The following is a 72089-nucleotide window of genomic DNA, read 5'->3' as shown; positions in this document are numbered from 1 at the left end:
AGTCCGGAAAAAAGCCAATACTTGGCGATTTTGCGTTGACTACCGTCGTTTAAATGCGTTGACCAAAAAAGACGTGTACCCGCTACCTCGCATTAACGACGCCGTCGATTGTCTGCATTCCGCGTCATATTTCTCTCCGTTGATTTGCGATCTGGCTATTGGCAAATTCCCCTGCGTCCATGCGACCGTGAGAAGACAGCTTTCGTAACCCCAGATGGCTTGTACGAATTTAATGTGATGCCGTTTGGTTTGTGCAACGCCCCCGCGACATTCGAGCGCTTTATGGACTCTATCCTTCGCGAGTTAAAATGGGAAATATGCATGTGTTATCTGGATGATGTCATCATTTTCGGCAAGACCTTCCAGGAGCACAATGCCAGACTGCGTGTTGTTCTCGAATGCATCGGCAAAGCGGGACTCATTTTGAACTCTAAGAAGTGCCATTTTGGGGGCCGGCAAGCTCTAGTTCTTGGCTTCCTCATCGACAACGATGGCATCAGGCCCGATCCGCAGAAGATCGCTGCAGTCAGCGATTTCGAAACTCCACGCACCCTGAAAAGCCTTCGGAGCTTCATGGGACTCTCTTCTTATTTTCGTCGTTTCATTGCTGGCTTTGCGCAAATTGCCCACCCCCTCACATCTCTTCTGCATAAGGATTCGCAGTTTGTGTGGACCCCTGAGTGCGAGTCCTTGTTCCATCTCCTCAAATCTTCTCTCACTTCAGCACCCCTCCTGCGGCACTTCGACCCTTCTGCTGTGACGGAGGTTCACACTGACGCCAGCGGCGTCGGTCTTGGGGCAGTACTTGTCCAGCTGCATAGTGGGGCTGAGAACGTTGTTGCCTACGCCAGCCGCACGTTAACAAAATGTGAGCGTAACTACACTGTCACCGAATTGGAGTGTCTCGCAGTTGTGTTCGCTGTGCACAAGTTCTGACCCTACTTATATGGACGCCAGTTCACTATTGTCACAGACCATCATTCTCTATGCTGGCTCATCGGACTTCGCGATCCATCTGGTCGTCTGGCGCGCTGGGCACTGCGCTTGCAAGAATATAACTTTGCTGTCCCGTACAAAAGTGGCCGCCGTCACGCTGATGCAGACTGCTTGTCCCGCCACCCATTGCCGACTTCAGTTGCCGATGAAGACTGTTTGGACGGGTGTTTAGCCTCGCTCGCGCCGACCTTCCCCAGTAAGGCGACCTTTCGGCGCGAGCAACGTCGCGACCACTCACTGCAGCCCTTTATAGCAGCAGCAGAAGGAGGAGTAGATTCAACGCCCTTTACTGTCAAAGATGGCATTTTGTTCAAGAAGACCTACTCTGTTGATGGAGCTGCCCTGCTTTTGGTCGTTCCGAAAAGTCTCCGTCGGCAAGTTTTGCACGCTATGCACGATGACATAACATCTGGGCATCTAGGTTTCTCTCGCACTCTGCACCGACTTCGCCAGCGTTTTTATTGGCCGCAAGTTTATAAGAGCACCAAGCAGTACGATGCAACATGTGAAGAATGCCAACGATTTAAACCACGAACCATCCCGCCGGCCGGTCCTTTGCAGCCCGTCAAACCATCCACTTCCCCTTTTGAAAAAGTTGGAATTGACCTTCTAGGTCCTTTCCCAAAGTCTTTTGAGGGACGCCGCTGGGTGATTGTGTGTGTAGACTATCTCACCAGATACGTGGAAACCGCCGCTCTCGTTACCGCAAAGGCTGATGCTGTTTCGACGTTTCTCCTACACACTGTTATTCTTCGCCATGGCGCACCCCGTGTTATAATAAGTGATCGTGGAAAGCAATTTACTGCTGATGTCGTGGAATAAATGCTCCGGCTTTGTGGATCGGACTACCGACACTCCACACCCTACCAGCAGCAGACAAACGGTCTTACCGAACGCACCAACCGCACTCTGACGACAATGTTGTCCATGTATGTCTCGTCTGATCATCGAAACTGCGACGCAGTGCTGTCATATGTGACGTACGCTTACAACACTGCCAATCATGAGGTCACCGAATATTCTCCCTTCTATTTGCTTTATGCCAGAACTCCCCGCGTTTTTCTCGACACGATCTTCCCGTTTTCCCCCAACGAGAACGAGTCGGTTGGCCAGATACTATGCCATGCGGAAGAAGCCCGTCGTATAGCCCGTTTACGTACCCTGGCCTCGCAACGCCGTTCGAAAGAACTTTACGACCTGCGTCATCGTGCCGTGAATTACTCTCCAGGAGACTTTGTCTGGCTGTGGACGCCAATCCGCAACAGAGGGTTGTGTGAGAAGTTCCTGTAGAAGTACGATGGCCCCTTCGTCGTGTTAGACCAACTGACTGACGTGAATTACGTCGCCGCCAAAGTGACGACGGATAAACGCCGTTCCCGCAAGACACAAGTTGTTCATGTGGCTCGCTTGAAGCGCTGCCATCGCCGATCTACATAACTTTCTCGGGGACGAGACTCATCTTCACCCGAGGAAATTGTTACGCCACGGAGTTCGAGGGAGAAGAGGAGAGAGGCGCGCGCAGTAAGATCTGGGCTCTGGGCCGTCGGCGACCAGCTTCCATCCACCGAGCTTTCACCTGTATTAAAGCCATTTCATCCGCTACAATATATATATATATATATATATATATATATATATATATATATATATATATATATATATATATATATATATATATTGTTACGAGCAATTCGAAGGAGAACCTCCGGAGACGAGACGTAAAACTGTGGCGGTCACTGAGTGGTCCGAGCGCGCGAGCGGGAGAGAAACATCTTCTTTCTACACGTATGCAGGCGCTTTTTGTTCTTCTTCCACAGTGGCACGTATCACTGCCCCCTCTTCTGCGGCATCGCCACGATGCGGCTAGGAGGGAAATATCAGCAAAATACAGCTGCAGTGAACCGCTGTTCAGTCAGGGAGTCTGTCGTGAGAAGGCTTCATGCGAAGAACGTGCACGACTTCAGTACTGTGTGACCGGAGCGATGAGCAAGCCGCTTGGACGCTGCCTCTCTCTGTCCAGGTACCGTCGACTCGATTGTTCCGCGATGCAGGATCTTGAGACATCTCGACGTCAGCGGCCTTGCCTGCTGAGGTCGCTGGTGTTAGTTTTCCCGACGAGGACTGGGCGAGCGACGGCCAGCGGACTACTCTGGCGGCCGGGGCTGGACGCACGATAGCGCAGAGGAGAAGGTGAACGAGGACTCGCGCGCCTTCCAAAGTAAACACTGTTCTCGCGCGCCCAGAGATGCTCCGCAATCTCAGGCGGTCGTTCACCGTTCTGAGGACAGGGTGCGTCAGGACGGAAACCGGGAAGACCCACTTGGCGGTACGGACAGGCTCGGTAGAGATGACCGGGCTCACCACAGTGGTAGCACAGAGGCCTACGGTCCGGTGTACGCCACAAACCTGACTTATGAGGACGTGGCTGAGCTGTAGCAGGGGCAGCTTCATAATACGGGGTGGTGCTACTGACAGCAGACGCCGAGGGAACAGCGGAGCCAGGTGCGCTTGCGTGACATGTGCCAATGCTGCTCATGGCAGGTGTCGGAGTAGCGGGACCGTAGCCAGCCGAGCGACGTACAAGGGATGCATATGTGGGTCGGGCATCGAACTGGGGCGGCGCTTCGGGAACAGGAGGCGCCTGCGCCACCTGCCGCACTTCGTCCTTGACGAGTTCTGCCAGCGCTGCCAGGGGCCCAGGCGCAACCTGGGGCAGACGGAACCGTTGGAGTTTCTCCCGGACAACTGACCGAATCAGCTCGCGCAATGTGCCTGTACTGCCCCCTAGGCACGACGAAAAGGTTTCGGGCACAATGCTGTTGATGTCCCGATTGTACTGGTAAGTCCGTTGTTGGCGCGTCCTCTCCATGGTAGTCGCTTCGGTGAGATATTCCGCTACAGTGCGGGGTGGGCTGCGTACGAGGCCTGCGAAGAGCTCCTGCTTAACTCCTCGCATCAGATGGCGAAGCTTCTTCTCCTCAGTCATGTTGGGATGGCACGCTTGAATACACGGGCCATGTCCTCGATGTACATGCGCACACTTTCATTCGTGCGCTGGTTTCGGGAGTGCAGAGCAGCTTCAGCCTTCTCCCGGCGGTCGGCGTTGCGGAATGTAGCCAGGGGATTCTGGCAAAACGACTCTCAGGTAGGAAGAGTAGTCCTGTGGTTTTCAAACCGCGTTCGGGCAGATTCTTCCAGAGCAAAATATACGTTGTTGAGCTTGCGCTCCTCGCTCCAGCCGTTGTAGCGGGCGACCCTCTCGAAGGTCTCCAGCCAATCCTCAGCGTCTTCGAAAACGTCACCGTGAAAAGATGGCGGTGTCAGCGGTGGCTGGCAAACGATCGGCGCGAGGAGCCGGGGGTCAGTGTTCATGGCAGTTGGACTCACCGGGCTAGGCTGGGCCGGCGCCGGGGTCCCGGTGTCAGTGGCCATGCCAGTTAGACTCGGTGGCCGAAGCTGCGTCGTTCTTTTGGGCGGGGGAAGGGGCCCAAATTCAGGCGACTCTCCGCGGATACGGCGGCTGGGTTGCTGGTGGACAGGTGTTAGGTCCGTTGTGATGCTGTGTGGAGTGCGGTAGTCGGGGAGCGTGACCAAGCACTGCTCCACCAAATGTTACGAGCAATTCGAAGGAGAACCTCCGGAGACGAGACGAAACACTGTGGCGGTCGCTAAGTGGTCCGAGCACGCGAGCGGGAGCGAAACATCTTTCTCCACGTATGCAGGCGCTTCTTCTTCCATATATATATATATATATATATATATATATATATATATATATATATATATATATATATATATATATATATATATATATATATATATATATATATATATAAAATCACCAAAAATTGAAGAAACATAACAGGATTTAATTCTCGACGTTTTGGCTGAAGGACCAGCCTTTTTCGACACTCGAAAAGGGCTGGTCCTCCAGCCGAAACGTCGTGAATTAAATCCTGTTATGTTTCTTCAATTTTTGGTGATTTTATATTATATTGACCAAATCAGCTGCCAGAAATCACTTTTGATATATATATATATATATATATATATATATATATATATATATATATATATATATATATATATATATATATATATATATATATATATATATAATATTTCACGTCGGAGATGTGTTCGTTTCGCAAGCAATCTGAGATCAGTTGCAACCACACAACGTGTCACAAGGAGCGTACGCAGTGCTAGTCCGTTCGTCGCGGGCGGGAAGAATATTTCGCTGTTCTGGAATTGCAAACAGAAATAAATTTCGCCGCTATTCATATGTGTTTATTCCTTGGTATCCTGACCAATCTCTTGCAAGCTTATCGGTGGATTCTATTACTTTGTGCTCATGCTTATATGAGTCTGCGCTGCGCATATCAGTGACTAGAGAATGACGAAAATGTTCTTCTTTCATATGAAATGCTGCTGCCGATAAGCTCGATTGGTGCTTAAATGGGAGTGTTTCTGAGCCTGTCTATGAACGGTAATATTTTATGGCGTCTCGTCGCGTTCAACCCGCGTCTTCAAGCTACCGGGCTCCTTTCGAAACAAAAAGCCTTTATTGCTGGGCCGTAATGCACTGAGAATTAGTGCTATTTCTTTTGGACGCAGAACACATGCGTAAAACTCCAAGTGCCAGCATCTTGGGGCGTGATTGCTCACCTGAAACTAAAGCGTAACACTGCGCGTTTAAAATAATTAAACAAGCGCACTGCCAATAAGACGAGGCAGATTTCCGACAGCACTTGCCATTGCGGTCGAAACAGAGCTGTACGAGAAATTGATGAACCTATTGGGGCCAGGCGCACTTGCAGGAATCCGGAAGTAGTGAGGCCACGTGTACTTTATTTTTGTGCTTTTACGCAGTTTTATTGATTTTCACTGCTCTGTTTTGGATTAACTTTGCATATTTGCTGTCACGCGACGATAACCTATCACTACAGCCTGATTCAGCATTCTACTTCAGTGTCCCTTTAAAATGTATCTCGCTTCAAGAAAGGAGGCCGCGGAGGGCGACGTCTGGCAGGTGGATGTCCACTAGTCTCTCAGCTTCGCGGAATCTCTCGACGGCAGTGCAGCAAGACATGAACGCCTAAGACCTACCAAAGCCATAGCTGAAGGCTGCGTACGACCAGCAGGAGCAGGGTTAACGTGATCTCCTCGAAGTTTCAACTTCGGCATTGCAGATTGCCAACAGCGACTCGTCTATGCATGAAGGTACTGCATGGTGCCTGTCGGTGCCAGGCTTCGACACTGCTGGAGAGTTTGCTCATTAATATTATTCTGTATCTTTTAATGGAGTTCAAATTTATCACTGCCTTGTATATAGCGCAATTTACATTCAACTTGATAATTTTAAAGTATGGAATATTCATATGCATCTCGACTTCCTTTTACGTCCGCAGGTTATAAGTAGCCGTTCTCTCCTTCCCGCTCGACGAGTGTCGAGTGTTAGCGCGGGGACGTGAATCAAACAAGGAATCAAGATTTCAAAAAGAAACAGAAGGTTAGATTTGAATTGCTTCAAGCCAACATTAAGTCCAGACCAATAATCTGCTGAAGATAGGCTCTATGGACTCCCTTACGAAAACTCTTCGGAAAAAATGATGCATTACTTTCCAAAGAGCAAACAGCCCATTACGTAAGTTTATTTATTTATTTACAGGAATACTGCAAGCCTAAGTGCCTGGATATAAGCAGGAATAGGCGCACACGACATACGTAGCATCAATAACATTTCATGCATGGGAATGTAACAAATCACCAAAGACAAATCAACAGGCACTAGTAAGCAGTAAGTTAATTACAAAAAAACATTGCTGCACAAGGGAAAAGCATAAATTGGAATAATGGCAATGCAACTTGACTCCGCGGTCTGAACCAGAAATATAAATGCAACTAACAATATGGTGAACACACTTCGGTATTCACTGCATAAAAAACAGCGCAGCAGACGGGACCAAGAAAAGAAGATACATACACGGGCGCTGACTGTTTTTTATGCAAAGAATGTGCCAAATATCCCGTCTTATTCTTCTTTTCGATATTCAGGACAGGTCGCGAGAGAATGATACATATGCACATATGATATATATGCAATCTTGGAAAGAATGATTCCTTAAAAATATTAGTCTTGCAAGTATACCTTTTAATTTTTTTAGGGTGATAAGAACGTGTTGCACGCGGGTTAGCAGTATCGATGTAAAATGTTTTATTAATTCCTAACATGTCGTGATAAGCGAGTAAAAAAGTTTGATCAGCTCATTGTAACGCCTTGAAGGCAGGCTTTCCAAGTTTGCGGCAAGTAATAGCTGGGATGAGAATGTGCCCGAGTTATATGCGTTGTTGATGAATCTTACCGATTTGCGTTGTACCTTTGAGAGTTTATTGATATTATGTTGTGTGTGAAAATCCCAAACAGCAGCAGTGTATTCTAGAATCGGCCTGATGTTTGTTTTATATGCTAGTAGTTGTATGTCGCGTGTTGATTTTGCCAGTGTTCTCACATACCCGGACATTTTTATTGCCTTTTTTCTACATTTTGTATGTGCTCGCTTCATCTCAAATCGTTTGTAATTATTACACAAAATTACACAAATATATTTATAACTTGATACTATATTTAAAGCATGGTTGTCAAGGCAAGAAGTGAAGTGTAAAGGATTCTTTCTGCGAGTGGCCATTATTGTACAATTTTTTTTGCGATTTGTGATCCTTTGCCATGTGTGGCACCATTATTGTATTCGGGCCAGTGAAGTGTTTAAACCAAACTGATCTTCGGAACCACAAATTTAATTTTAAATTATACATTCGCCTGCAAAAAGTTTGACTTTGAGAAGAATTTCACAGGAAATGTCATTCATGAAGATTAAAAAAAAGTGGTCCAAGAGCCAATCCCGGAGGAATTCAGGACTAAAAAAAAGCAGGCCCAGAGGACACATTATCAATCTTAGCATTCTCACAATCGCACGAGAGATAAGCTTCGATTCATGCTAGCAGGATATCACTTTTATGTAACGACATTAGCTTTAACAATAGTTTAGGATGACACACTCGATGGAAAGCTCTTTCGAAGTCTAAAAAATAATGTCGACCTGATTATGCTTATCTAATGCTACAGCGAGATCGTGGCTTCTTTCATTGGTTTACTTCTACAGTCCCTTTTGAAACACGTACTACCGCATATTAATCACTTTGTTTCTGTCAAGAATAATGGAGGCGTGTTTGGAAATAATATGCTCGAGCGATGTGGCGCAAGTGCAACACACTGAAATGGGCTTAAATTATGCGGGTTGCAAGCGGTCGCTAGTTTTTGGGATAGGTGTTATTCGGGGTTATTTCCATCCGTTTGGAAGAGCGCGCATGCCAAGGATTTGTTAAATATGAGGGTCAGGTATTTTGCGCACCATTCGGCACACCTGATTAGAAAACATTTTTTGTATTTCACCTACACAGCGCGATTTCTTAGCATCTAGGTTTAGTAATAGCGAAAGTACACCTTCCTCTCCAAGCATAACGTTACCATTGGCCGGTAGGTGATCGTAGGGGTAGAATATGGCTTAAATTTACTATCGCGACAAATAATGGAGTAAAAATAATTATTAAGGACGTTTGAAAAAACAGATTGGTTCGCCGGTAGCACATCGTTCATGCACATACTATGCAGGGTTTGTTTTTTGGGGGGCAATGTGACGCAAAAACTTTCCTGGGGATGAGCGTATAAAATTTTTCAGACACATTTTGGTAATGAGCTTTTGCCTTCTTGGTGCTTGCTTTCAGCAGTGCTCGCAAGTCGCATATTTTGTTTGCGTCGGCCACGGACGGGTGTTTGTTATGTTGTTTTCTTGCCCATTACAACTTTCGTCCAAGACGGACGATTTGTTTGTTATTTCAACGGTTAAAATTGTGCCATGTCTTTCGCCTAAAGGGCACAAAGTTATCAATAGATTTTAAAATCAAGTCCTTGAAAAACCACCATAGCTGGTCACGAGAAGACTGGTTCGAATGGCAGAAAAAAACGAAGCTGGTAAATGAGCTCTAGAGTGCATGTAATCATCAACATCGCAAGGACACCAAGAGACTGGGAAAACACATTCTTGCCCTTCTTCTTTCGGAAAGGTATTAAGCTGCAGTGACAGACATATACATCTTACGACATGAAACGCGTTTAAAAATGTGGATTTCAGGGTTTTGTCGAAGAATGAATTTCCTGAAAAAAAGCAAGTCTAATGTAAATAACGCCTTGATCTGAATATGGGCGGGTTGTTTTACTAAGAGAGGTCATGAATTAAGATAAGATCGGCAAATGGTTCTGCTGCTCGAGATAGGGCATATGGAAAATCGTCGGCCCAATTGATGGAAGGCAGGTTGAAAACGCCAGCGAGCAGTATGCTACACGAATGGTTCCTATGCGAACACAAAAATTCATTCAGTTGTTTAAAAAACGTGTCGTAGTAGCGTGGTGGTCAACAAAATCCCGCTATAACTATACTGGTTTCTTCCAGGGATACCTTCATGATAGCCAGTTCTGTTACGCCAATATCCGGTAATCTTGTCACCCACAGCGACCCCTGAAATAAGACTGCGACGCCACCACAACGAGTGTCTGTGTCATTCCGAAATATACGCTAACAAAGTGGGCTTATTTCAGACACGCTTATTGTAGAGTTTAACCAGGTTCCTGTTATTGCCACAATGTGTGTGTGTGTCATAGCCAATTACGATGCTTTCTGAATAGGCTGTTTTGTTTATTACACTGCGGGCGTTAATTCACAGAAAACTTTTTTACTGTATCGCTTCTTTGATTCCATTCTGACCGTTTTGGACCAGCTATTGGAATCTTTATGTTTTGCACACTGTTCCATTCAAACAGTTTGTCATCAATGTTTACCTTGTCGCAAAGGAGCTTACGTTTTCTACCGGCCAGGTTTTGCTGAGCAGCACTGTCCCAGTTAATGAATTCTCCTCGTTAATGAATGGTTAATGAATTCTCCTCTGAGACAGAGATGGATTCTCCTCTTAACTTAGAACAGTTCTGCAGGACTTTCATTTTTTCGCGGCGGGGAACAAATTTCAGTATTACAGGGAGGGGTTTACTGCTTTGCCTGCGTCCAATTTTATGAATTCGTTCCACTGATGATACATGAACTCCCAGAGTTTTCTGAAGCTTTTTCAACTATTGCTTCTGTAAGTGACTCTGTGGGTTCATTCGGTTGCTTTACGATACCAAATATAAAAATGTTATTGCGTATTCCCCTATTGTCCAACTTCGTAAGTTTCTTTTGTACACTCAGGATTCCTTGCTCCTTAATATAGACCTTGGTTTCGATGTAACACAGTAAACAAAGCGCGGGTAGAACGCAGGACAAATACTAGACGGGACAAGCACTAGATAGGCACTACATGGTAGGCGTGGTAGGCACTACATAGGGCAAACGCGCAGTGTTTGATTGTGCGCCTCCTAGAGCACAACAATAAGCTTGGAAATATCACCAGAGACAGCTATCTGGCGGCCAATTGCAAAAAATGCGACGCAGAACCAACTTCCCATCCCCTGTTCGACAAGTCCGTCATTTTGTATCGGCACCTTAACGACCAGACCTAAAAAATCAAGGAAGCGTGTGACATAGCACGGGCAGGAGATCAATGCCTCAGCAAGACGTCTGTGGCATTATCTAGGAAATAGCTCGATTTCTTGGCATCACGGCATGTGGTACCTTTGTTATGTTTTTTTTTTCATTATTTATTGGCTGTATCAGTTGCGTATATGTGCTCCTGGTCTGCAATAAATACGCTGTGCTGAAAGTTAGCGCTTGTGCCGTCTCTTCTTTGTCCTGCTTTCTTTCCGCGCTATGTTTACTGTGTTACGTACAATGAATTCAGCAATTTTTGTTCTTAATTCCTCTCAGTTTTTCAGTAGGTAGGTCGGTAAGTAATTCTTCAGTTGTATGTCCGGATCCGCGGTTAGCTTCAACGTCACCGCAAACAAACAGATCGATATGAGCGCAAATAAAACAAGCAATGAGACATTTCGCGCACCGTTGGCAAGCCAGCAGCAATAAAAAGTGGTTGTCATCACGGTAGCGTTGAGCGAGAAGAAGCCTACTAACCTGGAACATGAAGCACATGTTGATAAGCATGCTTAGGGCTTTGCTGCCGGCTATCCCACTGGCGTGGAATGTCTTCAGAGGGTGATTTACACCACTCGATGTGATCACGTAGGGTGACGGCGCTCTACGCTGATGCCAGGTGAAGTTTTTGACGATTGCAATACTTGGTTCATGTATAGGTCAGCGGATAGCGAGGAATGGAGGATAGCGAGGAACAGAGGTGGGGTCACGGCTGGGCTTAAGAAGACAGTGCTTGTTGCCTCAGGAAGACAGCTGCACGTTGAACGCTCTATCCCAAGAAGGAGCGCCGTGACCTGGATCATGAATCAGAAGGGGTTAAGCATGCTTCCGGCTTTGCTACCGAATATCCCCACTAGCATGGAATGTCTTCGGGGTTGATTTACACCGCTCAACGTGATCACTCGGGGTGACGTCGCTCTATGCTGATTCCAGGCGAATTTTTTTAGCATTGCGATACTTGGTTTATTGACAGGACTGCGATAGCCAGGAACGGACGGTGGGATTACGGCTCGGCTGCAGAAGACGGTGCTTGTTGCCTTAGGAAGGCAGCTGTACGTTGAAGGCTCTATTCCAAGAAGGAGCGCCGTGACCTAAACCATGAAGCAGAAGGTGTTGTTAAGCATGCCTCCGGCTTTGCTGCCACCTATCCCAGTAGCGTGAGATGACTTCGGGGGGGGGGGGGGAGGGTGATTTATACCGCTAGATGTGATCACGTGGGGTGGTATCGCTCTATGCTGAACCCAAGCCAATGTTTTGATGATTGAGATATTTGGTTCATCGATAGGACAGCGATAGCCAGGAACGGACGGTGGGGTCACGGCTCGGCTGAAGCAGACGCTGCTTGTTGCCTCGGGAAGGCAGCTGCACGTTTATGGCTCTATTTTCAGAAAGAGAGCCGTGACCTGCAATATGAAGCAGAAGTTGTTAAGCATCATTCCGGCTTTGCTGCCGCCTAGCCCTCTATGTAACGAAACATCGAGGCAGTTGAATCGATCTTTATTTTACGCAGAAGTACAAACGCTTGTGTCGAACACTGCGCATTTTTGAGTCATATTGAGGTCAGATACTACATACGCGCTCTCTATTTTTTCCCATCGGTCACTCATGATCAAAGAACGCAAGCATTCCACAATTTATTATTGCGCGGTTAATTAATTTCGTTCACATTATGCATTCCAATTTTTTTGGTTGCTCTCTTGCATTTCTAACATTATTTTAGTCTGATGCTGACTAAAAACTATTTCGAAAGCTTATACGTACTTTACAAAATAAAGAATATGATTGTACTGCATTTAACATGTCGAGGAATATGCACTTGTCTACCACTCGCTGCCTTTTATATTTCTAAGATACGCAATTACTGTAAGCAAGATTTTTGACATTTTAAATATTAAATAATAAATATATTCTCACCAAAACAGAACCGCAAACCAGGTGACCACAAATAGGAAAGCATGACGACAAAAGCGGTCAGATGGTTTAAATGTATTGAGGCCATCATTACTTATAGGTATTTCAGTAATGAAAGCATCAAATCATGGACGCAAATGACCAAAACATAACTGAGCTCCCGTTCACTGTGCCGTGGACAGCAAAAGCTCGCATTCTGTTCCCAGTGGACCAGCACGTACAGAGCACGTACAGTGCACCTGGGGCCCTTTTCAGAGTAGTTCGGCGGATTTAGGGATGTCGAAGACCGCGTAGCTGGAGTAGTTGCTAGCATATTTGAACTCACGCCACAAAGAATTAAATTAAAAAAATTTCTAGTTACCTTCGACGCAGGTCCTCCAGGCGTAGTGATGGGCCCAGGTAGTATCTCCCCTATCTACAAAAAAGATGAAAAGGCATAAGTTCACATGCGTTGTTTCAACAAGAATTCCATTACTAAATATTTGCAGCCAGTTTATCGGCGCACAAGAATGTGTATCAGATAGCGTATTTTAAATCACTAAAACGCTTCGAGCCTTGGACACGGTATGCAATTTGATCAAGTGCACAGAATTCATTCAGAGATTAACTGAGGTTACACAGCCCAGAAGAAAGAGGACACTTGTGTTAGGTTTCTTCCGCACGTATACTCGTCGTTCAGAGGGTAGAAAATATGCACATATACTGCTTTATTCGCTGCGTCAGCCTCAGCTGTCTCTCTGCATAACCAGATGAGGGCAGTGTATCTCCCCATTTACCATACAAGTCGTATGGCAGCACTGAAAAAAGCGACGAAGCTTGAAACTATAATCGGAGCACAGAAGAAACTTCATTCGCCGGGCGAGATAGTATTCTGCTGGATCGGTTCTTCTTGGAAGTGCTTATCTTGCCCTCCACCACACGTTAATTTTTTTCAGAGGCAACGCTGCAACCATTTGTTTGTTTCCTGTTTTTGCTTATATCCCTTCCTTTCTCTGCGTTAACAATGCGCTAAACCTGGAAGCATTTGTCGGTTTTGCAACCGATGTTCGGGTAAAAATTCTAGGCAAAGGTCAGTTTGTCGTGTTCTTCTCTGTAAGCGTCCGCGTTCATATCACCACCCCGTGCACATAGCTTTTGCCTCATGCTAACTTCTTCCACATGGCACATGGCAGAACCATGAATGTAGCCGAAGTGGACAGCCGCGCTCTCAATGCTGCGCGTGTGCGCTTGACTGATCCACTAACTTGCTGTGTATCGAACGTAAGACGAATGGTCTTGCGACACAGACTGCAAATCCGCAGCAAAACAAGATGCTCAAGTCCGTGCTAGCGCATCACACCATAAAGTGATTGTAACTCTGCCAAAAGAAACAATCATGCACACGTACGTCGCAGTAGCATTCAATGTAAATGCAAGAAATACCAAAGTTAAATGTAGAAAAACGCGCGCAGATAATCGACATTACGACAGGCGCAGTTGCCCTTTTTTTGCATTCTGATTCAATGCATTGCATGCCGGAGAAGCAGCTCCACACAAGATGGCGCAATTTAAATATTCATAGATTGCATTTTATTGTTCATGATTGTCCAAAGTTAGCTCCTGGCACCACTTCGAGGCTCACCCTGCAGGAACAGCAGCATGCGGCGCTCGATGCTGTCAGCCACGAGGGTGCTCTGAGCGACGGGCGACCAGGAGGCTGAGGCCTTCAGCTCGCGCTCCAGGCGCCCGCACACGAACTCGTAGAAGTCGTTGCACGGCGCCTTAGTGAGGCTGACCAGTCGCCGGAGACGCTGCTCTGAGTGGAATAAAAGGCGCCAGCTCCGGACGTTAGCCGCAACGTAATCTCAGAACATTCGTCTTTGATTGCGCTCATTGAGCAGCTTACACAATGAGCAGCAGGAATAGCCTATAGATATTTTATTCCCAGAAATCTCAGAATGAGATCAAAAATACTTATATTTGCCAACTCAAATAGCGGAATCTTTCAATAGGCATGTCGTCGCAAAGGTTTTGTGTCACGAGCCAGAAAAATCTGGCATCTTTGCAAGCAGTCGACCTCTGTTGTATTCGCTTGCTGTTCGCGCCCAGGATTTTTCTTAACTTTCAAAAGTTTTAGAAAGCTGGACTCTTTCGAGGACAACGTGGCTAAGATTACATCCGCATGTAAATTGTAATTGCACTCATCTCTGAACTTCATTCTACCCTTAGGTGATATACCTATGGCATCGCATGCGCTGCAACATTCGATAGCGCCTCTTAGTATTTTTGTTCGCCATTTCGTGTAATAAAGACAGAAAGACAAATGCGCACCAGCACCAGCTTATTTAGTGTCAGTATCATCAGTGCGCATGTTCTTGGCATTGTTTTTTTCTTGAACCCAGAGCGGTGTCGTGTATTTCTATTATGATTAAACAGACATTACGTAAATAGCAAAAACCTCGGACTGAAGTTTGTGGCACACTCTATTCATTGAGTAAGAAATGAAATGGCACGTCATCCATGTGTGTCTTTCAGTTATTATGCCTTGAACAAGAGCAACAAAATTCAACAAAATCCAAATGAGATTATTATAAAGCAAAATATTCTTCGCGACCTAAAACGTCAATGCATATATGGACATTCCTGACTTATTTCTTAATTACCTCCCATTGGAAGTTTTAAGATTGCATCAGCTTTCATTTCAATCCGTTTCTTGAGTATTTGAACTGCTTTTTAATATTTAGAATAACTGTTGAGTGCCTCTGATATGTTTGCTGCTTCCTTTCTTACGTACGTATTTCTTCTATGCAAAGCTCTGACCATACCTGCCAGAGCCTCAGCTCAGGGTAGGAGTACGTTGTAAAGAAAACTGAACCGCGGCACTAAGCCCTTCGTCATCATTAACATAGTGACCGACAAAAATACGGCTGGTGCTAAAAACTGCTGACGTAATATGGCGTGTGTAAGGTATCGTTGGATGCCCGCGGCGCTATTAGGACCATCCGTCCTTTTGTTGCTGTCCCAGTGCCTCGAAGCGGCCATCTCCTCGTTAACCCCCATCGTGAGTGTCGGCAAGAAGTACACAAGGAGAGGTGGGCAGGCACTGACCAGCCAAGGCCGCGACAGAGCTAGGGGGATGTGGGCACGCTTTCCAGGAACAACCCGAGGTCCCCGTTTGCGGGAATGATGCGGCTGCGCGAGGAGACACGGGTAGGGTCGGTACGGTCGCAAAGTCTGCTAACTGCCCTCCACGGAGTTGCCTCGCGCGAGAGGCGCCAAGAGCGGTGGGAGAAGTCACCCCGTCGAAGCCTCAATACGCCGACCGCCCCCTTGTCCTGGCAAAGACAGTCTAGGTTGGAAGGTCGGCAGAGATTTTGAAGGGTCAACACCGCTGGACGATCGGGTCCGGGCGCTAGCTCTTGACTGGGAGCAATTAAGCGTACCGTACAATCAGGACGGACGCGGCTAGCATGCTCTGTGACGGCTCCAATTCCCGAGGACGTTGTATGTCAACAGCTCTCGGGAAACGGGCCGGCATTACGAAACGCAGCCGTACACAAGAGATGCCGCCGCATGTTCCAGAGCAGCAATGTCAGGGTTTGTGCCACTCCCAGATTTTGGGGGACGCCTGTCAACAGTCCTCTCGTGAAACGAGTAGCATAGGAACGTGTTTAAGAGCTTCCGTTTGTTACTGGAAGCGGTAGCGGCTCGTTCCAGGTCGATAATCGCCCTAATTGGGGGGGGGGGGGGGGGGGGGGCACCAGGGTCACGAGTCTTCAGGAAGGAGGCAGCAGTGGCTTTGATGTCTTTTCATGTGTTTTCCTTTCTATTTTGTAGATTTTGTGTAATACTGTGGAAGTATGGAAGGTAGCAAGAAATCATTTTGGGGCCCATTCCGGGAATGCCGTCTTTTTAAAGCAATTTTGAAGTTCTTTTCGCACTATGTATATTAGGGAGAGGGTTTTGAACCTTGCGTAAAGTCAAAGGCGTGCGATGCAGTTTGTAAACCAATAATGTGTTGAGTTTGTTGTGTTTGAGGGATGTTATATGTAGGCCAAGTTTCTAGGTCTTAAAACCAGGCCCCGAAGCCCGGAAAATATTTTCTGAGCTAAATTTAGATCCGTGCATCTAGGGCGATACCAAAGAGGGAACATTTTCCTTAGCCAGTTGCATGTTGTTGTGCTCGCTTCTCAATCTTTTATAATTATGTGAATTTAAGTGTAAAGCTTCGGTTTATCTCTCCTGAAGTCAAGTGTCGCCTGATCTCGTCTGTTATACCGTCTCCGACGGTGGGGCACCTTCGGTGTGGCCCGAAAAACGAACCTCAAATGTTAACTGCCCATATTTAAAGGTATACATCCTATTGTCGCCGCTGCCAAGCTAAATGATTGCTTGCTCACGTTTTTTCGGGAGCTGCCACCGCAGCCAGTGTTATTCCTATTTTTTTTCACAGGTCCGAAAAAGGTTCACTCCTCGTTGGTTTTTCTTGCTCCGTTCGCTTGATATAGTCGCGTTCACGTATCTTTTTTTTTATTTTGAAGAAATGGAAAATCTGAAACTTACCTTCAGCTCGACACACACTGCATGCTTCTCTTGGCGGCAAAGCTGCGAAAAAAATTTTGACACATTGGCGAACACGAACCGCAAGAAAAGACAAATAAAACATACGGACTTCATAAGAAGCAAACTGCAATGGCATAGTGTGCACAATATGGAGCCGGAAAGTACGCGAAAAAATACGCTTATTTTTATTTTTATCGCTTGTAATCATTAGCCCCGCACGAAGATGTACCAAAATACATTCATTCAAATTCAGCAGAGTGGGAGTATTTTGCGCGCTCATTTCTCCGTGACGTCGATACAACATACTACACCAGCGTAGCTTGTGGCATACACCGCCGAAAATGATCTATAGCTGGGGTGGGTATCGGGTCGAAAATGATACGCTGATTAATGGCAAAGCTGTTCCGTAATTCATTCTATTTAAACATCGTTTGAAAGCGAACGTCCTCGCCCTTGAGAGAATTCCCCAAAAGTCCGGTCAAAGTCAACGACAACTATTCTTGGAAATCTGTAGGCTCATCCTCGGATGATGTCTAGAATGCCTGTGTCGACTGAAACTCCCCGTAAGCAGCTTAGGCCGCCCTTATTTATGCGTGCATTCTCCATGGAACAGTGGCTCGGAACGTTGGCAAACACTCGCTACAGCCACCATAGTGGGAAATGCGCGGGGACCCTTTAAGGAGAAAAAGATGTCGATCGATTTGGGTATTCAGGCCAAATGCGGATACATGCGCTAGCATGATGTGTTACGGGGCTGCGCTGCTTTGCTACGTTAAGGTGGTTGTTGGTGCGCGTGTTATTTCATGCAACAGCGAAAGGAAGACATGGCAAAACCTGCCGCAGCACCTGCCTTGTGCCACTACGCCACTTCTCACGTGCCTACCGGCTGGCTTACTTCCCAAGGTGTAGCCGGTGGGCATGGGAGGAGTGGCGCAGTTGCACAAGGCAGGTGCTATAGCAGGTGTTAGAATTGGGGGGACATGGGATGCTTGGAATTGGTTGCGACCTAGATTGCTGCTCCCGAGCAGCTTCTCAAGATTAAATGAGCTGCTGCCTGACACGGTGCGCAGGTCAGCAGCCTTCCACAAAACCGGCTACAGACAGAAAAACACACAGCGTCCAAATGCGGCAAATGGCTACTGTAAATGCTAGCGCACTAAAAGGAGTGCTGACTTGAAATTAGTAATGCCGCGTAAATAATAAAGACCGGCATTGGTACCAATGAAGACCAGGATAATGACCACGGTTCTGCCTCCATTTGAAGAATCATCGACTGAATCAACGACCCCATACAATGTCGCCAAACAAAAGAACGTCCACGCGGCCGTCTGTAAGCGGCGCTTCGGAGCTTCATCTGTTTTAGTGAGTGGGCCGTGTACGCACGGATGGTAAGACCAGAGCAGGCCACCGGATTTGTGTTGAGTGCGCTTGCACTAGATACTTCGCTGGCGAAGAAGCCGACCTGACTGCGAGTGAAGCCTCCACCTGCAAGCTTCCATCTTCCACTGACAAGCGGAAGGCGCTCTCATTAGGTTGCTCAGCCCACCTGCCACCGTTGGCACGTACACTTCGCTAGTAATGCATTGAAAAAGATGGATATCTGGGCGAGTTGGTAAATGTTCATTGCGGGTGGTACAGCGCGAAAAACAGACGAAAGAACAAAAGGAAGAGATACCACAGACGAGCGCATACTCGAAACTAAATTTTTATTGTAAAGAACACAAACTTTGTACATCAAAGTCATGTGACATTACAGAGCCTAGAGCGCTTGCACAAGCACTTTCAAGGGATGACTCTTAGGCTAATCAGTTGACACGCGGTGAAGTCCCATCAAAACCAGCCTCCCCCCCCCCTGCTTAGTTTACCGCAGGTTAAGATCATTAATTATGACGAGCGCGAGCCAGCGCTCGTCTGTGGTGTCTCTTTTTTGTCCTTTCTTCTGTTTTTCGCGCTGTACCACACACAGCGAAATGCACTAGTATGCAAGGTTTCACAAGCCCCAGCGGTGGCTGTACTTGAAAAGTGCCTCCTGCCGGGGTCGTGGCGCATTGCTTAACCGCTGTGCCACTGCTCCAGGAGTGGTATGAAAACTCGCTGTGACCTATGAATGGTGATCAGTCTGAGTCCCAGGCATGGATTGTATCGAAGATAATCTATCTCAGCAACTATCTTTCGATACATTTTACGTAACGATACTAGGTACCGCGTGCTAAAAACAAAGGTGTCATAGTATCGGTGCTGAAAATGCATTTTTTGTGCATCAGGTATTCAAGGATACCAGATACTCAAAAAAAAATGTCCGACAGATTTTGAGGCTGAGACTTTGGTCTGGCAGCGCTTGCTCGAATGGTACGTAGCTCGCTAAAAGAAGAAACGGAGTATAATTGGGCTGAGAAGGTGTCAATTCCATTGTCGTCGTCAGACTACTTTCTTCATGCTTCTGTACTCTCAGTGACGAGGATACAGACTTATCATTGTGGTAGAAACAATAACTTTTCCTCCTTATTTCGAGTTGCTGTGTTTGCCAGCCCAAATGGAGGTCTTTCTCCATTATGCTGCTGAGCTTACAAGAAATTTATTGTGAACTTCGTCAGCACCATATATGTTCTTAGAAAACATAGCGCAAAAAGGACACGGACGACACAGAAGTGGACAGGACAGGCGCTAACTTGCAACTTTATATTTCGAAAAGCCACCACGTCTAATATATAGGAGCCGATCACCACCATCAAGCGATGAGCATGCGCAAAGAAGAGCACAATCAGGATTACAGCGTGTGAAAATAAGCAAAAAATTACGATGAAATAACAAAATGAAAGCACGGTGCCGGGGGAACACTGAAAGAAAGAGACATCGTGTACCGAAACTTACTGCAAAAAGCGCTTTACAAGCTTGTCAATGTTAAGAACCAAACAGATAACGCGGCAAAAAGGGAGATAAACAGATCGACTAAAAGATGAGGGGAGTGTACAAGGCTCCACACTGAGACAAGAACGTGGTGAAGAAAGACAGAATGACAATTGGGAAACAACATTGATGGGTCATGGCAATGGAAGTAAAAGATAGCAGAAATTTAGGCCAAAAACAGATAAGGGCTGTGATACTATACATAATCAAATGAAAAAAAATTTTTGAAAAAGTTTGAAACAAGGAAACAATGAAAATATATGTATATGAAAAATACAGAAGGACCTAAACAGAAAAAGGATAAAACAAGAAGTATAAAAACACGAGTGTAGAGGGCTCCACGCTAAAACAACGATGGCGGGGGGGGGGGGGGCAAATATGAGAAAGGAAATAACAACTGAAGTAAAAGTCAATAATATGCCAAGGAATAGAAGCAGCAGGAAAAACCCAAAGGAGAAGCGGAACCGTTCCAGTTCACAACACCATAAATATTTTTTTTTTTTTTTTTTTGACACATGGTTCACACCTACAGATAGCCATCAAGGAATTCGACTTCACTGTCCAGTAATTGAATAGAAGGTGCGCTGACGCACTTTTTCCCAGCTTTTCTTATAAAATACGCCTCCATGACTTCACGCTCCGTTTTTCCTTTAGCTGATGTTAAGAATTCTGTTTTATCTATTTTTGGATAGCATCCACTCTTTTGTTCTGTGTCACATGCTTTGCAATGGTCGGCCAGGTTACTTCCTGATTTGTTGCGTACGCATAATCTATGTTCTCTGGCCCTGTCATTAAAGCATCTTCCTGTCTGCCCAATGTAATGACGCCCGCAACTGATAGGAATTCTGTACATTTGATTATGTATAGTATCACAGCCCTTATCTGTTTTTGGCCTAAATTTCTGCTATCTTTTACTTCCATTGCCATGACCCATCAATGTTGTTTCCCAATTGTCATTCTGTCTTTCTTCACCACGTTCTTGTCTCAGTGTGGAGCCTTGTACACTCCCCTCATCTTTTAGTCGATCTGTTTATCTCCCTTTTTGCCGCGTTATCTGTTTGGTTCTTAACATTGACAAGCTTGTAAAGCGCTTTTTGCAGTAAGTTTCGGTACACGATGTCTCTTTCTTTCAGTGTTCCCCCGGCACCGTGCTTTCATTTTGTTATTTCATCGTAATTTTTTGCTTATTTTCACACGCTGTAATCCTGATTGTGCTCTTCTTTGCGCATGCTCATCGCTTGATGGTGGTGATCGGCTCCTATATATTAGACGTGGTGGCTTTTCGAAATATAAAGTTGCAAGTTAGCGCCTGTCCTGTCCACTTCTGTGTCGTCCGTGTCCTTTTTGCGCTATGTTTTCTAAGAACTGTTACCAACTAGCCCAAACCAAGCTACTGTTACACCATATATGTCACGCACTCATCCAGACGAGGGTCAAAGGGGTCATCAGCGCAGGCAGCGTCATCTGCATCAGCTGCCTCACTCGTTTCGTTTGAACAAGCAAGCACAAGGCGTATATCTCAAGCGGCGCTGGCGAAACTTGAGTTTCTTAACTATGCCTCCAGGGTCTTCTAGTCGACGTGGCTATGCTTCACTCTTATCCGTTGGAAAAAGGCCACTTAATATAACAAGACAACATGCTCGTATTTTGCAGTATAGAGGCTTTTTCATATCGTTCACTTGTAGCACGGCCTCATCGTGGGCTCTTTCAGACCAGCAGTTTGAAGAAATGCTGCTACTTAATACCATTAGGTAAATTCAACACATCCATTACAGATGTTTGTAAGATATATTTTGCCAAATAAAAACTCTCACTTTTATTTTTGTTTTAACGCGATAGCGTTAAGGAGTCCGTGTCGCAGATAATCCAGCGTCGTCGTCGTTGACAATGAGGGATAAGGACGCGAAAAAATCCCCAGCGAAGCAACCTAGGCAGACAATCTAAATCTCTTAACCTTGTGGCGTCATCGCAACAGGTGGAAAGGTAGGAACGACGCACTGCGCGTTTCACAGCTCATTCGTATGACAGCGCGCAAGCAGGACAGCAGAAAATCCGGTTACAATACGCCTTTTTAGCGCGCGAGGTATTCAGTTTGGGAACCCTGCTCTGTTCTAGTACATCGGCCGCATACATGGTACTCAGTGCAGGCTAAAATGTGTGCTGTGTACACTAACTACATTCGTGCTCATGCGTCCGCTGCCTTATTGTACTTCTGTGTAACTCGCGGGCCGGAAAAAGCCCGCATGCGCTGCGTTTATTCCTGTCATTGCATCTGTTGCGTTTGGCACACGGTGGAATTAATTGTTCATGTGCCATAAAACGTTACAAAACAGATCAATGCATATTGGTGCAGTATTATGAAAGCTAGTTACACGTAAAGAAATAAATTTTAGAAATTTCGCGCATAATTACTGAAAATAAATTCAGATAATTTAAAGGCCATTGATGTGTGTACAAGCAGTAAGGAGCACAAGGATGCTTACCAACCAGGAATGACTGTGAACCCGAACTGTCTGTAATATTAATGAACAAAGTACAACGCCCGCTGAGCAACATTACAGCAATACCCGGTAATATTTCTGAGTGAGCATCCATAGGGAGCGAGGGAGGAGGTACAGTGACGCGTATTCTTCGAGAGCCGCGGAAGGACATTTGACTGTCCGTCCATCGATCTTTACCATGGGTACGCGACTAGTGAGCCGTCTTAATGCAATCTTCTTCCGACAAGGCGCTTCATGTGCCGTATGCGGAACTTCTGCTCAGTGCTGCATGATTGTGCAGAGCGGGAAAGACGCGCCACCGCACTTCTTCGTTTCCCTGTGCGTCTGCGCCTTAGCTTCGAATGCGTCCGCACGCGCTTCTGCCCACAGTGCCCGCCTAAAACAGCTGACTACGCCGGTGTGAGGAGCCTGCCGAGGGCAAACACAACAATTTTTGCAGCCCATCACTTGTACTCGATTTGATACAACATGACAGGAGTAACTCTGTCAAATCTAGCGCTCCTTTTTGTGCTGCCCACATTAGCGACCAAAAAGTAGTGCATTTCTTATAATCAGAGAAATATAATAATTTATTTTCATTTCAGGCTTATTACGTAATACATTTGCCGTGAGATTGATTATCTGCGCTCTTATTCCTGACGACACGCTGCCGCTTTTTCGTGCCTTAGACCAGATGGCCACAATACAAGCGCGGATTAAAACGCCTACTTTTTAAAGCGTGAGCTGTATTAGCCTTGCGGCGCCGATTTGATGCTGAACAGGAGCGGCGCTGCACAAGTAACCACGTGACGTAGCACATGATTTGCAGCAGCTGCATCCGCACGCTCCGCCGTTGCCGCCGCCGCCGCGCGCTGCCTATTCAGTGTCCCGCTATGGAAGAAGCAAGTCAGCCGGAGCCGACGTCCTCGAGAGTGGGTACTCGCAGACGTCGGGCAGTATGATCATCCTGTCGAAATTGCCAACAGTGAGAGGGATTTAGCAATCGAAAAGGAACTCAAATGCGCTAAACGGGCAGCCGCAACCGATGAAGAGTGGGAGCTCCGCCAGGCTTGTCGCTAACCACAGCTAAACCGAAGCTTAAACAGGTGATACCAAGTTTTCGCTTGCACAACCACGGTTAGCTGAGCTAAGCCGCAGCCATTTTTATTTCTTCACGCGGACTACTTCCGTACCTTTCTAAGCTTTGCACCTGATGTATGAAAAGGAGTGTAGCTGCATGAATTTCGGGAGGTTTTTTAGCACGTGTATTTCAGACTTTGAGATGCGATGTGTTCGCGGACAGCACACACACCGAAAGCCAGTCATCACTGGTGCCTCTTACGTAGGTTGTTTTCTGTGAGGCATGTCTGCTGCAGTTCCCCTACTGTCTCTCCACGGCAACGCCCGCCAGCTGCACAACTACGGTATTCAGACTAATCCATAAGAACGGAAAACTTGACGAGTTGGTAGGGAATCATGTTTAACTGCGCTAAGAAACGAAGACAGAGAAGAAGAAGGCACGACACGAGCGCAGACTATCAACTGATTTTTTGTTCAAGGAAAAAACCTATATATGTATCTTCATCAGCGCAAGCAGGCGGTATGGAGTGTTAGCTTGACAGGAGGGTGGCCGTGAGTTTGCTGTTTGTTTGTTTTGTATCTTGTCTCTGACGACAAGAAGATTGCTTTTAGGTTGTGATCACAGTGGCATCACGTTACATGTGCCAATATAGTGTGTGATAGTGTTTGCTTTGTCGGTTTTTTAGCAGTTTTTCCGCGGGATGAAGATACATATATAGGCTTTTTCCTTGAATAAAAAATCAGTTCATAGTCTGCGCTCGTGTCGTGCCTTCTTCTCTGTCTTCGTTTCTTTGCGCAGTTAAACATTAGACTATTCCATCACTGGTTCTCAATTCAGCCTCCTTTCCATCCTTTCAGTTCAACCATGAGACGTGTTCCTTTGATAAAAGGAGTAGACTTGGCGTGGCCGTCACCTGCCCAGTATTCCAAGAACAGTCTCACTACAAACTGGCTAAACTTGGAACTTGACATCAGTCCAAGTTCTTGGCAGTCGAAGCCAGCAAACGCATTATCCTCTCAATCTATAACTACAGCTGTTCTTGGCAATGTTACCTTCATGAGCACGATTAAAAGCATTACTTATTCTTGTTTTTCGGAACATGTCGATTCTGTATCTAAATAAAACAAAAAAGAGCTGCACGAACTCTAACAGTTGTTCGCGATCCTGTATACGTGAGCGCCACCACGCCAGTGAAACCTGGTGGAGAGCAGAAAATTCACAGTCGCGCGCAGGCTTGTAGCCAAAATGGATCCCGATCACGATGCGACATTGAGACGCCTTTTTTTTCTTCTAGGCTAGCCCTTGTAAACAAATGTTCGGGGATATAAAGACAATCTTGAAAACATTGAGCATTCTTTGTTATTCCCTCTTGGAATCGTTAGTGCAACGGAATCGGGATAATGGCTTAGCTCCTCAAAATTTCACACATTCGCAATCCCGTACTTATCGTGGACAAGGTACGAAAGTGCTGTCTCTTTTTTCATCACACACATTGCCTAAAAAGTTCACATGGAGCACGTGGAGGAGGTGCGAGCCTGAAAAGAGATCCGGATGAAGGGATGCAGCAACCCGTTTCGGGCCCGGCTTCTCCGCGTACGCACACAACTAGTCCTGTCTCGATATGCATATACTGCTTGGAAGTGTTGTACCTACTGGGAAATTCTAGCTACGTATTTCGAACCATCTGGGAAAAGCTGCGAGGGCTACTTGAAGCTAGGTATGGGGCAAATTATGCAGAAAATTGCTGTACTATTCCGCTCAGTATTAGCTACGTCGCGTGAGCGCCCGGGTAGGCGCCAGCGCGGTATAGCTCATACTGAGCGGCAGAGTATACGCATAGGCACTGCTCCTCATTTTACTTTATCTTCGGTGCGCACTGTCTTTGGCTTGTTCTCGAAGCATGGTCGCATTAAAAGTCTAAACTACAGTATTTACCAAATAACGATTCGCTGCCACACAAAAGGGGAAAGACAAGCATAGTTGACAATGTGAATAGATTTTTGAGTTACGAGGTCTACTCTCAAGGTCAAATGAAACGAGAACGAAAAAGCGACCGCGAGCTTAATTGAATCTATGCGCAAGTCACTTCAAAGGAGCGAACGTCACTTGATGGAAGTGCCTGCGGAGTCTTCCTGCATTTGCTCTTCGCCAGGCAACATGTGGGTGTTTGTGTCTGTATCGACTGTCAACCAGAATGACGAACGGCACGGTCAGGGAACAATCCATGCTGGCTTATTGTACTTTTATAGGGCCGAGAGAAGGTAAGTGGTTAACAAAAGAGAAGGAATTGTGGCGCGTTGCATATCAACAGCTGACGATAACAGGCACGCACCGGCACTGATATTGATGCAGCGTCTGCAGTTCTGTTCACGTTTCATGTTACGCTCACGTACATAGGCTAGGACTGAAATTCAATTGGTGTCATTTTACAGGATGAACACTTAAGTTCCCTACGTGCTCCTCACAAAAATCTGGAATTATGAATTATTTCCTTCAACTCGAAATTAATTGGTGACTGGAGCCTAAAAGTTAATTATCAATACATTACAAACAAACATGGTTGTAGAACGTTGCAGCCATCTGTAGTCCACTCATGAGAGCGCAATGACCTGACTACAAGTTACTGTAAACCCTAGAAGCATGGTTTCTGCGGGATAATTTCTGTGCAGGTGGCCGTAGAGCTAGAATACGGCAACTGTTGTTAATGACAGTTCAGAAAAAAAAGTTGCGCGCATTGCAGTCTAGATTCCTTTGACTGAAGCATTCAACACTTACCTTGGTCACTCGGCGAAATGGTGTCAGCCGCTGGTGAGGAGTGGTTGCCGAGATCACTTCCACTCGATGCTGAAGCATTTCCCGCTACCGGAATCACATGGAAAAGAATTACGCACGGCGGAGTTTAGTAAAGGGTCGTCGTCGTCGCAAGCTACTCTTGGCTGAAACTACTTATTCCTGCTAGCAACAGATAGAAAATAAACAAGTAGCATTTATTCTCTAAAAGGGGGGAATTTCTCCCAGTAGGCGGCCACAAACCGCACAGCGTGGGATGGTAAGTAAGCAGCTTTCAGCCCAAAACTGTGACGAAGCGGTTGGAGGGAGATAGAGAGCGGTTTCGAAGCCCGATTGAATGCATTTTCTCAGTGTCACCTGCTGCCTAATGGCTATTCGATAGAGTGAGGAGCCTAATCACGAAAAAAAAACCGGCGTTGTGGTGTGTCACGAAATTCGCGGATTGGTCGAGAGATTTCTGACGTCATGAGGTTAGGCGCCGTGCCACCTGCAAACCCCCCTCCTCCAAGCCAGTTCTCTCCATCCGTCCATGCAAACACCTGTCTTCTCTACCCGGCCTCTCATCCTTACCCTCAGTATTACATGTCTCATCACGAAAAAAAACAAATGATGCAAAAAATTTGCTCAGTGGTCGAGCAACGTACACCTGCCACCTGCCAATAGTCCTCTTGTCTCCAACACTTCTCACTCCCACTCTCTCTTTCCACCTGCGCCTGCCAAATAGTCTCTTCTCCACACGCCACCTATCTCCTCTCTCTCTGCACAACAGAAATTCGAACAAGGAAAAAACTCTGCATTGTAGTCTGCCATAAAATTTTCTTACTACCCTATTAATTTCCCACTCAACAACACCACACGCACACAAAACTAGAAAAATTCCCCTATGCTCCTTAGATTCGGTGACATTTGGCTTCCTTCAACTGACATGTCGAGGCAGTTATGACGCTGAAATCGCCTAAACAATCTCAGATAGAGTAAAAGGAGTTGCGCGCGGCTGCAATCACTCCAGATCAATCTACTTCCGTCTTTCGTCACAAATAGAGCGATTATGTTTAGCATTGCTCCTTTATGAATAACAAACATAACGCTCACAAGCATGTGGCTCATATGAACAACCTCTTGGCGTGAGTGGCGCAAATGGGGTATTGTACCTCTTAAGAATGACTTTTTAGTCAACTTCTGCGATTACAGGGATAATTTTGAGCTTGTCTGAGAAGCTGGTTAGGATCAGGTAACCGCAGATCTGTTGAATGACCGAGGACAGTGTGGGCTAGAAAAACTAGCCACCCTGTACGCAATGCCTAATGACCTCGACCGTACCATAATCTCGGAAGAGCGCTATAGTTATATTATTTATAAGAAAGGAAATGCCAAAGACTTGAAAAATTACAAAAAGATCAGCTCATAGTGCCGGTTGCCTACAAGGTACCTTATACTTCAATCAACCAAATGATCAGGCAGGTTCCGTAAAGGATATTCTACAGTAGATCATATGCACACTCTCAATCATGTGGCATAGAAATGTGCAGATTATAACCAACCCCTATATATAGCCTTCATTGATTACAAGAAAGCATTTGACTGAGTGGAAACCTCAGCAGTCATACAGACATTGCGTAATCAGGGTGTGGAAGAGCCTTATGTCAAAATATGCAGAACTACCATAGTCCTTCATAAAGTCAGCAATAAAATTCCAATAAGGAAGGGCGTCAGGCAGGGACACACAATCTCGCCAATGCTATTCACCTGCCTGTTTACAGGAGGTATTCCGAGGCCTGAAATGGGAACAGTTGGGAATAAGAGTAAATGGAGAATACCTAAATATTCTGCAATTTGCTGATGACATTGCCTTGCTGAGTCACTCAGGAGGTGAAATGCAAATTATGATCAATGAGCTAAACAGGCAGAGCAGAACGCTGGGTCTAAAAATTAACATGCAGAAATCTGAAGTAATGTTCAACAGTCTAGCAAAGGAACAGCAGTTCGCAATTGGTAGCGAGGTGCTGGAAGTATTAAAGGAATACGTCTACTCAGGGCAGCTAGTTACAGCTGATCCACATCATGAGAGGGAAATAACTAGCAGGATAAGAATGGGGTGGAGCGCTTATGGCAGGTTCTCACAGATCATGAATGGCAGTTTAGCAATATCCCTCAAGAGAAAAGTGTGCAACTCCTATATCTTCCCACTAAACAGGAATGACACGAGATGGGAGGTTTATCGGTGTTCGTCCGCTTTAAAACTACGCATCGCCAGACGCGAACACCGGTAAAACGGAGCACATTATATTGTGCATTAAATTGTGCATGTATCAAAATATGAAATTTTTGATACATGCACCATTCGGACACACACTCCTTAGATCAATAAATAGATAAGTGTCTTTTGCAATAAAAGTTAAGTAGGGAGACAGCAAGGAGGCCTGTTTACTTGACAATGACAACCAGCGTTTATAGACAACTAAAGTGTGCATGTATTATTCAAAAAGTTATAATATATAGGCAATTATAATATATGTAAAAAGACTGCAGTGAGCTAGCATAAATAACTGGTGATTTAATCTGTGCCTGTTCTCGGCTATGTGAATTTCCCTGTTATAATTACAAACTATCGAATATGTACTGCTAACCTATAGCTTCTTCTAGTCCTGTATCCTTGGCTCCGAGAATTTGCAATACGAATCGCGTCGTCGTCCTGAAATCTTTACTGCATGTTAGGGTATAGCCTAACTTTCAATGGGGGCACTTTTAAAATATTAGGGGGTAAAAATCCCAGATTATAGTTACAACCGTTGCATATATGGGTGCATTTTCTTCAGCAGAGTCTAGCCGACTACCTGTTGAACGTGTTGTGTCACGATTGCGGTGTGATGCCTTTTTTCACTTTCTGAAGCAGAAATAGCGCAAACGTTAATCGTTTCCCGCGACGCTGTTTTATAACCTCGCCCCCGGTGTTGCAAATTTTGTTGCGACTTCGTTCGCGGACGTCAGAATCGGCCGCGCCGAGATTGATGGCTATCACAGCCGATCGCGGTTCTACCTGCTAGGATCAATTTCACAGCTAAATATCTCGGGTGAGCCACAATATCAATCTGTGTGAATTCGTACAGAAAGATATCTTCGTGTTTTGCTACAGCAGAGGCCTCTGCTGCCGCATGGGCGGCACTGACGAGCGCGCCAGAGTCGTTCGCTCGGTCGCGTGCAGCAAACTTGATCGTACAACACCTCATCCGCAACGCGCCCTCACGAGCCCGTGCGCATGGTCGCAAGGACGCGTGCGCATGCAGAAAAAAAAAACGATCGTACAGCAGCCTTAAGTCATCCTTTTTCTTTTAGTACATTCTCCTGCGACACGGTGCCCTCGATGTGCTCACCACGGACAGAGCAACAGTGTTCACGGCGGAAGTAACACAAGCTATCCTGCTTTACTGCCAAACCAGCCACCGGAAGACACGTGCATACCATCTGCGGACCAACAGGCTCACGGAGCGCCTGAACAAAGCCATCGCTGACATGCTCGCTATGTATTTCGATTCCGAACACAAGACTTCGGACGTCATATTGCCTTACATTGTCTTCGCCTGCAACACCCAAGTGCAGGGGACCACACAGATGGCGCTATTTAGGCTCCTCCATGGCAGGAAGGCCACGACCACGCTAGACGCCATGCTGCCCAACATTACCGAAGAAGACAACGTCGGCATCACCGCGAACCTTCAACGCGCAGAAGCCCGGAGACTTGCCCGACCAGCAGCGACGCTACTACTTACGAAGACGCGACGCGAAATAGAAGCCAGGAGACCGCGTCTGAATTTGGACGCCCATTCGTCCCCTCGGATTGGGTGAAAAAAAATTGATGATGGCCGAACCATGTTAGGCCAGAATATACGTAGCGCAAGCGCGGCGATATCTGGTTCGGAAAAGTTAACATATAAAAGGCGCGCATGCATTACATGCGCCTTTATTCACGGTTGAACCGTGAGCCGTCGTGGTGGAGATGTAGCATCTCCGCCTCAAGCGCCAAAGGCCGTTGTTCGATTCCCAGCCACGATACAGGGCTTTTTTTAATTCAGTGAGTGTGCAGTGGGTTGATCTCGTGGTTGGCCATGTGGTCGGTCAGGTAGTGCGGAGCAGCTGCCGTGGCGCGGCGACGTGCTGGTCACGTGGTTCGCCACTTGACCGGTCACGTGGTTAATTACGTGGTGCAGTTTTCAGAGGATGCGCAGGCCGGCGAGGCGCGCGCGGCGGCGACTCCGGCGCGCCAGCTGTGGGCTGTGTGACGTCACTGCTACTCGCGAATGCGCAGCATGGCTCTCCACGAGCCACGCGAAACTGCTCAACCTCTACCAGTGTATCTTACGCGACAAGAGTTCTGCGCCGGTATTTCGGTCTGTGGAAGGATCTTCGTCGACCAGGTTTACTGAAATGTCAAGTCCCTGCGCAAATGACACCATCGCACGCAGCGACGCCGCGTAAGACTAAAAGCTGCCCATGTTGTCCAACTAAAGCTTTATGCGCGCTAAAGTAGGCTGTATTGATTATGGGTGTTTATTACGCACTGTCCGCTTTATTTCTTTCTAGTCAGCTTATATGTTCAAAAGCATCGGGTCGATGCTTTTATGTCAGGGAAGTAAAGCCATGAAGCTATGTGCTGTTTGTTTATTCATTCTTCAAAGCTACCGGCACGCGGCTTTATCGCTTTGTTTGCGATTCAAAACGCGGCCAGATTTATCTAGATTGATCGCATCCAGTCGGAGCTGATTCCACGTAGTTCCATAATGATGTGGTAACTTAGCAAGCCGTATCTCGAAAGTTCGCTATCATGCTTTATTTGAGCACGGCCGAGAGCAGCGCCATTCTCCTCGACTACCGACGAGCAAGCATGTTGCTTTCGACGCCGTCGAGTCAATCAGTCCAATCTGGGCGCAGATCAGCCCGGTAAACAGTCTTCTTTTAAAAGATCTTTTGACGCCTTTTTCACTGCTTCGTCTGCCGTCACCACTACATGAAAAACATGACGAGACACTTTGGCAACTAAAGTGTCTAGAGGTGAAAGCAGACCATTTTGTGACAATTTTCACTAAGCCGTGACGACTTCCGGTGGATGTGACGTCACACCGTTGCCTTGGTTATATCGATACCAAAATTAAACAACTTCCGGTGATTTTAAGTAATAATTACCCTTAATTACACATTTTCCATCTAATTTGACACAAATCCGACGTTTTTCCGACCATTCTGTGACAATTTTCACTATGCCATGAAGACTTCTGGTGGATGTGACGTCACACCGTTCCCCTGGCTGTAGTGACGACAGTAAGAGCCATTAAAAGCTTTTGCTTTAATAGCTGCAGCGATAGTTTCTGTGCGCGCCGGATCTGGGCCACGAAAGGCGCTCCAAAATAGCGGGTGTTGGCGTGGTTGACAGCAGCGCAGGCATATCTACGGGGATGTGCATACGAAGCCAAATCCACATTCATGGTTGTGGTATCCTGACCGTATTGCCTTCGGGGGTTGCGAAGACGGGCCTGACGGTGGGGCCTTGTGACTCGTACTTTATGTGACAAGGAACCGGATCTATGTGTACGCGGGAGCGGATAGTGGTAGAGAGAATTACGGTTAGGGCCAGGGTCGTGGTGGATTGCGGGTCGCCTATTCTTGAAAGGGGGCCCCTATTTACCGAGGTGGTGAGGAGACGAGTCTGTTGGGAGCTCAGAATAGTATCCTGAGTTTCCGAAAACGCATTGCGAACCCCCCGTGCCAGGAGTGTAGTCGTGGATTTTCACATGTAGAGGCCTAGAGAATATAACACGCAGACACATGTCACTGGTGTGGTGGTATTCGCACACTTACACTTTACATGGACATGCACAGCTAAACCCAACCGCTTAAAGCCGCTCAACGCGGCAGCCGGAGCAGTGGGAGGTGACGACCAGTGGCGCCCTTGAAGACTAAGAAGCGCTAGTCGCCATCGGCAAAGTTTCGGTGGAAGCTGCGGGAGTGCTGGAGTCAGAACCCCAGCTATAATCCGCTACAGTGTCTTTATATATAATAAATGTTTATTCTCTCTCTCCAAGCAGGCGGTAATTGTGGTTTTCTTGATGTGTCGATACTCCCGTTGAAGTTAGTTATGATAACAAATCCTTCTCTCATACCTACAAATTCTAGACAAAGGCATTCTTCAACGGGAAACAGTTTACGAATCAAGGCGGAAAACGGCGCGAAAAACGTTACAAGATAGAGAGAAGCAACACAAGCAGTACCGAACTTAAAACTGAGTGTATTTCATGCGAAAGCGAAATAAACACAGGAAGTACACATAAAGAACTAAACCAGCACCATGATATAAGATTGATACCATTGGAGGTCAATATCAAAAAAGGCTATCTCTTTTCTCGATAAGCGAAGAGACGGCACGTTCAAGCACTTGTGACCTCTCGTGTAGATGACGAAAACTCTGTAAGTTATCGTTTTTGTTTGCTTGCGTACGTGCGCAACACTTTGCTTTTGTTGAACTGGGGAGTGCATTTGTATGTTGTCACATGCTTGGCGAGTTTCATCATTGGCGTGCTCTCTTAATCTGTCATTTAAGCAGCGGCCAGTCTGGCCAACATAAGTGGCACCGCATGACAGAAGGATTTAATAGATCACCTTGCTTTGGCCGTCAACATATTGCGTCAAGTACTTAGTGCTGCAGGATTCTCGCTTTTTTTCTGCCCCATTTACTTTCCTGCACAACCTCCGCAATTTGTTAGGTGCCGAAAACACTACACGCACACCGCCTCGTCCCGCAATCTTTTTCAGCCGATGGCTAACGCCATGGACATAAGGGATGGCCGCTGTCTTGATCAAACTTCGCTCAGGCTGCTTGGAGTCGGCAGGTCTACGCAGTTCATTCAAAAGATGGTCAGCAATGCTGTTGATAATGGCCTTCAGATAACCAGCAGCACTCAGTCTTTTAGCTTGCTCCTCAACACTTTCGAAAATGCGGTGATGGCAGGACCTGTTGAGGGCATTCCTTAGAGCACTCAAAGCTATTCCACGCTTCACCACTTTGGAGTGCGCCGATGAATAGGGTAGAACGCCCTTCTGCGAACATGGAGCGTACTTCCAACAGAGGTGCCTGTCTTCCAAAATGAGCCTTTTATCGAGGAATTGCAGCTGGGTCTCCTCAGTCACTTCTTTGGTGACTTCAAAGTCACCCAAGATGCTTGTAAACAGGGAATGAAGGTCCTCGACCTCCCTCGAGAAGCTGCCACTTGAATGCCTGAAGATTATCAAGTAGTCGCCAACGAACCGAAAAACCCGCTCGACATTTGTGTCATGAAGAGCCTTGTTAAATCTTCTGTCAGCTCGTGTAAGCAAACGGTCACATAGCAAGGGCGCAATACAGGATCCAATGCAGACCCCTTTTCGCTGGACGTACAGCTCTCTCTCAAACTCAACGAAGTTAGACCGCAGGTAGAAGAACAGCAGCTCGAGAAACTTTTCGCTGCTGACGCCACAGGAATTATGTAAGCGAATGGCTCCTTCCTCTTTAATGCATTCTGTGACAACATCACAAAGGGCGTCGTGTGGCAGAGAGTAATAAATATCCTTCAGGTCAACCGAAAATGCACCTACTCACTTCAGAGACTTGCTTGCGAGGAAATCTGACTGCACGACTACTTTGAACGAGAAACGGGTCATTCACATTTCGGATCAACAACGACCGTTGCAAGAATAGTCCGACAGAGTGCTGCCATGTGCCGTGCTCAGAAACTACCTCCCTGAAGGGGCACTCAGTTCTGTGGGTTTTTGCGGAACAGAAAACTGCCAAGCTGAGGCTGTCGCTTTTCTCAACTGATGCAGCGAGTTTGCACAACCGAAGTGCGTTTTACCGCTTCTCAGCTTCGTTCTTGACCTTCTGAATCATCACGTTTTTTAAAGCACGGAAGTTTCCCGCAATGGCCTCACGCGCCTTTTCGTTGTAGGTGTCTGAGTCCATTGCAGCGAAACCACCCTCTTTGTCAGATAAGACAAGCCTGAGCCCCGCTGCTCGGAGACAAGCAATCGTCTTACCAATGCTGACTTGAGGCTGCTTTTTCTTAGTTGCCTTCAGGGCGTCGAGGTCAACGACTTCGCTGATGCACCGGCCAAGTTCCTCAGCATTCACCTTCGAAGTGCTATCCCTGACAAGCGATAGCAGCTCCACTCTGCCAAGTTGAGAGTGTATGCAAAACTTGGGTCCTAGCACAACAGCCAAACGGGCGAGTTGGTGGTACATATTGGTGGAAAACAGCGGAATGACGCGGACAGAGTGGAAGAAAATACAGGACAAGCGCTGACTCACAACTGAAATTTATTTAAGGAAAGCAGTACATTTTATAGAAAAAGTGGCCAACTTATCAGCTAGTACATAGACAAAACCCAAGTTTCTACGTGGCATCGAGGAATGCAACCTCACTGTCATATAATGAAATAGATGGCTTACTGACACATAACCTTGTTTTTTTCTTCATGTGATATGCTTCCATAATCTCACGTGTTAATCGGGACTGGTGTTTGTAGAGGATATCACAGTAAGGCAATGAAGGAAAACAAAATTGGCAGTCTCGAACATGGTCAACTAGATGATTAGATTTGTTAGCTTCAAGATTATTTGCAGGTTCTTTCAAACGTGTATTGATGCAACGCCCCGTCTGCCCGATATATATTTGTCCGCATGACATTGGGATTTTGTACACAACCTCTTCTGCGCATGGCACATACATTGTTTCGTGCTTAACCCCACAAGTTGTTTCAGATTCTTTTCGTTGCTCAGCCTTTCTTTCCAAAACAGCACAAACCCTTTTATGTTGCTTGGGTGCTGATGTACTAAAAGTATTTAAAGAAAATGCTTTAGGTCTAAAGTTCACCACTGAGGTCACGGTCGGTAGTAAGCTACAATTTTTAGATCTGAGTTTGAAGGTTGCGACGGGGCACGTCTGTTGGGAATATCGTCCAAGGATGGGAAAACCGCTGTTAAATTATAAATCGCATCATTCCAAAACAGTTAAAACAGGAATTGTGGTCTGATCTCTTTTGTCCTCATTATCAAAATCTTGTATTCATATGGCAAGCAACAGCTTCAAGGAACAAATTAAAAGGTTGAAGGAAGCTGGATACCCGGATGGTGTTTTGTTATTGGGCTGTAACAAAGTAGCCAAAAAGTTTAGGAATCCATCTTTGGTCCCTAGTCCGGGAAAAGAGAAGGAAAGGAAAAAGTTTGCCATCCTCCCATACGTACACCGCATGTCACATAATTCTTAAAAATGTGGCAAAAAGGTATGGCGTAGGGGTGGTTTTTTCAGCACCCAAGCAACTTAAAAGGGTTTGTGCTGTTTTGGAAAGAAAGGCTGAGCAACGAAAAGAATCTGAAACAGCTTGTGGGGTTAAGCACGAAACAATGTATGTGCCATGCGCAGAAGAGGTTGTGTACAAAATACCAATGTCATGCGGACAAATATATATCGGGCAGACGGGGCGTTGCATCAATACACGTTTGAAAGAGCATGCAAATAATCTTGAAGCTAACAAATCTAATCATCTAGTTGACCATGTTCGAGACTGCCAATTTTGTTTTCCTTCATTGCCTTACTGTGATATCCTCTACAAACACCCGTCCCGATTAACACGTGAGATTATGGAAGCATATCACATGAAGAAAAAAACAAGGTTATGTGTCAGTAAGCCATTTATTTCATTATATGACAGTGAGGTTGCATTCCTCGATGCCACGTAGAAACTTGGGTTTTGTCTATGTACTAGCTAGCTGATAAGTTGGCCACTTTTTCTATAAAATGTACTGCTTTCCTTAAATAAATTTCAGTTGTGAGTCAGCGCTTGTCCTGTATTTTCTTCCACTCTGTCTGCGTCGTTGCGCTGTTTTCCACCAATTGGGTCCTAGGGTAAGCGCTTTTTTAGCCCCTTTAGGAACTTTGGGGTTCCCCACGGTATGGACAGAAAACCAAGGTAATGTTCAACAGCCTAGCAAGGGAACAACAGTTCACAATTGGCAGCGAGAGCCTAGAAATTGTGACGGAATACGTCTGCTTAGGGCAGGTAGTGACAGCTGATCCGGATCATGAGAGGGAGATAACTAGAGGGATAAGAATGGGGTGGAGCGCATACGGCAAACTCTCGCAGATCATGAGTGGCAGTTTACCAATTTCCCTCAAGAGGAAAGTGTACATCAGTATAATCTTACCGGTACTCACCTACGGGGCAGAAACGTGGAGGCTAACGAAAGGAGTTCAGCTTAAGTTAAGGACAACGCAGCGAGCCATGGAAAGAAAAATGATAGTTGTAACGTTAAGAGATCGGAAGCGGGCAGAGTGGGTGAGGGAACAAACACGGGTTAATGACATCCTAGTAGAAATCAAGAGAAAGAAATGGGCTTGGGCAGGGCATGTAATGCGAAGGCAAGATAACCGCTGGTCCTTAAGGGTAACGGAGTGGATTCTAAGAGAAAGTAAGCGTAGCGGGGGGCGGCAGAAGGTTAGGTTGGCGGATGAGATTAAGAAGTTTGCAGGCAAAGGGTGGATGCAGCTGGAAAAGGACAGGGTTAATTGGAGAGACATGGGAGAGGCCTTTGCCCTGCAGTGGGTGTAGTAAGGCTGATGATGATGATGATGATGACGGTGTGGACAGCTTGCTTATGTGGAGTACTACGAGGCTACCTTAGTATTAAGGCAACCAATATTCGCCACATGTAATCAGCGACTTGGGTAACGGACTGAAAGGCTTGACAAAAGCGTTTCTGGCCTCCCCCCGGAGGTGCTTCTCTAAAGCAAGCCACCTTTAGGCAGTCTTTGAAGTAGGTAACTTGATTCCAGGCTTCGGAGCGCAAAATTCTGCAGAGCCGCACGCCGTGCTTGCTGGATGGCGGTAAAGGCCCCACCACATAGCTGAGTTCCCGTGGAACAAAGTCGTTGTTGACTGAATACGCAAACATGCATGCCCGACAGGTCGCAGAAACCAGGAGTGCGATGTAAGTAGACGAATGTTGAAGAACACACACGAGAAAAGAACTGCGCGATGTAAGAGAAATTCACTGCAAAAGGGAGGATTGTTGGGCCAGTTGGTTCATGATTCAAGACAGAAAACGGCGCGAAAAACGGGATAAGATAGAGAAAAGCAACACACACAGCACCGAACTTACAACTGAGTGTATTTCATGCGAGAGCGCAATAAATACAGGAAGTACACATAAAAACTTAAAGAACACCACGATATAAGATGGATACTATTGCAGGTCAATATCTTAAAAGGCTATATCTCTTTTCTCGATAAGCGAATAGACGGCACTCTCAAGCACTTGTCAACTCTCGTGTGGATGACGAAAGCTTCGTATATTTCTCGTTTTTGTTTGCTTGCGTACGTGCGCAACACTTTGCTTTTGTTGAACTGGGGAGTGCATTTGCATCTTGTCACATGCTTGGCGAGTGTGATCCCTCTGCCTACACTGACATCATTAGCGTGCTATCTTAATCTGTCATTTAAGCAGCGGCCAGACTGGCGAACATAAGTGGCACCGCGTTCTTGCCCTCCAGCAAGCAAGCCGTCCGGCTCTGCAGGATTTTGCGCTCCGAAGCCTCGAATCAAGTTACCTACTTCAAGGACTGTCTAAAGGTGGCTTGTTTTAGAGAAGCACCTCTGGGGGAGGAGAGAAACGCTTTTATCAAGCCTTTCAGTCCGCTACTAAAGTCGCTGACTACATGTTGCGAAAATTGGTTGCCTTAAGCCCGAAGAACCCTCGTAGTTCTCCACCCAAGCAAGGTGTGTACACCGTGGGAAACCCCCAAGCTCCTACAGAGGCTAACAAAGCGCTTACCCTAGGACCCAAGTTTTGCATACACTCCCATGGCAGAGTGGAGCTGCTATCGCTTGTGAGGGATAGCACTGCGAAGGTGAATGCTGAGGAGCTTGGCCGGTGCATCAGCGAAGGCGTTGACGTCCTGAAGGCAACTAAGTAAAAGAAGCCTCAAGTCAGCATTGGTAAGACGTTTGCTTGTCTCCGAGCAACGGGGCTCCGTCTTGTCTTATCTGACAAAGATGGTGGTTTCGCTGCAATGGACTCAGTCACCTACAACCAAAAGGCACGCGAGGCCACTGCGGGAAATTTCCGTGCTTTTAGAAACGCGAAGATTCAGAAGGTCAAGAATGAAGCTGAGAAGCCGTGCAACGCGCTTGAATTGTGCAAACTGGCTGCATCAGTTAAGAAAAGCGAAAGCCTCAGCTTGGCAGTTTTCTTTTCCGCAGAAACTCATAAAACTGAGTGCCCCTTCAGAGTGAAAGTTTCTGAGCACGGCACATGGCAGCACTCTGTCAGACTCTTGCAACGTTGGTTATTGATGCTAAATGTGAACGACCCGTTTCTCGTTCGAAGTAGTCGTGAAGTCACAGATTTCCTCAGAAGCAAGTCTCTGAAGGGAGCAGGTGGTTTTTCGGTTGACCTGAAGGATATGTATTACTCACTGCCACACGACGCCTTGTTTGATGTTGTCAGAGAATGCATTGAAGAGGAAGAAGCCATTCGCTTTCAAAATTCCTGCGGCGTCAGCACCGAAAACCTTTTCGAGCTGCTGTCCTTCTACCTGCGGTCTACCTTCGTTGAGTTTGAGGGAGAGCTGTACGTGCAGCGAAAAGGGGTCTGCATTGAATCCTGTATTGCGCCCTTGCTATGTGACCTTTTGCTTGCACGAGCTGACAGAAGATTGAACAAGGCCCTTCATGACACAAATGTCGAGCGGGCTTTTCGGTTCGTTGGAGACTACTTGATAATCTTCAGTCATTCAAGTGGCGGCTTCTCGAGGGAAGTTGAGGACTTTCATTCCGTGTTTACAAGCATCTTGGGCGACTTTGAAGTCACCAAAGAAGTGCCTGAAGAGAACCAGCTGCAGTTCCTCGATACAAGGCTCATTTTGGAAGACAGGCACCTCTGTTGGAAATACGCTCCACGTTCGCAGAAAGGCTTTCTACCCCATTCTCGGCGCACTCCGAAGTGGTGACGCGTGGAATAGCTGTGAGTGCACTAAGGAATGCCGTCAAAAGGTCCTGTGACCACCGCATTTTCGAAAGTGTTGAGGCGCAAGCTCAAAGACTGAGCGCTGCTGGTTATCCGAAGGCCATCATCAACAGCATTGCCCACCATCTTTTGAACGAACTTAGTAGACCTGCCGACTCCAGGCAGCCTGAGCGATGTTTGGTAAAAACCGCGGCCATCCCTTATGTCCATGGCGTCAGCCATCGGCTGAAAAAGATTGCGGGACGAGGCGGTGTGCGTGTAGCGTTTTCGGCACCCAATAAATTGCGGAGGTTGTGCAGGAAAGTAAATGGGGTACAAAAAAGCGAGAATCCTGCAGCACTAAGCACGTGGCGCAATATGTTGACTGCCGAAACAAGGTGATCTATGAAATCCCTCGGTCAGGCGGTGCCAGTTATGTTTGCCAGACTGCCCGCTGCTTAAATGACAGATTAAGAGAGCACACTAGTGATGTTAGTATAGGCAGAGGGATCACACTCGCCAAGCATGCGACAACAAGAAAATGCACTCCCCAGTTCAACAAAAGCAAAGTGTTGCGCACGTACGCAACCAAACAAAAACGAGAACTATACGAAGCTTTCGTCATCCACACGAGAGGTGAAAAGTGCTTGAGCGTGCCGTCTCTTCGCATATCGAGAAAAGAGATAGCCTTTTTAGATATTGACCTGCAATAGTATCAATCTTATATCATGGTGTTATTTTAGTTCTTTATGTGTACTTCCTGGATTTATTGCGCACTCGCATGAAATACACTCAGCTGTAAGTTTGGTGCTGTGTGTGTTGCTTTCCTTTATCTTGTCCCGTTTGTCGCGCCGTTTTCAGTCTTGGATTATGAAGCAACTGGTCCGACAATCCTCCCTTTTGCAGTTTATGAATGCTTTTATCAGATATTGCAAGATTTAACTGTAACAATCAATATAACCACAGATCTTACTTCGCCAGACTTGAATTTTTTTGCTAATGTTTTTGCTGTCACCAAAAACGTTCCCTGTGTTTTTCTAAAGCAGTCAAGTACTAGATTTGAGCAATGGAAAAGGTTAAACGAACGATTTTGCTAAGCAATGGAAGAATGGATCACAGACTTCAATAGTTTGCTAACTGTACCTTACCACATTCCATTATTCGAAACTTTCAACCAAGAAAGCTGGAATGGGTTCCGTACCTCGGCGGTACTTCCTGCGATTCCGATATCTCTGTATAGCAGTAGCTGCGTGTTGCCTTCGACGAGGTCGTCAATATTTTCGGCAGCACCGACGGCCACTGTGACCGGAATGCACGAATGCTTGAGGATCGAGTTCAGGAGTATAAACTCGTCCTTCGAAAGGGTGAATCACTGTAACAATAAATATAACCGCAGATCTTAATTCGCCAGGCTTGCATTTTTTTGCTGTCACCAAAAACGTTCCCCGTGTTTTTCTAAAGCATTCAAGTACTCGATTTGAGCGATGGAAAAGTTTAAACGATCGATTTTGCTAAGCAATGGAAGAATGGTTCATAGACTTCAATAGTTTGCTAACTGTACCTTACCACATTCCATTATTGGAAACTTTCAACCAAGAAAGCTGGAATGGGTTCCGTACCTCGGCGGTACTTCCTGCGATTCCGATGTCTCTGTATAGCAGTAGCTGCGTGTTGCCTTCGACGAGGTCGTCAATATTTTCGGCAGCACCGACGGCCACTGTGACCGGAATGCGCGAATGCTTGAGGATCGAGTTCAGGAGTATAAACTCGTCCGTCAAAAGGGTGAATCACTGTAACAATCAATATAACCGCAGATCTTACTCCAACAGGCTTGCATTTTTTTGCTGTCACCAAAAACGTTCCCCGTATTTTTCTAAAGCAGTCAAGTACTCGATTTGAGCGATGGAAAAGTTTAAACGATCGATTTTGCTAAGCAATGGAAGAATGGGTCATAGACTTCAATAGTTTCCTAACTGTACCTTACCACATTCCATTACTCGAAACTTTCAACCAAGAAAGCTGGAATGGGTTCCGTGACTCGGCGGTACTTCCTGCGATTTCGATGCCTCTGTATAGCAGTAGCTGCGTGTTAACTTCGACGAGGTCGTCAATATTTTCGGCAGCACCGACGGCCACTGTGACCGGAATGCGTGAATGCTTGAGGATCGAGTTCAGGAGTATAAACTAGTCCGTCGAAAGGGTGAATCACTCTAACAATCAATATAACTTCAGATCTTACTTTGCCAGGCTTGCATTGTTTTGCTAATAATGTTTTTGCTGTTACCAAAAACGTTCCTCGTGTTTTTCTGAAGCAGTCAAGTACTCGATTTGAGCGATGGAAAAGTTTAAACGAACGATTTAGCAAAGCAATGAAAGAATGGGTCATATACTTCAGTAGTTCCCAAACTGCACCTTACCACTTTCCATTATTCGAAATTTTTATCCAAGAAAGCTGGAATTGGATCCGTAACTCGGCGGTGCTTCCTGCGATTCCGATGCCTCGGTATAGCAGTAGCTTCCTTTTACATTGGACGAGGTCGTCAATATTTTCAACAGCACCGACGGCCACTGTGACCGGAATGCGCGAATGCTTGAGGATCGAGTTCAGGAGTATAAACTAGTCCGTCGAAAGGGTGAATCACTCTAACAATCAATATAACCGCAGATCTTACTTCGCCACGCTTGCATTTTTTTGCTAATAATTTTTTTGCTCACCAAAAACGTTTCCCGTCTTTTTCTAAAGCAGTCAAGTACTCGATTTGAGCGATGGAAAAGTTTAAACGAACGATTTTGCAAAGCAATGAAAGAATGGGTCATATACTTCAGTAGTTCCCAAACTGCACCTTACCACTTTCCATTATTCGAAACTTTTATCCAAGAAAGCTGGAATTGGATCCGTAACTTGCCGGTGCTTCCTGCGATTCCGATGCCTCGGTATAGCAGTAGCTTCCTTTTACGTTGCACGAGGTCGTCAATATTTTCGGCAGCACCGACGGCCACTGTGACCGGAATGCGCGAATGCTTGAGGATCGAGTTCAGGAGTATAAACTAGTCCGTCGAAAGGGTGAATCACTCTAACAATCAATATAACCGCAGATCTTGCTTCGCCACGCTTGCATTTTTTGCTAATAATGTTTTTGCTATCACCAAAAACGTTCCCCGTGTTTTTCTGAAGCAGTCAAGTACTCGATTTGAGCGATGGAAAACTTTAAACGAACGATTTTGCAAAGCAATGAAAGAATGGGTCATATACTTCAGTAGTTCCCAAACTTCACCTTACCACTTTCCATTATTCGAAATTTTTATCCAAGAAAGCTGGAATTGGATCCGTAACTCGGCGGTGCTTCCTGCGATTCCGATGCCTCGGTATAGCAGTAGCTTCGTTTTACATTGGACGAGGTCGTCAATATTTTCGGCAGCACCGACGGCCACTGTGACCGGAATGCGCGAATGCTTGAGGATCGAGTTCAGGAGTATAAACTAGTCCGTCGAAAGGGTGAATCACCCTAACAATCAATATAACCGCAGATCTTACTTCGCCACGCTTGCATTTTTTTGATAATAATGTTTTTGCTCACGAAAAACGTTTCCCGTCTTTTTCTAAAGCAGTCAAGTACTCGATTTGAGCGATGGAAAAGTTTAAACGAACGATTTTGCAAAGCAACGAAAGAATGGGTCACAGACTTCAATAGTTTCCTAACTGTACCTTACCACATTCCATTACTCGAAACTTTCAACCAAGAAAGCTGGAATGGGTTCCGTAAGTCGGCTGTGCTTCCTGCGATTCCGATGCCTCTGTATAGCAGTAGCTGCGTGTTACCTACGACGAGGTCGTCAATATTTTCGGCAGCACCAACGGCTACTGTGACCGGAATGCTCGAATGCTTGAGGATCGAGTTCAGGAGTATAAACTCGTTCGTCGAAAGAGTGAATCACTGTAACAATCAATATAACTGCAGATCTTACTTTGCCAGGCTTGCATTCTTTTGCTAATAATGTTTTTGCTATCACCAAAAACGTTCCCCGTGTTTTTCTGAAGCAGTCAAGTACTCGATTTGAGCGATGGAAAAGTTTAAACGAACGATTTTTCAAAGCAATGAAAGAATGGGTCATAGCCTTCAAGTGTTTCCTAAGTGTACCTTACCACATTCCATTACTCGAAACTTTCTACCAAGAAAGTTGGAATGGGTTCCGTAACTCGGCGGTACTTCCTGCGATTTCGATGCCTCTGTATAGCAGTAGCTGCGTGTTACCGTCGAAGAGGTCGTAAATATTTTCGGCAGCACCGAGGGCCACTGTGACCGGAATGCGCGAATGCTTGAGGATCGAGTTCAGGAGTATAAACTAGTCCGTCGAAAGGGTGAATCACTCTAACAATCAATATAACCGCAGATCTTACTTCGCCACGCTTGCATTTTTTTGCTAATAATGTTTTTGCTATCACCAAAAACGTTTCCCGTCTTTATCTAAAGCAATCAAGTACTCGATTTCAGCGATGGAAAAGTTTAAACGAACGATTTTGCAAAGCAATGAAAGAATGGGTCATAGACTTCAGTTGTTTCCTATCTGTACATTACCACATTCCATTACTCGAAACTTTCAACCAAGAAAGCAGGAATTAGTTCCGTAACTCGGCGGTGCTTCCTGCGATTCCGATGCCTCGGTAAAGCAGCAGCTTCGTGTTACCTTCGACGAGGTCGTCAATATTTTTGGCAGCACCGACGGCCACTGTGACCGGAATGCGCGAATGCTTGAGGATCGAGTTCACGAGTATAAACTAGTCCGTCGAAAGGGTGAATCACTCTAACAATCAATATAACCGCAGATCTTACTTCGCCACGCTTGCATTTTTTTGCTAATAATGTTTTTGCTATCACCAAAAACGTTTCCCGTCTTTTTCTAAAGGAGTCAAGTACTCGATTTGAGCGATGGAAAAGTTTAAACGAACGATTTTGCAAAGCAATCAAAAGAATCGGTCATACACTTCAATAGTTTCCTAACTGTACCTTACCACATTCCATTATTCGAAACTTTCATCCAAGAAAGCAGGAAATAGTTCCGTAACTCTGCGGTGCTTCCTGCGATTCCGATACCTCGGTATAGCAGTAGCTGCGTGTAACCTTCGACGAGGTCGTCAATATTTTCGGCAGCACCGACGGCCACTGTGACCGGAATGCGCGAATGCTTGAGGATGGAGTTCAGGAGTATAAACTAGTCCATCGAAAGGGTGAATCACTCTAACAATCAATATAACCGCAGATCTTACTTCGCTACGCTTGCATTTTTTTGCTAATAATGTTTTTGCTATCACCAAAAACGTTTCCCGTCTTTTTCTAAAGCAGTCAAGTACTCGATTTGAGCGATGGAAAAGTTTAAACGAACGATTTTGCAAAGCAATCAAAAGAATCGGTCATACACTTCAATAGTTTCCTAACTGTACCTTACCACATTCCATTATTCGAAACTTTCATCCAAGAAAGCAGGAATTAGTTCCGTAACTCAGCGGTGGTTCCTGCGATTCCGATGCCTCGGTATAGCAGTAGCTGCGTGTTACCTTCGACGAGGTCGTCAATATTTTCGGCAGCACCGACGGCCACTGTGACCGGAATGCGCGAATGCTTGAGGATCGAGTTCAGGAGTATAAACTAGTCCGTCGAAAGGGTGAATCACTCTAACAATCAATATAACCGCAGATCTTACTTCGCCACGCTTGCATTTTTTGCTAATAATGTTTTTGCTATCACCAAAAACGTTTCCCGTCTTTTTCTAAAGCAGTCAAGTACTCGATTTGAGCGATGGAAAAGTTTAAACGAACGATTTTGCAAAGCAATGAAAGAATGGGTCATAGACTTCAATAGTTTCCTAACTGTACCTTACCACATTCCATTACTCGAAACTTTCAACCGAGAAAGCTGGAATGGGTTCCGTAACTCGGCGGTGCTTCCTGCGATTCCGATGCCTCTGTATAGCAGTAGCTGCGTGTTACCTTCGACGAGGTCGTCAATATATTCGGCAGCACCAACGGCTACTGTGACCGGAATGCTCGAATGCTTGAGGATCGAGTTCAGGAGTATAAACTCGTTCGTCGAAAGGGTGAATCACTGTAACAATCAATATAACTGCAGATCTTACTTTGCCAGGCTTGCCTTGTTTTGCTAATAATCTTTTTGCTGTCACCAAAAACGTTCCCCGTGTTTTTCTGAAGCAGTCAAGTACTCGATTTGAGCGATGGAAAACTTTAAACGAACGATTTTGCAAAGCAATGAAAGAATGGGTCATATACTTCAGTAGTTCCCAAACTTCACCTTACCACTTTCCATTATTCGAAATTTTTATCCAAGAAAGCTGGAATTGGATCCGTAACTCGGCGGTGCTTCCTGCGATTCCGATGCCTCGGTATAGCAGTAGCTTCGTTTTACATTGGACGAGGTCGTCAATATTTTCGGCAGCACCGACGGCCACTGTGACCGGAATGCGCGAATGCTTGAGGATCGAGTTCAGGAGTATAAACTAGTCCGTCGAAAGGGTGAATCACTCTAACAATCAATATAACCGCAGATCTTACTTCGCCACGCTTGCATTTTTTTGCTAATAATGTTTTTGCTCACGAAAAACGTTTCCCGTCTTTTTCTAAAGCAGTCAAGTACTCGATTTGAGCGATGGAAAAGTTTAAACGAACGATTTTGCAAAGCAACGAAAGAATGGGTCATAGCCTTCAATCGTTTCCTAACTGTACCTTACCACATTCCATTACTCGAAACTTTCTACCAAGAAAGTTGGAATGGGTTCCGTAACTCGGCGGTACTTCCTGCGATTCCGATGCCTCTGTATAGCAGTAGCTGCGTGTTACCTTCGAAGAGGTCGTCAATATTTTCGGCAGCACCGACGGCCACTGTGACCGGAATGCGCGAATGCTTGAGGATCGAGTTCAGGAGTATAAACTAGTCCGTCGAAAGGGTGAATCACTCTAACAATCAATATAACCGCAGATCTTACTTCGCCACGCTTGCATTTTTTTGCTAATAATGTTTTTGCTATCACCAAAAACGTTTCCCGTCTTTATCTAAAGCAATCAAGTACTCGATTTAAGCGATGGAAAAGTTTAAACGAACGATTTTGCAAAGCAATGAAAGAATGGGTCATAGACTTCAGTTGTTTCCTATCTGTACATTACCACATTCCATTACTCGAAACTTTCAACCAAGAAAGCAGGAATTAGTTCCGTAACTCGGCGGTGCTTCCTGCGATTCCGATGCCTCGGTAAAGCAGCAGCTTCGTGTTACCTTCGACGAGGTCGTCAATATTTTCGGCAGCACCGACGGCCACTGTGACCGGAATGCGCGAATGCTTGAGGATCGAGTTCACGAGTATAAACTAGTCCGTCGAAAGGGTGAATCACTCTAACAATCAATATAACCGCAGATCTTACTTCTACACGCTTGCATTTTTTTGCTAATAATGTTTTTGCTATCACCAAAAACGTTTCCCGTCTTTTTCTAAAGGAGTCAAGTACTCGATTTGAGCGATGGAAAAGTTTAAACGAACGATTTTGCAAAGCAATCAAAAGAATCGGTCATACACTTCAATAGTTTCCTAACTGTACCTTACCACATTCCATTATTCGAAACTTTCATCCAAGAAAGCAGGAAATAGTTCCGTAACTCTGCGGTGCTTCCTGCGATTCCGATACCTCGGTATAGCAGTAGCTGCGTGTAACCTTCGACGAGGTCGTCAATATTTTCGGCAGCACCGACGGCCACTGTGACCGGAATGCGCGAATGCTTGAGGATGGAGTTCAGGAGTATAAACTAGTCCATCGAAAGGGTGAATCACTCTAACAATCAATATAACCGCAGATCTTATTTCGCTACGCTTGCATTTTTTTGCTAATAATGTTTTTGCTATCACCAAAAACGTTTCCCGTCTTTTTCTAAAGCCGTCAAGTACTCGATTTGAGCGATGGAAAAGTTTAAACGAACGATTTTGCAAAGCAATCAAAAGAATCGGTCATACACTTCAATAGTTTCCTAACTGTACCTTACCACATTCCATTATTCGAAACTTTCATCCAAGAAAGCAGGAATTAGTTCCGTAACTCAGCGGTGGTTCCTGCGATTCCGATGCCTCGGTATAGCAGTAGCTGCGTGTTACCTTCGACGAGGTCGTCAATATTTTCGGCAGCACCGACGGCCACTGTGACCGGAATGCGCGAATGCTTGAGGATCGAGTTCAGGAGTATAAACTAGTCCGTCGAAAGGGTGAATCACTCTAACAATCAATATAACCGCAGATCTTACTTCGCCACGCTTGCATTTTTTTGCTAATAATGTTTTTGCTATCACCATAAACGTTTCCCGTCTTTTTCTAAAGCAGTCAAGTACTCGATTTGAGCGATGGAAAAGTTTAAACGAACGATTTTGCAAAGCAATGAAAGAATGGGTCATAGACTTCAAAAGTTTCCTAACTGTACCTTACCACACTCCATTATTCGAAACTTTCATCCAAGAAAGCAGGAAATAGTTCCGTAACTCTGCGGTGCTTCCTGCGATTCCGATGCCTCGGTATAGCAGTAGCTGCGTGTTACTTCGACGAGGTCGTCAATATTTTCGGCAGCACCGACGGCCACTGTGACCGGAATGCGCGAATGCTTGAGGATCGAGTTCAGGAGTATAAACTAGTCCGTCGAAAGGGTGAATCACTCTAACAATCAATATAACCGCAGATCTTACTTCGCCACGCTTGCATTTTTTTGCTAATAATGTTTTTGCTATCACCAAAAACGTTTCCCGCCTTTTTCTAAAGGAGTCAAGTACTCGATTTGAGCGATGGAAAAGTTTAAACGAACGATTTTGCAAAGCAATGAAAGAATCGGTCATAGACTTCAATTGTTTCCTAACTGTACCTTACCACACTCCATTATTCGAAACTTTCATCCAAGAAAGCAGGAAATAGTTCCGTAACTCTGCGGTGCTTCCTGCGATTCCGATGCCTCGGTATAGAAGTAGCTGCGTGTTACCTTCGACGAGGTCGTCAATATTTTCGGCAGCACCGACGGCCACTGTGACCGGAATGCGCGAATGCTTGAGGATCGAGTTCAGGAGTATAAACTAGTCCGTCGAAAGGGTGAATCACTCTAACAATCAATATAACCGCAGATCTTACTTCGCCACGCTTGCATTTTTTGCTAATAATGTTTTTGCTATCACCAAAAACGTTTCCCGTCTTTTTCTAAAGCAGTCAAGTACTCGATTTGAGCGATGGAAAAGTTTAAACGAACGATTTTGCAAAGCAATGAAAGAATGGGTCATAGACTTCAATAGTTTCCTAACTGTACCTTACCACATTCCATTACTCGAAACTTTCAACCGAGAAAGCTGGAATGGGTTCCGTAACTCGGCGGTGCTTCCTGCGATTCCGATGCCTCTGTATAGCAGTAGCTGCGTGTTACCTTCGAAGAGGTCGTCAATATTTTCGGCAGCACCGACGGCCACTGTGACCGGAATGCGCGAATGCTTGAGGATCGAGTTCAGGAGTATAAACTAGTCCGTCGAAAGGGTGAATCACTCTAACAATCAATATAACCGCAGATCTTACTTCGCCACGCTTGCATTTTTTTGCTAATAATGTTTTTGCTATCACCAAAAACGTTTCCCGTCTTTATCTAAAGCAATCAAGTACTCGATTTCAGCGATGGAAAAGTTTAAACGAACGATTTTGCAAAGCAATGAAAGAATGGGTCATAGACTTCAGTTGTTTCCTATCTGTACATTACCACATTCCATTACTCGAAACTTTCAACCAAGAAAGCAGGAATTAGTTCCGTAACTCGGCGGTGCTTCCTGCGATTCCGATGCCTCGGTAAAGCAGCAGCTTCGTGTTACCTTCGACGAGGTCGTCAATATTTTCGGCAGCACCGACGGCCACTGTGACCGGAATGCGCGAATGCTTGAGGATCGAGTTCACGAGTATAAACTAGTCCGTCGAAAGGGTGAATCACTCTAACAATCAATATAACCGCAGATCTTACTTCTACACGCTTGCATTTTTTTGCTAATAATGTTTTTGCTATCACCAAAAACGTTCCCGTCTTTTTCTAAAGGAGTCAAGTACTCGATTTGAGCGATGGAAAAGTTTAAACGAACGATTTTGCAAAGCAATCAAAAGAATCGGTCATACACTTTAATAGTTTCCTAACTGTACCTTACCACATTCCATTATTCGAAACTTTCATCCAAGAAAGCAGGAAATAGTTCCGTAACTCTGCGGTGCTTCCTGCGATTCCGATACCTCGGTATAGCAGTAGCTGCGTGTAACCTTCGACGAGGTCGTCAATATTTTCGGCAGCACCGACGGCCACTGTGACCGGAATGCGCGAATGCTTGAGGATGGAGTTCAGGAGTATAAACTAGTCCATCGAAAGGGTGAATCACTCTAACAATCAATATAACCGCAGATCTTATTTCGCTACGCTTGCATTTTTTTTGCTAATAATGTTTTTGCTATCACCAAAAACGTTTCCCGTCTTTTTCTAAAGCCGTCAAGTACTCGATTTGAGCGATGGAAAAGTTTAAACGAACGATTTTGCAAAGCAATCAAAAGAATCGGTCATACACTTCAATAGTTTCCTAACTGTACCTTACCACATTCCATTATTCGAAACTTTCATCCAAGAAAGCAGGAATTAGTTCCGTAACTCAGCGGTGGTTCCTGCGATTCCGATGCCTCGGTATAGCAGTAGCTGCGTGTTACCTTCGACGAGGTCGTCAATATTTTCGGCAGCACCGACGGCCACTGTGACCGGAATGCGCGAATGCTTGAGGATCGAGTTCAGGAGTATAAACTAGTCCGTCGAAAGGGTGAATCACTCTAACAATCAATATAACCGCAGATCTTACTTCGCCACGCTTGCATTTTTTTGCTAATAATGTTTTTGCTATCACCATAAACGTTTCCCGTCTTTTTCTAAAGCAGTCAAGTACTCGATTTGAGCGATGGAAAAGTTTAAACGAACGATTTTGCAAAGCAATGAAAGAATGGGTCATAGACTTCAAAAGTTTCCTAACTGTACCTTACCACACTCCATTATTCGAAACTTTCATCCAAGAAAGCAGGAAATAGTTCCGTAACTCTGCGGTGCTTCCTGCGATTCCGATGCCTCGGTATAGCAGTAGCTGCGTGTTACTTCGACGAGGTCGTCAATATTTTCGGCAGCACCGACGGCCACTGTGACCGGAATGCGCGAATGCTTGAGGATCGAGTTCAGGAGTATAAACTAGTCCGTCGAAAGGGTGAATCACTCTAACAATCAATATAACCGCAGATCTTACTTCGCCACGCTTGCATTTTTTTGCTAATAATGTTTTTGCTATCACCAAAAACGTTTCCCGTCTTTTTCTAAAGGAGTCAAGTACTCGATTTGAGCGATGGAAAAGTTTAAACGAACGATTTTGCAAAGCAATGAAAGAATCGGTCATAGACTTCAATTGTTTCCTAACTGTACCTTACCACACTCCATTATTCGAAACTTTCATCCAAGAAAGCAGGAAATAGTTCCGTAACTCTGCGGTGCTTCCTGCGATTCCGATGCCTCGGTATAGAAGTAGCTGCGTGTTACCTTCGACGAGGTCGTCAATATTTTCGGCAGCACCGACGGCCACTGTGACCGGAATGCGCGAATGCTTGAGGATCGAGTTCAGGAGTATAAACTAGTCCATCGAAAGGGTGAATCACTGTAACAATCAATATAACCGCAGATCTTACTTCGCTACGCTTGCATTTTTTTGCTAAAAATGTTTTTGCTATCACCAAAAACGTTTCCCGTCTTTTTCTAAAGCAGTCAAGTACTCGATTTGAGCGATGGAAAAGTTTAAACGAACGATTTTGCAAAGCAATGAAAGAATGGGTCATAGACTTCAATAGTTTCCTAACTGTACCTTACCACAATCCATTATTCGAAACTTTCATCCAAGAAAGCAGGAATTAGTTCCGTAACTCAGCGGTGCTTCGTGCGATTCCGATGCCTCGGTATAGCAGTAGCTGCGTGTTACCTTCGACGAGGTCGTCAATATTTTCGGCAGCACCGACGGCCACTGTGACCGGAATGCGCGAATGCTTGAGGATCGAGTTCAGGAGTATAAACTAGTCCGTCGAAAGGGTGAATCACTCTAACAATCAATATAACCGCAGATCTTACTTCGCCACACTTGCATTTTTTTGCTAATAATGTTTTTGCTATCACCATAAACGTTTCCCGCCTTTTTCTAAAGCAGTCAAGTACTCGATTTGAGCGATGGAAAAGTTTAAACGAACGATTTTGCAAAGCAATGAAAGATTGGGTCATAGACTTCAATAGTTTCCTAACTGTACCTTACCACATTCCATTATTCGAAACTTTCATCCAAGAAAGCAGGAATAAGTTCCGTAACTCAGCGGTGCTTCCTGCGATTCCGATGCTTCGGTATAGCAGTAGCTGCGTGTTACCTTCGACGAGGTCGTCAATATTTTCGGCAGCACCGACGGCCACTGTGACCGGAATGCGCGAATGCTTGAGGATCGAGTTCAGGAGTATAAACTAGTCCGTCGAAAGGGTGAATCACTCTAACAATCAATATAACCGCAGATCTTACTTCGCCACGCTTGCATTTTTTTGCTAATAATGTTTTTGCTATCACCAAAAACGTTTCCCGTCTTTTTCTAAAGGAGTCAAGTACTCGATTTGAGCGATGGAAAAGTTTAAACGAACGATTTTGCAAAGCAATGAAAGAATCGGTCATAGACTTCAATTGTTTCCTAACTGTACCTTACCACACTCCATTATTCGAAACTTTCATCCAAGAAAGCAGGAAATAGTTCCGTAACTCTGCGGTGCTTCCTGCGATTCCGATGCCTCGGTATAGAAGTAGCTGCGTGTTACCTTCGACGAGGTCGTCAATATTTTCGGCAGCACCGACGGCCACTGTGACCGGAATGCGCGAATGCTTGAGGATCGAGTTCAGGAGTATAAACTAGTCCATCGAAAGGGTGAATCACTGTAACAATCAATATAACCGCAGATCTTACTTCGCTACGCTTGCATTTTTTTGCTAAAAATGTTTTTGCTATCACCAAAAACGTTTCCCGTCTTTTTCTAAAGCAGTCAAGTACTCGATTTGAGCGATGGAAAAGTTTAAACGAACGATTTTGCAAAGCAATGAAAGAATGGGTCATAGACTTCAATAGTTTCCTAACTGTACCTTACCACAATCCATTATTCGAAACTTTCATCCAAGAAAGCAGGAATTAGTTCCGTAACTCAGCGGTGCTTCGTGCGATTCCGATGCCTCGGTATAGCAGTAGCTGCGTGTTACCTTCGACGAGGTCGTCAATATTTTCGGCAGCACCGACGGCCACTGTGACCGGAATGCGCGAATGCTTGAGGATCGAGTTCAGGAGTATAAACTAGTCCGTCGAAAGGGTGAATCACTCTAACAATCAATATAACCGCAGATCTTACTTCGCCACACTTGCATTTTTTTGCTAATAATGTTTTTGCTATCACCATAAACGTTTCCCGCCTTTTTCTAAAGCAGTCAAGTACTCGATTTGAGCGATGGAAAAGTTTAAACGAACGATTTTGCAAAGCAATGAAAGATTGGGTCATAGACTTCAATAGTTTCCTAACTGTACCTTACCACATTCCATTATTCGAAACTTTCATCCAAGAAAGCAGGAATAAGTTCCGTAACTCAGCGGTGCTTCCTGCGATTCCGATGCTTCGGTATAGCAGTAGCTGCGTGTTACCTTCGACGAGGTCGTCAATATTTTCGGCAGCACCGACGGCCACTGTGACCGGAATGCGCGAATGCTTGAGGATCGAGTTCAGGAGTATAAACTAGTCCGTCGAAAGGGTGAATCACTCTAACAATCAATATAACCGCAGATCTTACTTCGCCACGCTTGCATTTTTTTGCTAATAATGTTTTTGCTATCACCATAAACGTTTCCCGTCTTTTTCTAAAGCAGTCAAGTACTCGATTTGAGCGATGGAAAAGTTTAAACGAACGATTTTGCAAAGCAATGAAAGAATGGGTCATAGACTTCAATAGTTTCCTAACTATACCTTACCACATTCCATTATTCGAAACTTACATCCAAGAAAGCAGGAATCAGTTCCGTAACTCAGCGGTGCTTCGTGCGATTCCGATGCCTCGGTATAGCAGTAGCTGCGTGTTACCTTCGTCGAGGTCGTCAATATTTTCGGCAGCACCGACGGCCACTGTGACCGGAATGCGCGAATGCTTGAGGATCGAGTTCAGGAGTATAAACTAGTCCGTCGAAAGGGTGAATCACTCTAACAATCAATATAACCGCAGATCTTACTTCGCCACGCTTGCATTTTTTCGCTAATAATGTTTTTGCTATCACCATAAACGTTTCCCGTCTTTTTCTAAAGCAGTCAAGTACTCGATTTGAGCGATGGAAAAGTTTAAACGAACGATTTTGCAAAGCAATGAAAGAATGGGTCATAGACTTCAATAGTTTCCTAACTGTACCTTACCACAATCCATTATTCGAAACTTTCATCCAAGAAAGCAGGAATTAGTTCCGTAACTCAGCGGTGCTTCGTGCGATTCCGATGCCTCGGTATAGCAGTAGCTGCGTGTTACCTTCGACGAGGTCGTCAATATTTTCGGCAGCACCGACGGCCACTGTGACCGGAATGCGCGAATGCTTGAGGATCGAGTTCAGGAGTATAAACTAGTCCATCGAAAGGGTGAATCACTCTAACAATCAATATAACCGCAGATCTTACTTCGCTACGCTTGCATTTTTTTGCTAAAAATGTTTTTGCTATCACCAAAAACGTTTCCCGTCTTTTTCTAAAGCAGTCAAGTACTCGATTTGAGCGATGGAAAAGTTTAAACGAACGATTTTGCAAAGCAATGAAAGAATGGGTCATAGACTTCAATAGTTTCCTAACTGTACCTTACCACAATCCATTATTCGAAACTTTCATCCAAGAAAGCAGGAATTAGTTCCGTAACTCAGCGGTGCTTCGTGCGATTCCGATGCCTCGGTATAGCAGTAGCTGCGTGTTACCTTCGACGAGGTCGTCAATATTTTCGGCAGCACCGACGGCCACTGTGACCGGAATGCGCGAATGCTTGAGGATCGAGTTCAGGAGTATAAACTAGTCCGTCGAAAGGGTGAATCACTCTAACAATCAATATAACCGCAGATCTTACTTCGCCACACTTGCATTTTTTTGCTAATAATGTTTTTGCTATCACCATAAACGTTTCCCGTCTTTTTCTAAAGCAGTCAAGTACTCGATTTGAGCGATGGAAAAGTTTAAACGAACGATTTTGCAAAGCAATGAAAGATTGGGTCATAGACTTCAATAGTTTCCTAACTGTACCTTACCACATTCCATTATTCGAAACTTTCATCCAAGAAAGCAGGAATTAGTTCCGTAACTCAGCGGTGCTTCCTGCGATTCCGATGCCTCGGTATAGCAGTAGCTGCGTGTTACCTTCGACGATGTCGTCAATATTTTCGGCAGCACCGACGGCCACTGTGACCGGAATGCGCGAATGCTTGAGGATCGAGTTCAGGAGTATAAACTAGTCCGTCGAAAGGGTGAATCACTCTAACAATCATTATAACCGCAGATCTTACTTCGCCACACTTGCATTTTTTTGCTAATAATGTTTTTGCTATCACCATAAACGTTTCCCGTCTTTTTCTAAAGCAGTCAAGTACTCGATTTGAGCGATGGAAAAGTTTAAACGAACGATTTTGCAAAGCAATGAAAGAACGGGTCGTAGACTTCAATAGTTTCCTAACTGTACCTTACCACATTCCATTATTCGAAACTTACATCCAAGAAAGCAGGAATCAGTTCCGTAACTCAGCGGTGCTTCCTGCGATTCCGATGCCTCGGTATAGCAGTAGCTGCGTGTTACCTTCGTCGAGGTCGTCAATATTTTCGGCAGCACCGACGGCCACTGTGACCGGAATGCGCGAATGCTTGAGGATCGAGTTCAGGAGTATAAACTAGTCCGTCGAAAGGGTGAATCACTCTAACAATCAATATAACCGCAGATCTTACTTCGCCACGCTTGCATTTTTTTGCTAATAATGTTTTTGCTATCACCATAAACGTTTCCCGTCTTTTTCTAAAGCAGTCAAGTACTCGATTTGAGCGATGGAAAAGTTTAAACGAACGATTTTGCAAAGCAATGAAAGATTGGGTCATAGACTTCAATAGTTTCCTAACTGTACCTTACCACATTCCATTATTCGAAACTTTCATCCAAGAAAGCAGGAATTAGTTCCGTAACTCAGCGGTGCTTCCTGCGATTCCGATGCCTCGGTATAGCAGTAGCTGCGTGTTACCTTCGACGAGGTCGTCAATATTTTCGGCAGCACCGACGGCCACTGTGACCGGAATGCGCGAATGCTTGAGGATCGAGTTCAGGAGTATAAACTAGTCCGTCGAAAGGGTGAATCACTCTAACAATCAATATAACCGCAGATCTTACTTCGCCACGCTTGCATTTTTTTGCTAATAATGTTTTTGCTATCACCATAAACGTTTCCCGTCTTTTTCTAAAGCAGTCAAGTACTCGATTTGAGCGATGGAAAAGTTTAAACGAACGATTTTGCAAAGCAATGAAAGAATGGGTCATAGACTTCAATAGTTTCTTACTGTACCTTACCACATTCCATTATTCGAAACTTTCATCCAAGAAAGCAGGAATTAGTTCCGTAACTCAGCGGTGCTTCGTGCGATTCCGATGCCTCGGTATAGCAGTAGCTGCGTGTTACCTTCGACGAGGTCGTCAATATTTTCGGCAGCACCGACGGCCACTGTGACCGGAATGCGCGAATGCTTGAGGATCGAGTTCAGGAGTATAAACTAGTCCGTCGAAAGGGTGAATCACTCTAACAATCAATATAACCGCAGATCTTACTCCGCCACGCTTGCATTTTTTTGCTAATAATGTTTTTGCTATCACCATAAACGTTTCCCGTCTTTTTCTAAAGCAGTCAAGTACTCGATTTGAGCGATGGAAAAGTTTAAACGAACGATTTTGCAAAGCAATGAAAGAATGGGTCATAGACTTCAATAGTTTCCTAACTGTACCTTACCACATTTCATTATTCAAAACTTACATCTAAGAAAGCAGGAATTAGTTCCGTAACTCAGCGGTGCTTCGTGCGATTCCGATGCCTCGGTATAGCAGTAGCTGCGTGTTACCTTCGTCGAGGTCGTCAATATTTTCGGCAGCACCGACGGCCACTGTGACCGGAATGCGCGAATGCTTGAGGATCGAGTTCAGGAGTATAAACTAGTCCGTCGAAAGTGTGAATCACTCTAACAATCAATATAACCGCAGATCTTACTTCGCCACGCTTGCATTTTTTTTGCTAATAATGTTTTTGCTATCACCATAAACGTTTCCCGTCTTTTTCTAAAGCAGTCAAGTACTCGATTTGAGCGATGGAAAAGTTTAAACGAACGATTTTGCAAAGCAATGAAAGAATGGGTCATAGACTTCAATAGTTTCTTACTGTACCTTACCACATTCCATTATTCGAAACTTTCATCCAAGAAAGCAGGAATTAGTTCCGTGACTCAGAGGTGCTTCGTGCGATTCCGATGCCTCCGATGATTCCGGTGACGCGTGGAATAGCTGTGAGTGCACTAAGGAATGCCGTCAAAAGGTCCTGTGACCACCGCATTTTCGAAAGTGTTGAGGCGCAAGCTCAAAGACTGAGCGCTGCTGGTTATCCGAAGGCCATCATCAACAGCATTGCCCACCATCTTTTGAACGAACTTAGTAGACCTGCCGACTCCAGGCAGCCTGAGCGATGTTTGGTAAAAACCGCGGCCATCCCTTATGTCCATGGCGTCAGCCATCGGCTGAAAAAGATTGCGGGACGAGGCGGTGTGCGTGTAGCGTTTTCGGCACCCAATAAATTGCGGAGGTTGTGCAGGAAAGTAAATGGGGTACAAAAAAGCGAGAATCCTGCAGCACTAAGCACGTGGCGCAATATGTTGACTGCCGAAACAAGGTGATCTATGAAATCCCTCGGTCAGGCGGTGCCAGTTATGTTTGCCAGACTGCCCGCTGCTTAAATGACAGATTAAGAGAGCACACTAGTGATGTTAGTATAGGCAGAGGGATCACACTCGCCAAGCATGCGACAACAAGAAAATGCACTCCCCAGTTCAACAAAAGCAAAGTGTTGCGCACGTACGCAACCAAACAAAAACGAGAACTATACGAAGCTTTCGTCATCCACACGAGAGGTGAAAAGTGCTTGAGCGTGCCGTCTCTTCGCATATCGAGAAAAGAGATAGCCTTTTTAGATATTGACCTGCAATAGTATCAATCTTATATCATGGTGTTATTTTAGTTCTTTATGTGTACTTCCTGGATTTATTGCGCACTCGCATGAAATACACTCAGCTGTAAGTTTGGTGCTGTGTGTGTTGCTTTCCTTTATCTTGTCCCGTTTGTCGCGCCGTTTTCAGTCTTGGATCATGAAGCAACTGGTCCGACAATCCTCCCTTTTGCAGTTTATGAATGCTTTTATCAGATATTGCAAGATTTAACTGTAACAATCAATATAACCACAGATCTTACTTCGCCAGACTTGAATTTTTTTGCTAATGTTTTTGCTGTCACCAAAAACGTTCCCTGTGTTTTTCTAAAGCAGTCAAGTACTAGATTTGAGCAATGGAAAAGGTTAAACGAACGATTTTGCTAAGCAATGGAAGAATGGATCACAGACTTCAATAGTTTGCTAACTGTACCTTACCACATTCCATTATTCGAAACTTTCAACCAAGAAAGCTGGAATGGGTTCCGTACCTCGGCGGTACTTCCTGCGATTCCGATATCTCTGTATAGCAGTAGCTGCGTGTTGCCTTCGACGAGGTCGTCAATATTTTCGGCAGCACCGACGGCCACTGTGACCGGAATGCACGAATGCTTGAGGATCGAGTTCAGGAGTATAAACTCGTCCTTCGAAAGGGTGAATCACTGTAACAATAAATATAACCGCAGATCTTAATTCGCCAGGCTTGCATTTTTTTGCTGTCACCAAAAACGTTCCCCGTGTTTTTCTAAAGCATTCAAGTACTCGATTTGAGCGATGGAAAAGTTTAAACGATCGATTTTGCTAAGCAATGGAAGAATGGTTCATAGACTTCAATAGTTTGCTAACTGTACCTTACCACATTCCATTATTGGAAACTTTCAACCAAGAAAGCTGGAATGGGTTCCGTACCTCGGCGGTACTTCCTGCGATTCCGATGTCTCTGTATAGCAGTAGCTGCGTGTTGCCTTCGACGAGGTCGTCAATATTTTCGGCAGCACCGACGGCCACTGTGACCGGAATGCGCGAATGCTTGAGGATCGAGTTCAGGAGTATAAACTCGTCCGTCAAAAGGGTGAATCACTGTAACAATCAATATAACCGCAGATCTTACTCCAACAGGCTTGCATTTTTTTGCTGTCACCAAAAACGTTCCCCGTATTTTTCTAAAGCAGTCAAGTACTCGATTTGAGCGATGGAAAAGTTTAAACGATCGATTTTGCTAAGCAATGGAAGAATGGGTCATAGACTTCAATAGTTTCCTAACTGTACCTTACCACATTCCATTACTCGAAACTTTCAACCAAGAAAGCTGGAATGGGTTCCGTGACTCGGCGGTACTTCCTGCGATTTCGATGCCTCTGTATAGCAGTAGCTGCGTGTTAACTTCGACGAGGTCGTCAATATTTTCGGCAGCACCGACGGCCACTGTGACCGGAATGCGTGAATGCTTGAGGATCGAGTTCAGGAGTATAAACTAGTCCGTCGAAAGGGTGAATCACTCTAACAATCAATATAACTTCAGATCTTACTTTGCCAGGCTTGCATTGTTTTGCTAATAATGTTTTTGCTGTTACCAAAAACGTTCCTCGTGTTTTTCTGAAGCAGTCAAGTACTCGATTTGAGCGATGGAAAAGTTTAAACGAACGATTTAGCAAAGCAATGAAAGAATGGGTCATATACTTCAGTAGTTCCCAAACTGCACCTTACCACTTTCCATTATTCGAAATTTTTATCCAAGAAAGCTGGAATTGGATCCGTAACTCGGCGGTGCTTCCTGCGATTCCGATGCCTCGGTATAGCAGTAGCTTCCTTTTACATTGGACGAGGTCGTCAATATTTTCAACAGCACCGACGGCCACTGTGACCGGAATGCGCGAATGCTTGAGGATCGAGTTCAGGAGTATAAACTAGTCCGTCGAAAGGGTGAATCACTCTAACAATCAATATAACCGCAGATCTTACTTCGCCACGCTTGCATTTTTTTGCTAATAATTTTTTTGCTCACCAAAAACGTTTCCCGTCTTTTTCTAAAGCAGTCAAGTACTCGATTTGAGCGATGGAAAAGTTTAAACGAACGATTTTGCAAAGCAATGAAAGAATGGGTCATATACTTCAGTAGTTCCCAAACTGCACCTTACCACTTTCCATTATTCGAAACTTTTATCCAAGAAAGCTGGAATTGGATCCGTAACTTGCCGGTGCTTCCTGCGATTCCGATGCCTCGGTATAGCAGTAGCTTCCTTTTACGTTGCACGAGGTCGTCAATATTTTCGGCAGCACCGACGGCCACTGTGACCGGAATGCGCGAATGCTTGAGGATCGAGTTCAGGAGTATAAACTAGTCCGTCGAAAGGGTGAATCACTCTAACAATCAATATAACCGCAGATCTTGCTTCGCCACGCTTGCATTTTTTGCTAATAATGTTTTTGCTATCACCAAAAACGTTTCCCGTCTTTTTCTAAAGCAGTCAAGTACTCGATTTGAGCGATGGAAAAGTTTAAACGAACGATTTTGCAAAGCAATGAGAGAATGGGTCATAGACTTCTATAGTTTCCTAACTGTACCTTACCACATTCCATTACTCGAAACTTTCAACCGAGAAAGCTGGAATGGGTTCCGTAACTCGGCGGTACTTCCTGCGATTCCGATGCCTCTGTATAGCAGTAGCTGCGTGTTACCTTCGACGAGGTCGTCAATATATTCGGCAGCACCAACGGCTACTGTGACCGGAATGCTCGAATGCTTGAGGATCGAGTTCAGGAGTAAAAACTCGTTCGTCGAAAGGGTGAATCACTGTAACAATCAATATAACTGCAGATCTTACTTTGCCAGGCTTGCCTTGTTTTGCTAATAATCTTTTTGCTGTCACCAAAAACGTTCCCCGTGTTTTTCTGAAGCAGTCAAGTACTCGATTTGAGCGATGGAAAACTTTAAACGAACGATTTTGCAAAGCAATGAAAGAATGGGTCATATACTTCAGTAGTTCCCAAACTTCACCTTACCACTTTCCATTATTCGAAATTTTTATCCAAGAAAGCTGGAATTGGATCCGTAACTCGGCGGTGCTTCCTGCGATTCCGATGCCTCGGTATAGCAGTAGCTTCGTTTTACATTGGACGAGGTCGTCAATATTTTCGGCAGCACCGACGGCCACTGTGACCGGAATGCGCGAATTCTTGAGGATCGAGTTCAGGAGTATAAACTAGTCCGTCGAAAGGGTGAATCACCCTAACAATCAATATAACCGCAGATCTTACTTCGCCACGCTTGCATTTTTTTGATAATAATGTTTTTGCTCACGAAAAACGTTTCCCGTCTTTTTCTAAAGCAGTCAAGTACTCGATTTGAGCGATGGAAAAGTTTAAACGAACGATTTTGCAAAGCAACGAAAGAATGGGTCACAGACTTCAATAGTTTCCTAACTGTACCTTACCACATTCCATTACTCGAAACTTTCAACCAAGAAAGCTGGAATGGGTTCCGTAAGTCGGCTGTGCTTCCTGCGATTCCGATGCCTCTGTATAGCAGTAGCTGCGTGTTACCTACGACGAGGTCGTCAATATTTTCGGCAGCACCAACGGCTACTGTGACCGGAATGCTCGAATGCTTGAGGATCGAGTTCAGGAGTATAAACTCGTTCGTCGAAAGAGTGAATCACTGTAACAATCAATATAACTGCAGATCTTACTTTGCCAGGCTTGCATTCTTTTGCTAATAATGTTTTTGCTGTCACCAAAAACGTTCCCCGTGTTTTTCTGAAGCAGTCAAGTACTCGATTTGAGCGATGGAAAAGTTTAAACGAACGATTTTTCAAAGCAATGAAAGAATGGGTCATAGCCTTCAAGTGTTTCCTAAGTGTACCTTACCACATTCCATTACTCGAAACTTTCTACCAAGAAAGTTGGAATGGGTTCCGTAACTCGGCGGTACTTCCTGCGATTTCGATGCCTCTGTATAGCAGTAGCTGCGTGTTACCGTCGAAGAGGTCGTAAATATTTTCGGCAGCACCGAGGGCCACTGTGACCGGAATGCGCGAATGCTTGAGGATCGAGTTCAGGAGTATAAACTAGTCCGTCGAAAGGGTGAATCACTCTAACAATCAATATAACCGCAGATCTTACTTCGCCACGCTTGCATTTTTTTGCTAATAATGTTTTTGCTATCACCAAAAACGTTTCCCGTCTTTATCTAAAGCAATCAAGTACTCGATTTCAGCGATGGAAAAGTTTAAACGAACGATTTTGCAAAGCAATGAAAGAATGGGTCATAGACTTCAGTTGTTTCCTATCTGTACATTACCACATTCCATTACTCGAAACTTTCAACCAAGAAAGCAGGAATTAGTTCCGTAACTCGGCGGTGCTTCCTGCGATTCCGATGCCTCGGTAAAGCAGCAGCTTCGTGTTACCTTCGACGAGGTCGTCAATATTTTTGGCAGCACCGACGGCCACTGTGACCGGAATGCGCGAATGCTTGAGGATCGAGTTCACGAGTATAAACTAGTCCGTCGAAAGGGTGAATCACTCTAACAATCAATATAACCGCAGATCTTACTTCGCCACGCTTGCATTTTTTTGCTAATAATGTTTTTGCTATCACCAAAAACGTTTCCCGTCTTTTTCTAAAGGAGTCAAGTACTCGATTTGAGCGATGGAAAAGTTTAAACGAACGATTTTGCAAAGCAATCAAAAGAATCGGTCATACACTTCAATAGTTTCCTAACTGTACCTTACCACATTCCATTATTCGAAACTTTCATCCAAGAAAGCAGGAAATAGTTCCGTAACTCTGCGGTGCTTCCTGCGATTCCGATACCTCGGTATAGCAGTAGCTGCGTGTAACCTTCGACGAGGTCGTCAATATTTTCGGCAGCACCGACGGCCACTGTGACCGGAATGCGCGAATGCTTGAGGATGGAGTTCAGGAGTATAAACTAGTCCATCGAAAGGGTGAATCACTCTAACAATCAATATAACCGCAGATCTTACTTCGCTACGCTTGCATTTTTTTGCTAATAATGTTTTTGCTATCACCAAAAACGTTTCCCGTCTTTTTCTAAAGCAGTCAAGTACTCGATTTGAGCGATGGAAAAGTTTAAACGAACGATTTTGCAAAGCAATCAAAAGAATCGGTCATACACTTCAATAGTTTCCTAACTGTACCTTACCACATTCCATTATTCGAAACTTTCATCCAAGAAAGCAGGAATTAGTTCCGTAACTCAGCGGTGGTTCCTGCGATTCCGATGCCTCGGTATAGCAGTAGCTGCGTGTTACCTTCGACGAGGTCGTCAATATTTTCGGCAGCACCGACGGCCACTGTGACCGGAATGCGCGAATGCTTGAGGATCGAGTTCAGGAGTATAAACTAGTCCGTCGAAAGGGTGAATCACTCTAACAATCAATATAACCGCAGATCTTACTTCGCCACGCTTGCATTTTTTGCTAATAATGTTTTTGCTATCACCAAAAACGTTTCCCGTCTTTTTCTAAAGCAGTCAAGTACTCGATTTGAGCGATGGAAAAGTTTAAACGAACGATTTTGCAAAGCAATGAAAGAATGGGTCATAGACTTCAATAGTTTCCTAACTGTACCTTACCACATTCCATTACTCGAAACTTTCAACCGAGAAAGCTGGAATGGGTTCCGTAACTCGGCGGTGCTTCCTGCGATTCCGATGCCTCTGTATAGCAGTAGCTGCGTGTTACCTTCGACGAGGTCGTCAATATATTCGGCAGCACCAGCGGCTACTGTGACCGGAATGCTCGAATGCTTGAGGATCGAGTTCAGGAGTATAAACTCGTTCGTCGAAAGGGTGAATCACTGTAACAATCAATATAACTGCAGATCTTACTTTGCCAGGCTTGCCTTGTTTTGCTAATAATCTTTTTGCTGTCACCAAAAACGTTCCCCGTGTTTTTCTGAAGCAGTCAAGTACTCGATTTGAGCGATGGAAAACTTTAAACGAACGATTTTGCAAAGCAATGAAAGAATGGGTCATATACTTCAGTAGTTCCCAAACTTCACCTTACCACTTTCCATTATTCGAAATTTTTATCCAAGAAAGCTGGAATTGGATCCGTAACTCGGCGGTGCTTCCTGCGATTCCGATGCCTCGGTATAGCAGTAGCTTCGTTTTACATTGGACGAGGTCGTCAATATTTTCGGCAGCACCGACGGCCACTGTGACCGGAATGCGCGAATGCTTGAGGATCGAGTTCAGGAGTATAAACTAGTCCGTCGAAAGGGTGAATCACTCTAACAATCAATATAACCGCAGATCTTACTTCGCCACGCTTGCATTTTTTTGCTAATAATGTTTTTGCTCACGAAAAACGTTTCCCGTCTTTTTCTAAAGCAGTCAAGTACTCGATTTGAGCGATGGAAAAGTTTAAACGAACGATTTTGCAAAGCAACGAAAGAATGGGTCATAGCCTTCAATCGTTTCCTAACTGTACCTTACCACATTCCATTACTCGAAACTTTCTACCAAGAAAGTTGGAATGGGTTCCGTAACTCGGCGGTACTTCCTGCGATTCCGATGCCTCTGTATAGCAGTAGCTGCGTGTTACCTTCGAAGAGGTCGTCAATATTTTCGGCAGCACCGACGGCCACTGTGACCGGAATGCGCGAATGCTTGAGGATCGAGTTCAGGAGTATAAACTAGTCCGTCGAAAGGGTGAATCACTCTAACAATCAATATAACCGCAGATCTTACTTCGCCACGCTTGCATTTTTTTGCTAATAATGTTTTTGCTATCACCAAAAACGTTTCCCGTCTTTATCTAAAGCAATCAAGTACTCGATTTAAGCGATGGAAAAGTTTAAACGAACGATTTTGCAAAGCAATGAAAGAATGGGTCATAGACTTCAGTTGTTTCCTATCTGTACATTACCACATTCCATTACTCGAAACTTTCAACCAAGAAAGCAGGAATTAGTTCCGTAACTCGGCGGTGCTTCCTGCGATTCCGATGCCTCGGTAAAGCAGCAGCTTCGTGTTACCTTCGACGAGGTCGTCAATATTTTCGGCAGCACCGACGGCCACTGTGACCGGAATGCGCGAATGCTTGAGGATCGAGTTCACGAGTATAAACTAGTCCGTCGAAAGGGTGAATCACTCTAACAATCAATATAACCGCAGATCTTACTTCTACACGCTTGCATTTTTTTGCTAATAATGTTTTTGCTATCACCAAAAACGTTTCCCGTCTTTTTCTAAAGGAGTCAAGTACTCGATTTGAGCGATGGAAAAGTTTAAACGAACGATTTTGCAAAGCAATCAAAAGAATCGGTCATACACTTCAATAGTTTCCTAACTGTACCTTACCACATTCCATTGTTCGAAACTTTCATCCAAGAAAGCAGGAAATAGTTCCGTAACTCTGCGGTGCTTCCTGCGATTCCGATACCTCGGTATAGCAGTAGCTGCGTGTAACCTTCGACGAGGTCGTCAATATTTTCGGCAGCACCGACGGCCACTGTGACCGGAATGCGCGAATGCTTGAGGATGGAGTTCAGGAGTATAAACTAGTCCATCGAAAGGGTGAATCACTCTAACAATCAATATAACCGCAGATCTTATTTCGCTACGCTTGCATTTTTTTGCTAATAATGTTTTTGCTATCACCAAAAACGTTTCCCGTCTTTTTCTAAAGCCGTCAAGTACTCGATTTGAGCGATGGAAAAGTTTAAACGAACGATTTTGCAAAGCAATCAAAAGAATCGGTCATACACTTCAATAGTTTCCTAACTGTACCTTACCACATTCCATTATTCGAAACTTTCATCCAAGAAAGCAGGAATTAGTTCCGTAACTCAGCGGTGGTTCCTGCGATTCCGATGCCTCGGTATAGCAGTAGCTGCGTGTTACCTTCGACGAGGTCGTCAATATTTTCGGCAGCACCGACGGCCACTGTGACCGGAATGCGCGAATGCTTGAGGATCGAGTTCAGGAGTATAAACTAGTCCGTCGAAAGGGTGAATCACTCTAACAATCAATATAACCGCAGATCTTACTTCGCCACGCTTGCATTTTTTTGCTAATAATGTTTTTGCTATCACCATAAACGTTTCCCGTCTTTTTCTAAAGCAGTCAAGTACTCGATTTGAGCGATGGAAAAGTTTAAACGAACGATTTTGCAAAGCAATGAAAGAATGGGTCATAGACTTCAAAAGTTTCCTAACTGTACCTTACCACACTCCATTATTCGAAACTTTCATCCAAGAAAGCAGGAAATAGTTCCGTAACTCTGCGGTGCTTCCTGCGATTCCGATGCCTCGGTATAGCAGTAGCTGCGTGTTACTTCGACGAGGTCGTCAATATTTTCGGCAGCACCGACGGCCACTGTGACCGGAATGCGCGAATGCTTGAGGATCGAGTTCAGGAGTATAAACTAGTCCGTCGAAAGGGTGAATCACTCTAACAATCAATATAACCGCAGATCTTACTTCGCCACGCTTGCATTTTTTTGCTAATAATGTTTTTGCTATCACCAAAAACGTTTCCCGCCTTTTTCTAAAGGAGTCAAGTACTCGATTTGAGCGATGGAAAAGTTTAAACGAACGATTTTGCAAAGCAATGAAAGAATCGGTCATAGACTTCAATTGTTTCCTAACTGTACCTTACCACACTCCATTATTCGAAACTTTCATCCAAGAAAGCAGGAAATAGTTCCGTAACTCTGCGGTGCTTCCTGCGATTCCGATGCCTCGGTATAGAAGTAGCTTCCTTTTACGTTGCACGAGGTCGTCAATATTTTCGGCAGCACCGACGGCCACTGTGACCGGAATGCGCGAATGCTTGAGGATCGAGTTCAGGAGTATAAACTAGTCCGTCGAAAGGGTGAATCACTCTAACAATCAATATAACCGCAGATCTTACTTCGCCACGCTTGCATTTTTTTGCTAATAATTTTTTTGCTCACCAAAAACGTTTCCCGTCTTTTTCTAAAGCAGTCAAGTACTCGATTTGAGCGATGGAAAAGTTTAAACGAACGATTTTGCAAAGCAATGAAAGAATGGGTCATATACTTCAGTAGTTCCCAAACTGCACCTTACCACTTTCCATTATTCGAAACTTTTATCCAAGAAAGCTGGAATTGGATCCGTAACTTGCCGGTGCTTCCTGCGATTCCGATGCCTCGGTATAGCAGTAGCTTCCTTTTACGTTGCACGAGGTCGTCAATATTTTCGGCAGCACCGACGGCCACTGTGACCGGAATGCGCGAATGCTTGAGGATCGAGTTCAGGAGTATAAACTAGTCCGTCGAAAGGGTGAATCACTCTAACAATCAATATAACCGCAGATCTTGCTTCGCCACGCTTGCATTTTTTGCTAATAATGTTTTTGCTATCACCAAAAACGTTTCCCGTCTTTTTCTAAAGCAGTCAAGTACTCGATTTGAGCGATGGAAAAGTTTAAACGAACGATTTTGCAAAGCAATGAGAGAATGGGTCATAGACTTCAATAGTTTCCTAACTGTACCTTACCACATTCCATTACTCGAAACTTTCAACCGAGAAAGCTGGAATGGGTTCCGTAACTCGGCGGTACTTCCTGCGATTCCGATGCCTCTGTATAGCAGTAGCTGCGTGTTACCTTCGACGAGGTCGTCAATATATTCGGCAGCACCAACGGCTACTGTGACCGGAATGCTCGAATGCTTGAGGATCGAGTTCAGGAGTAAAAACTCGTTCGTCGAAAGGGTGAATCACTGTAACAATCAATATAACTGCAGATCTTACTTTGCCAGGCTTGCCTTGTTTTGCTAATAATCTTTTTGCTGTCACCAAAAACGTTCCCCGTGTTTTTCTGAAGCAGTCAAGTACTCGATTTGAGCGATGGAAAACTTTAAACGAACGATTTTGCAAAGCAATGAAAGAATGGGTCATATACTTCAGTAGTTCCCAAACTTCACCTTACCACTTTCCATTATTCGAAATTTTTATCCAAGAAAGCTGGAATTGGATCCGTAACTCGGCGGTGCTTCCTGCGATTCCGATGCCTCGGTATAGCAGTAGCTTCGTTTTACATTGGACGAGGTCGTCAATATTTTCGGCAGCACCGACGGCCACTGTGACCGGAATGCGCGAATGCTTGAGGATCGAGTTCAGGAGTATAAACTAGTCCGTCGAAAGGGTGAATCACCCTAACAATCAATATAACCGCAGATCTTACTTCGCCACGCTTGCATTTTTTTGATAATAATGTTTTTGCTCACGAAAAACGTTTCCCGTCTTTTTCTAAAGCAGTCAAGTACTCGATTTGAGCGATGGAAAAGTTTAAACGAACGATTTTGCAAAGCAACGAAAGAATGGGTCACAGACTTCAATAGTTTCCTAACTGTACCTTACCACATTCCATTACTCGAAACTTTCAACCAAGAAAGCTGGAATGGGTTCCGTAAGTCGGCTGTGCTTCCTGCGATTCCGATGCCTCTGTATAGCAGTAGCTGCGTGTTACCTACGACGAGGTCGTCAATATTTTCGGCAGCACCAACGGCTACTGTGACCGGAATGCTCGAATGCTTGAGGATCGAGTTCAGGAGTATAAACTCGTTCGTCGAAAGAGTGAATCACTGTAACAATCAATATAACTGCAGATCTTACTTTGCCAGGCTTGCATTCTTTTGCTAATAATGTTTTTGCTGTCACCAAAAACGTTCCCCGTGTTTTTCTGAAGCAGTCAAGTACTCGATTTGAGCGATGGAAAAGTTTAAACGAACGATTTTTCAAAGCAATGAAAGAATGGGTCATAGCCTTCAAGTGTTTCCTAAGTGTACCTTACCACATTCCATTACTCGAAACTTTCTACCAAGAAAGTTGGAATGGGTTCCGTAACTCGGCGGTACTTCCTGCGATTTCGATGCCTCTGTATAGCAGTAGCTGCGTGTTACCGTCGAAGAGGTCGTAAATATTTTCGGCAGCACCGAGGGCCACTGTGACCGGAATGCGCGAATGCTTGAGGATCGAGTTCAGGAGTATAAACTAGTCCGTCGAAAGGGTGAATCACTCTAACAATCAATATAACCGCAGATCTTACTTCGCCACGCTTGCATTTTTTTGCTAATAATGTTTTTGCTATCACCAAAAACGTTTCCCGTCTTTATCTAAAGCAATCAAGTACTCGATTTCAGCGATGGAAAAGTTTAAACGAACGATTTTGCAAAGCAATGAAAGAATGGGTCATAGACTTCAGTTGTTTCCTATCTGTACATTACCACATTCCATTACTCGAAACTTTCAACCAAGAAAGCAGGAATTAGTTCCGTAACTCGGCGGTGCTTCCTGCGATTCCGATGCCTCGGTAAAGCAGCAGCTTCGTGTTACCTTCGACGAGGTCGTCAATATTTTTGGCAGCACCGACGGCCACTGTGACCGGAATGCGCGAATGCTTGAGGATCGAGTTCACGAGTATAAACTAGTCCGTCGAAAGGGTGAATCACTCTAACAATCAATATAACCGCAGATCTTACTTCGCCACGCTTGCATTTTTTTGCTAATAATGTTTTTGCTATCACCAAAAACGTTTCCCGTCTTTTTCTAAAGGAGTCAAGTACTCGATTTGAGCGATGGAAAAGTTTAAACGAACGATTTTGCAAAGCAATCAAAAGAATCGGTCATACACTTCAATAGTTTCCTAACTGTACCTTACCACATTCCATTATTCGAAACTTTCATCCAAGAAAGCAGGAAATAGTTCCGTAACTCTGCGGTGCTTCCTGCGATTCCGATACCTCGGTATAGCAGTAGCTGCGTGTAACCTTCGACGAGGTCGTCAATATTTTCGGCAGCACCGACGGCCACTGTGACCGGAATGCGCGAATGCTTGAGGATGGAGTTCAGGAGTATAAACTAGTCCATCGAAAGGGTGAATCACTCTAACAATCAATATAACCGCAGATCTTACTTCGCTACGCTTGCATTTTTTTGCTAATAATGTTTTTGCTATCACCAAAAACGTTTCCCGTCTTTTTCTAAAGCAGTCAAGTACTCGATTTGAGCGATGGAAAAGTTTAAACGAACGATTTTGCAAAGCAATCAAAAGAATCGGTCATACACTTCAATAGTTTCCTAACTGTACCTTACCACATTCCATTATTCGAAACTTTCATCCAAGAAAGCAGGAATTAGTTCCGTAACTCAGCGGTGGTTCCTGCGATTCCGATGCCTCGGTATAGCAGTAGCTGCGTGTTACCTTCGACGAGGTCGTCAATATTTTCGGCAGCACCGACGGCCACTGTGACCGGAATGCGCGAATGCTTGAGGATCGAGTTCAGGAGTATAAACTAGTCCGTCGAAAGGGTGAATCACTCTAACAATCAATATAACCGCAGATCTTACTTCGCCACGCTTGCATTTTTTGCTAATAATGTTTTTGCTATCACCAAAAACGTTTCCCGTCTTTTTCTAAAGCAGTCAAGTACTCGATTTGAGCGATGGAAAAGTTTAAACGAACGATTTTGCAAAGCAATGAAAGAATGGGTCATAGACTTCAATAGTTTCCTAACTGTACCTTACCACATTCCATTACTCGAAACTTTCAACCGAGAAAGCTGGAATGGGTTCCGTAACTCGGCGGTGCTTCCTGCGATTCCGATGCCTCTGTATAGCAGTAGCTGCGTGTTACCTTCGACGAGGTCGTCAATATATTCGGCAGCACCAACGGCTACTGTGACCGGAATGCTCGAATGCTTGAGGATCGAGTTCAGGAGTATAAACTCGTTCGTCGAAAGGGTGAATCACTGTAACAATCAATATAACTGCAGATCTTACTTTGCCAGGCTTGCCTTGTTTTGCTAATAATCTTTTTGCTGTCACCAAAAACGTTCCCCGTGTTTTTCTGAAGCAGTCAAGTACTCGATTTGAGCGATGGAAAACTTTAAACGAACGATTTTGCAAAGCAATGAAAGAATGGGTCATATACTTCAGTAGTTCCCAAACTTCACCTTACCACTTTCCATTATTCGAAATTTTTATCCAAGAAAGCTGGAATTGGATCCGTAACTCGGCGGTGCTTCCTGCGATTCCGATGCCTCGGTATAGCAGTAGCTTCGTTTTACATTGGACGAGGTCGTCAATATTTTCGGCAGCACCGACGGCCACTGTGACCGGAATGCGCGAATGCTTGAGGATCGAGTTCAGGAGTATAAACTAGTCCGTCGAAAGGGTGAATCACTCTAACAATCAATATAACCGCAGATCTTACTTCGCCACGCTTGCATTTTTTTGCTAATAATGTTTTTGCTCACGAAAAACGTTTCCCGTCTTTTTCTAAAGCAGTCAAGTACTCGATTTGAGCGATGGAAAAGTTTAAACGAACGATTTTGCAAAGCAACGAAAGAATGGGTCATAGCCTTCAATCGTTTCCTAACTGTACCTTACCACATTCCATTACTCGAAACTTTCTACCAAGAAAGTTGGAATGGGTTCCGTAACTCGGCGGTACTTCCTGCGATTCCGATGCCTCTGTATAGCAGTAGCTGCGTGTTACCTTCGAAGAGGTCGTCAATATTTTCGGCAGCACCGACGGCCACTGTGACCGGAATGCGCGAATGCTTGAGGATCGAGTTCAGGAGTATAAACTAGTCCGTCGAAAGGGTGAATCACTCTAACAATCAATATAACCGCAGATCTTACTTCGCCACGCTTGCATTTTTTTGCTAATAATGTTTTTGCTATCACCAAAAACGTTTCCCGTCTTTATCTAAAGCAATCAAGTACTCGATTTAAGCGATGGAAAAGTTTAAACGAACGATTTTGCAAAGCAATGAAAGAATGGGTCATAGACTTCAGTTGTTTCCTATCTGTACATTACCACATTCCATTACTCGAAACTTTCAACCAAGAAAGCAGGAATTAGTTCCGTAACTCGGCGGTGCTTCCTGCGATTCCGATGCCTCGGTAAAGCAGCAGCTTCGTGTTACCTTCGACGAGGTCGTCAATATTTTCGGCAGCACCGACGGCCACTGTGACCGGAATGCGCGAATGCTTGAGGATCGAGTTCACGAGTATAAACTAGTCCGTCGAAAGGGTGAATCACTCTAACAATCAATATAACCGCAGATCTTACTTCTACACGCTTGCATTTTTTTGCTAATAATGTTTTTGCTATCACCAAAAACGTTTCCCGTCTTTTTCTAAAGGAGTCAAGTACTCGATTTGAGCGATGGAAAAGTTTAAACGAACGATTTTGCAAAGCAATCAAAAGAATCGGTCATACACTTCAATAGTTTCCTAACTGTACCTTACCACATTCCATTATTCGAAACTTTCATCCAAGAAAGCAGGAAATAGTTCCGTAACTCTGCGGTGCTTCCTGCGATTCCGATACCTCGGTATAGCAGTA

The 72089-nt window shown here is 45.0% G+C and overlaps 1 protein-coding gene and 1 pseudogene across 1 annotated transcript; one reads left to right on the top strand and one right to left on the bottom strand.

Moving 5' to 3' along the window:
* Positions 1–936, top strand: part of LOC144120347 (uncharacterized) — a 4993-nt pseudogene extending 4057 nt beyond the window's left edge.
* A 10970-nt stretch (positions 937–11906) lies between these two features.
* On the bottom strand, positions 11907–22547 carry LOC144120346 (uncharacterized). The gene is made up of 5 exons (XM_077652714.1): positions 22475–22547; positions 17085–17126; positions 14164–14337; positions 12904–12957; positions 11907–12034 (listed from the first exon to the last, which is right to left on the bottom strand). Exons 1-5 carry the CDS (start codon positions 22545–22547, stop codon positions 11907–11909), a joined length of 471 nt encoding a protein of 156 aa, XP_077508840.1.
* Between the last annotated feature and the right edge of the window lie 49542 nt (positions 22548–72089).

This window comes from Amblyomma americanum, chromosome 2, assembly GCF_052857255.1.
Source record: "Amblyomma americanum isolate KBUSLIRL-KWMA chromosome 2, ASM5285725v1, whole genome shotgun sequence".
Taxonomy (NCBI): domain Eukaryota; kingdom Metazoa; phylum Arthropoda; class Arachnida; order Ixodida; family Ixodidae; genus Amblyomma; species Amblyomma americanum.
Note: the sequence above shows the minus strand (reverse complement) of the source record. Positions and strands in the feature narration are given on the sequence as shown.

What these genes read in the sequence shown, in the direction of transcription:
- LOC144120346 (XM_077652714.1), bottom strand. Translation starts at nt 22,547, where the DNA reads ATGTTGCTCAGCGGGCGTTGTACTTTGTTCATTAATATTACAGACAGT. An exon ending in CAGTGTGTGTCGAGCTGAAG is followed by an intron (nt 14,338 to 17,084) that starts GTAAGTTTCAGA and finishes TATTCCACTCAG; the next exon opens with AGCAGCGTCTCCGGCGACTG. An exon ending in CTGGAGGACCTGCGTCGAAG is followed by an intron (nt 12,035 to 12,903) that starts GTAACTAGAAAT and finishes TTCATATTGCAG; the next exon opens with GTCACGGCTCTCTTTCTGAA.